The sequence below is a fragment of the Rattus norvegicus genome, chromosome 7 (assembly GCF_021556685.1).
Source record: "Rattus norvegicus strain SHRSP/BbbUtx chromosome 7, alternate assembly SHRSP_T2T, whole genome shotgun sequence".
Taxonomy (NCBI): domain Eukaryota; kingdom Metazoa; phylum Chordata; class Mammalia; order Rodentia; family Muridae; genus Rattus; species Rattus norvegicus.
The window spans coordinates 47,573,538-47,645,626 of NC_141540.1; the positions used below are offsets into that span (position 1 = coordinate 47,573,538).

The window sequence follows — 72,089 nt, forward strand, 5'->3', positions numbered from 1 at the left end:
AATTTGGTTGAGTAAAGAAAACAAATTGTACTTTTAAAGTAGTAATCTTTTTTTGGGGGGTGGATACAAGAGAGAATGGGAAAATAGCACTCGGAAAAGTTAGATGATACAACAGTATAGGAAAAGCTCAACTTTCAAAATTTGGCAATCCTGGATCAGAACAAATCTTAAAGTCATCCTGACACATAAAAGGCTTTAGAACTTTCAGTAATCAGGCTGTGCTCTCAGATGTAACTATATTGTTCTATCCAGCTATTTACATCTGAACTCACTAATAGTTTTATCTCATTATCTCTAAGCTATCATTAAATTTAAGTAGATAATTTGACGTGTCTGAATATTACTTAAACAGGAATAATACACAAAAACAGAGAACAGCCTTAATAATGCGAACAGCCCTAGGTATCCAAGTTTATTTACTTTAAAATAATACTGAATTAAAGTTGGTTAATAAAACACCCACATATTGCTGAACTGGAGACAACTACGATCAGAATGCCCTAGGCCGAGTGCTCAAAACCTCGAACCTTGTAGGAGCCATGCACAGAGACATGCTCTGTTCCCGTGAATCTGGCTTGTGGACAAGTGTCAGAGTTCAGTTTTCAGGAAGGAGCAAGCATCTTATCCGCCTTAATGAGTATACATAGGGCTTTAGAAAACCATTGCTATAGACAGCCACTGAGCTTAGCTGACTCTTTGTTTCTCTGATGTTGTTTCCCTATTGTGTTGCCCATTTCTTTATTTACCTGACTGCCTTTTACCACTTGCAAAGCTTTAAATAAGTTATGTGATGAATATGTAACAATAGAACTATGTGTTTTCATAGAGTGTGTTTACATTTCCTTCTGCACATTTCCTTCTGTGGATCCCTAGGCTTCTCAGCAAAGTATAATTCCCTTGATATAACCGGGGTTTTAGCTTGGACATTGGAAATGTGCTTCGCCTCTATTTGGAAGTTTCGTATGTGCTTTCAGGTAAACTTTGAGTACATTTTTAATTTATGTGTGCTTAAAGTTTTGACAATCTCTTCTCAACAGTCTGACATTTTCCGTTCTTTCCTCCAGCAGTGGTCAACACTATAAAGAATAGGACCTCAAGCCATGTTCCTGTTTTTATGCGCATTTTGGATTGCTCAGAAATTTAACCCTGTTTAAATCTTATTTAAAAAAAAATAGACCAAATTAGTACTACACCTATACAAAACAGGACCCTAGAACAGATATGTAATACATAATTAAGGAAAATCCATGCTGTTAATGGTAGTCTAAGTAGTCAATGGGTATCCCTGAGTATCCTGAGACACTACACAGAAACCCTGCATGTTGTACATAATCTAGATTCAAGATAAATCTCATCTTTGCATATTACCATATTACTCATATCATGGCTAATCTCTCTCTCTCTCTCTTCTCCTTCCCCTCCCCTTCCCCTCCCCTTCCCCTCCCCTTACCCCTCTCCCTCTCCCTCTCGTGTGTATGTGTGTATGTGTTTCTTTTCATCTCTCTCCTCCTACACACATGTATAACTGTGTAAATATCTACTTCAGTAATATGGAGGGAATTCAAACACAAAAGCAGGCAATGGCAGGTACAATGGCCAATAAAAGTATGTGAGCATTTATTACTGTCTATGCTGCTGCAATAATGAAATGACCAGAACTAAGTGGTAACAAGATGGATAGTAAGGAGTCCAGTTGTGCCTTTCAGACCTATTTAGGAGCGATCTATTCGAGGTGTGGTGCCATCTAGTGGCAAATTTCTCCAGGTCAAAAGTGTTAATGAAGCAACTTCTAGAATCGTGAGTTAAGAACTATTATTCCCTTGCATCCTATGAAGCCCGGAGTGTTTCATCAGCATCTTCGAGGAGCCTTTGCTGGGAATAACACAGGAAGGACCCCTCTATGCTCACTGGCGAACCCTCCTAGTTTCTTGTCTGGAGCACACTCTTTTGTGGGGTCAGGGGTTTTCCCAGGTGTCTTACTTCAGATTGAGTTTTGGTAAACTGGGTGTACTGGATTCCAAGATGGCGGACTAAGCATTTCTTACAGGTTCTTGCCATTCCTCTTTTCCAAGTCATGGAAAGAGCTGACTCTGGGACAAGAATGATATTTTTATCACAATTACCATTGCTTTACATTGTAGCACTTCGAAGGGGAAAATCCTGGTGAGGACCATTTTGTCATAACTGCAGCACTTGGGGAGTTTGCGAGGACTAATGAAACAGAATGTTGTGGTTGTTTCCCACTCTCATGCGCATGCTTACAAACTGAGCAGATTCCAAGGGACCTTGTCTCCGACATGACACTAAACACACCAATTAGAAGCCTGCGGAGTTGTGGCTGGCTTGGTTGTTTAAAAGGAGTTGATGAGGAAGGAGGGGTGAGGCATCTTCTAACTGGAACCTACACTCCTTCAAGACTTCATTGAGACGTCACATACCTCCCTTTTATATCTACATCTCCTGCTTCTACCTTTTCTGTTCGGCCAATGGAAAAATAGTTCGTCTCTCCATTGCCTTCCTACGTTGTTTACCCCCATTTGGAATCTGCTTCACCTTGTCACCTGACAATCACAGCTTTCTGAAGAAATCAAAAAGTATTGCAAGGTGGAGAGTCTTCTTTTCTTGTCTGTCAATTGAAGTAAGAAGAGCAGATTCCCGAAAATTCCTACATCATGACAGAGGTAGGATGGAAGCTACCGTCTGTGCCATAACCTTGTTACATTAGTTTTGCTCTTCCAGGTCTTGTTGACAGAGCAGTTTTACTCTCTGCTGTCAGTGACACTTCTAGGCTGGTATGATAAATTGCAGGCGTGTCTGTCACTAGCAGCCCTGTGAACACTTCTGAGGCAGTGAATACATCTTACGTGCCGTTACCATAACACAAGAACTCATATTTGACGAATATTTGCTGTGAAGAAGCTTCTTATGTACTAGAGGTTTGTAACTGTGTTGGGTGCTTTTATCAATGGTGGGAAGCAGGTTTCACCACGGTGCAGCCTTTGCAGTAAAACGGAAAACCTTGCTCGCCATTAAGCTTTGCGTTTAGATTAAAATCCTTGAAAGTCTTAGTAATTCCCGGCTTGGGCTTCATGGCAAACCTGGGAGACGATGAGTAGTGTGGTTCGAGGGTGGACTCAGGGCTGTAGGGTTGATGAGAGAATTTTAGCAAGTGGCAAGGAGGCAGAAGATATAGTTGTGCGTGACAGGAAAAACAGGGCACTCTGTGTCCCTTCAATGGCCAATGTGACCTGAAGCCACATTAACAACTATGATTTTAAAAGTGTTATGTAAGGTGGCAGCTGTGACCCCGGCTATAACAAGGGTGATTCGACTTCTGAGCAGCTCTGGTCACTATGGGAAGAAGAATATGACTGGACGTTCCATTGCCAGAACCTATCATGTAGCATGTACATAAAAATGAACTCTGTCACCTGGGGGATCCACAGGACTGTTAATGTCAGTGCATAGATAGAGTGTTAGGACACATTTTAGAAAATGGAAGGGTCATCACAGTACAATAAAACACTTAAAGGACTTACTGGAATTCTTTAGTAAGTGTGGGAGATTGACTGTGAAAGAGTGCAGTGATGTTGGAAAGCAAATAGCCACAGTCTTCAGAAAAGAAATTACGCAGAAATCATAATTTTCACATGAACCTAAAATTAACTGCTGAAACAACTTTAAAATTGTTCTTCTCTTTAAAAGAATACAAAGATAAAATGCATTAAGAGACATTTTGAGTTATAGATGTATCATGAATCCACTTTTGGCTTCTTAAATTGAGTCCTCAAATTACAGGATATGTCAGAAGAGTATTAAAATATCATTGTCTAGCTTTTAATTTAAAATTAAAATTTAGGGTTACATGAAACCAAAATTGTATTAGTTAAAAATATTCTTAACACTACTTGTAGTGGCACCTTTAAAAAAGAATCCTCTCAAATTTAAAAATTACCAAGTACTACTTGTCAAGAATGTCTGATATAACTTTTAAATAAATATGGGGAAAATAAATCTGTTACAAAAATTTTGATTGCCTAATAAATTAATTTGGAAAAAAAAGTGTGCCAGAATTTTATTCAGTGAATTGAGGTAAACAATTAATAGCTATCATTTTTATTATACTAAATAAAACTGTAAGATCAATTTATTACTTCTTACTGTTTTAAATTTATTCTAATATATACATATACATACCATTAATTTTATATATTCTTAAATATTGTGGTAAAATGAAATTCTAAACTTCTTTTCAAAGTTTTGGTAATTTTAGTATCCTTTTTCTTCTTTTTAAAATAGGCAACCTACACTAACATTTACAGTTTGGAACTGACAACCCAAACAGATGCATTGAGTTAGAAACATCTGAACCCATAGTAGCTGGTTACACTCCTCCATTGTTGGTGGGATTGCAAACTGGTACAACCATTCTGGAAATCAGTCTGGAGGATCCTCAGAAAATTGGACATTGAACTGCCTGAGGATCCAGCTATACCTCTCTTGGGCATATACCCAAAAGATGCCCCAACATATAAAAAAGACACGTGCTCCACTATGTTCATTGCAGCCTTATTTATAATAGCCAGAAGCTGGAAAGAACCCAGACGCCCTTCAACAGAGGAATGGATACAGAAAATGTGGTACATCTACACAATGGAATATTACTCAGCTATCAAAAACAACGACTTTATGAAATTCGTAGGCAAATGGCTGGAACTGGAAAATATCATCCTGAGTGAGCTAACCCAAACACAGAAAGACATACATGGTATGCACTCACTGATAAGTGGCTATTAGCCCAAATGCTTGAATTACCCTAAATGCCTAGAACAAATGAAACTCAAGACAGATGATCAAAATGTGAATGGTTCACTCCTTCTTTAAAAGGGGAACAAGAATACCCTTGGCAGGGAAGAGAGAGGCAAAGATTCAAACAGAGACTGAATTAACACCCATTCAGAGTCTGCCCCACATGTGGCCCATGCATATACAGCCATCCAATTAGACAAGATGGATGAAGCAAAGATGTGCAGACCGACAGGAGCCGGATGTAGATCGCTCCTGAGAGACACAGCCAGAATACAGCAAATACAGAGGCGAATACCAGCAGCAAAGCACTGAACTGAGAATAGGACCCCCGTTGAAGGAATCAGAGAAAGAACTGGAAGAGCTTGAAGGGGCTTGAGACCCCATATGTACAACAATGCCAAGCAACCAGAGCTTCCAGGGACTAAGCCACTACCTAAAGACTATACATGGATTGACCCTGGACTCTGACCTCATAGGTAGCAATGAATATCCTAGTAAGAGCACCAGTGGAAGGGGAAGCCCTGGGTCCTGCTAAGACTGAACCCCCAGTGAACTAGACTGTTGGGGGAGGGGGACAAGGGGGGGAGGGGGAAGAGGGGGAGGGGAACACCGATAAGAAAGGGGAGGGGGGAGGGGGATGTTTGCCCGGAAACTGGGAAAGGGAATAACACTCGAAATGTATATAAGAAATACTCAAGTTAATAAAAAAAAAAAGAATTACAGAGTATAGAGCTGAAAGGATGGACAAATGTTAAGGAATTTATTTCACAGATTTCAAACCTTGTGGGATTCGAGAGTTGGTGAATACTTGACAGTCTGTGAGTACAAACACTTCCAGAACTTTCTCCATGGATTGTACATGGTTATCTTCCCCTTGGGTCCCTTTACATCATCTATGGTTTTGTTTTGTTTTGTTTGCTCTTGTTGTTGTTGTTGTTGCTGTTGGGGCTGCGGGGGGCTGGGGGAGTTTGTTTGGTTTGGTTTGGGTTTGGTTTTGGATTTGTTTCTCCCCCTTGAATGTATCTGTTGAAAAGAATATCCCTTTGTAAACTATAAATCATATTGGATAGGGTCTTAGTTTGAACTTGATAACCTTTGTAAAATTTTCATATTCCAAAAAATATAGATGTCAGAACTTTAAGTTAGATAACAATTCACTTACATTCTGAATATAGGGGGTATGCTTTTCAATCCATTACACCCCTTTGTGTAGTAAAGTATTTTCAGAGTATACCATCAGGACTAGATAAAATAAAGTACAAAGAAAGCTACAGTATTTTATAACTTTTATAAGAGACATTGAAATTTCCTGTTTCACAGAGGTATAGTTCATGTCCATTTCAGTGTTCTGACATACTAAGTTTTCAATACTAAGCTATCCGTTAAGTTTATACATTTTCAAGATTTTACAAATCATTTTCTACTGTAGACACCAAAAAAAATCACCCAAACCTATATCTTGTAATAGAAAAAATAAATAAAATCTTGAAAGGAGGTCCTTGTTAAACAATCCTGAAAAGTTGTAAGGAAACATATTTTCAGAATATGCCTTTTCTAATACATAGTAATCCTGAGAAAATAGTTAAGGCATCAACAATGATTGGTGGCAATTGAGATAAAATTAGAGTAAAATGCATGGCTTGATTTTGTCAATAATGATTTGTTTTGTAGAAGCAGCTTGTAGTAGAAAGCAAAAATTGGTATAGAAAACTTTCCGAGAGAAGAAGATCTGAATCCCAGCATGTTTCATGTAGAGGATTTTTGTTCATTTTATCTTTTACCATGAAAGTTAGCTGGGTGAAGAGACACAATTTAATTCTGAATACTATTTAATCATCCTATTCTTGACCTAAAAATGAAGGTTGAGATAGTGCAAAGTGTTAATTTTTACAACACAAGACACAGCTAGGGAAGTTCATCAGAGTGACCACTTTGTACACGTATTCCTGACACCTTACTCTAGACCTTAATATCTTAGATACTTTCTATTGTGCTTGTGGGGTCCCTTGATTTTCAGGGGTTTTCAGACTAATTCTCAAAGCTGCAAGAAAGTTGTATCTAGGCATGAAAACAAAATGCAGAAATTAGATCATATTCTCAATACACTCAAGTGTAACACATAGATCTATGGAAGAAAATCCTCTAAATCTAAGGATTTGTGCAGAAGTTTAAAATGTTCCTACTGTCTCCAAGGACAGCTATTTGGATGCAACTTTTGTATCTGCTCTATGTATCTTGAACGGGAGACTAGTTTAGGTAGCCTTTAGAGATAAAACAACTTTCTTAGAATCCTGTGGATGCAGTTAAGTTTAAGGACTTAGTTTAAGTTGGAGAACCGAAATATATCTTGCTAGGAGCAAAATATGTGATTTTTTTTCTATATAAATTCCACTTTATTTCTAGAAGTTTTTTTTTGAGCTTTATGACTTGAAATAGAAGATTGCACCTCTGATTTCAAAGGGCATTTTATCTGTCTCCTCTATCATCACAGTTGTTGTTTCTGAGGGTGTGATATATATGACACTGAAAATTTCTTACAGATGGGAAAGCTCAGAATGACTTCTAAAAAAGAAGTAAGCAGTACACTTACTTGGTTGGTAAGTCATATTCATTGAAATGAGTTAAACTATATCCACAGACGGCCATAAATTCACTAAAGTATTTTAATACTAATCAGCACTAAATATCGTATCTTTATAGATCTTTTATAGGGTGCTTTTATTTTTTTGTTGTGGGTGCAGCGAACTTTATTGATGGTATTCAAGAGTAGGAAGGGCTCTCTAGGCTGTTCCTGTTATTTTGGGGATCTGGGATGGAAACTATGAGGGAGATGCTCAGTGTTGGGGGCAGAGTTGGGACAGGAACTCCTCAGCAACTGAGGGCCTCGTTCTTGCTCTCAGTGTCTTTGCTGGGGAGTGCTTTACTCCTTGGAGGCCATGTAGGCCATGATGTCTGCCACCCTGTTGCTGTAGCTGTATTCATTGTCATACCAGGAAATGAGCTTTACAAAGTTGTCATTGAGAGCAATGCATCAAAAGGGGAAGAGTGGGAGCTGCTGTTGAAGTTGCAGGAGACAACCTGGTCCTCAATGTAGCTCAGGATGCCCTTTAGTAGGCACTTGGATGCCTGCTTCATCACCTTCTTGATGTTATCATATTTGCTAGGTGGGCATTTCAGATACACAGTGGCTACAGTGGGGGCAGGAATACAGAAAACCATGCCAGTGAGCTTCCTGTTCAGCTCTGGGATGGCCTTGGCCACAGTCTTGGCAGCATCAGTGGATACAGGGATGATGTTCTGGGCAGCCCCACAGCCATCACGCCACAGCTTTCCAGAGGGACCATCCAATCTTTTGAGTGGCAGTGATGGTATGGACTGTGGTCATGAGTACTTCTACAATGACAAAGTTGTCATGGATGACCTTGGCCAGGGGGGCTAAGCAGTTGGTGGTGCAGGATGCATTGCTGACAATCATCAGTGAGTTGTCATATTTCTTTTTTTTTTACATTTCTTTTTTTTAATTTATTTAATACTTAATAATAATTCCTTGGTTTCCGGGCAAACATCCCCCTCCCCCCTTCCCTTCCTTATGGGTGTTCCCCTCCCAACCCTCCCCCCATTGCCGCCCTCCCCCCAACAGTCTAGTTCACTGGGGGTTCAGTCTTAGCAGGACCCAGGGCTTCCCCTTCCACTGGTGCTCTTACTAGGATATGCATTGCTACCTATGAGGTCAGAGTCCAGGGTCAGTCCATGTATAGTCTTTAGGTAGTGGCTTAGTCCCTGGAAGCTCTGGTTGCTTGGCATTGTTGTACATATGGGGTCTCGAGCCCCTTCATTCTCTTCCAGGTCTTTCTCTGATTCCTTCAACGGGGGTCCTATTCTCAGTTCAGTGCTTTGCTGCTGGCATTCGCCTCTGTATTTGCTGTATTCTGGCTGTGTCTCTCAGGAGCGATCTACATCCAGCTCCTGTCGGTCTGCACTTCTTTGCTTCATCCATCTTGTCTAATTGGGTGGCTGTATATGGATGGGCCACATGTGGGACAGGCTCTGAATGGGTGTTAATTCAGTCTCTGTTTGAATCTTTGCCTCTCTCTTCCCTGCCAAGGGTATTCTTGTTCCCCTTTTAAAGAAGGAGTGAACCATTCACATTTCGATCATCCCTCTTGAGTTTCATTTGTTCTAGGGATCTAGGGTAATTCAAGCATTTGGGCTAATAGCCACTTATCAGTGAGTGCATACCATGTATGTCTTTCTGTGATTGGGTTAGCTCACTCAGGATGATATTTTCCAGTTCCAACCATTTGCCTACGAATTTCATAAAGTCGTTGTTTTTGATAGCTGAGTAATATTCCATTGTGTAGATGTACCACATTTTTTGTATCCATTCCTCTGTTGAAGGGCATCTGGGTTCTTTCCAGTTTCTGGCTACTATAAATAAGGCTGCTCTGAACATAGTGGAGCACATGACTTTTTTATATGTTGGGGCATCTTTTGGGTATATGCCCAAGAGAGGTATAGCTGGATCCTCAGGCAGTTCAATGTCCACTTTTCTGAGGAACCTCCAGACTGACTTCCAGAATGGTTGTACCAGTCTGCAATCCCACCAACAATGGAGGAGTGTTCCTCTTTCTCCGCATCCTCGCCAGCATCTGCTGTCACCTGAGTTTTTGATCTTAGCCATTCTCAATGGTATGAGGTGAAATCTCAGGGTTGTTTTGATTTGCATTTCCCTTATGACTAAAGATGTTGAACATTTCTTTAGGTGTTTCTCAGCCATTCGGCATTCCTCAGCTGTGAATTCTTTGTTTAGCTCTGAACCCCATTTTTTAATAGGGTTATTTGTCTCCCTGCAGTCTAACTTCTTGAGTTCTTTGTATATTTTGGATATAAGGCCTCTATCTGTTGTAGGATTGGTAAAGATCTTTTCCCAATCTGTTGGTTGCCGATTTGTCCTAACCAGAGTGTCCTTTGCCTTACAGAAGCTTTGCAGTTTTATGAGATCCCATTTGTCGATTCTTGATCTTAGAGCATAAGCCATTGGTGTTTTGTTCAGGAAATTTTTTCCAGTGCCCATGTGTTCAAGATGCTTCCCTAGTTTTTCTTCTATTAGTTTCAGTGTATCAGTTTTGATGTGGAGGTCCTTGATCCACTTGGACTTAAGCTTTGTACAGGGTGATAAGCATGGATCAATCTGCATTCTTCAACATGTTGACCTCCAGTTGAACCAGCACCATTTGCTGAAAATGCTATCTTTTTTCCATTGGATGGTTTTGGCTCCTTTGTCAAAAATCAAGTGACCATAGGTGTGTGGGTTCATTTCTGGGTCTTCAATTCTATTCCATTGGTCTATCTGTCTGTCTCTGTACCAATACCATGCAGTTTTTATCACTATTGCTCTGTAATAGTGCTTGAGTTCAGGGATAGTGATTCCCCCTGAAGTCCTTTTATTGTTGAGGATAGTTTTAGCTATCCTGGGATTTTTGTTATTCCAGATGAATTTGCAAATTGTTCTGTCTAACTCTTTGAAGAATTGGATTGGTATTTTGATGGGGATTGCATTGAATCTGTAGATCGCTTTTGGTAAAATGGCCATTTTTACTATATTAATCCTGCCAATCCATGAGCATGAGAGATCGTTCCATCTTCTGAGGTCTTCTTCAATTTCTTTCCTCAGTGTCTTGAAGTTCTTATTGTACAGATCATTTACTTGCTTGGTTAAAGTCACACCGAGGTACTTTATATTATTTGGGTCTATTATGAAGGGTGTCGTTTCCCTAATTTCTTTCTTGGCTTGTTTCTCTTTTGTGTAGAGGAAGGCTACTGATTTATTTGAGTTAATTTTATACCCAGCCACCTTGCTGAAGTTGTTTATCAGCTTTAGTAGTTCTCTGGTGGAACTTTTGGGATCACTTAAATAAACTATCATATCATCTGCAAATATTGATATTTTGACTTCTTCTTTTCCAATCTGTATCCCTTTGACCTCCTTTTGTTGTCTGATTGCTCTGGCTAGAACTTCAAGAACTATATTGAATAAGTAGGGAGAGAGTGGGCAGCCTTGTCTAGTCCCTGATTTTAGTGGGATTGCTTCAAGTATCTCTCCATTTAGTTTAATGTTAGCAACTGGTTTGCTGTATATGGCTTTTACTATGTTTAGGTATGGGCCTTGAATTCCTATTCTTTCCAGGACTTTTATCATGAAGGGGTGTTGAATTTTGTCAAATGCTTTCTCAGCATCTAATGAAATGATCATGTGGTTTTGTTCTTTCAGTTTGTTTGTATAATGGATCACGTTGATGGTTTTCCGTATAGTAAACCATCCCTGCATGCCTGGAATGAAGCCTACTTGATCATGGTGGATGATTGTTTTGATGTGCTCTTGGATTCGGTTTGCCAGAATTTTATTGAGTATTTTTGCGTCGATATTCATAAGGGAAATTGGTCTGAAGTTCTCTTTCTTTGTTGGGTCTTTGTGTGGTTTAGGTATAAGAGTAATTGTGGCTTCGTAGAAGGAATTCGGGAGTGATCCATCTGTTTCAATTTTGTGGAATAGTTTGGATAATATTGGTATGAGGTCTTCTATGAAGGTTTGATAGAATTCTGCACTAAACCCGTCTGGACCTGGGCTCTTTTTGGTTGGGAGACCTTTAATGACTGCTTCTATTTCCTGAGGAGTTATGGGGTTGTTTAACTGGTTTATCTGTTCTAATTTAACTTCGGTACCTGGTATCTGTCTAGGAAATTGTCCATTTCCTGAAGATTTTCAAGTTTTGTTGAATATAGGTTTTTATAGTAAGATCTGATGATTTTTTGTATTTCCTCTGAATCTGTTGTTATGTCTCCCTTTTCATTTCTGATTTTGTTAATTTGGACGCACTCTCTGTGTCCTCTCGTTAGTCTGGCTAAGGGTTTATCTATCTTGTTGATTTTCTCAAAAAACCAACTTTTGGTTCTGTTGATTCTTTCTATGGTCCTTTTTGTTTCTACTTGGTTGATTTCAGCTCTGACTTTGATTATTTCCTGCCTTCTACTCGTCCTAGGTGTATTTGCTTCTTTTTGTTCTAGAGCTTTTAGGTGTGCTGTCAAGCTGCTGACATATGCTCTTTCCTGTTTCTTTCTACAGGCACACAGCGCTATGAGTTTTCCTCTTAGCACAGCTTTCATTGTGTCCCATAAGTTTGGGTATGTTGGACCTTCATTTTCATTAAATTCTAAAAAGTTTTTAATTTCTTTCTTTATTTCTTCCTTGACTAGGTTATCATTGAGTAGAGCATTGTTCAATTTCCAAGTATATGTGGGCATTCTTCCCTTATTGTTATTGAAGACCAGTTTTAGGCCGTGGTGGTCCGATAGCACGCATGGGATTATTTCTATCTTTCTGTACCTGTTGAGGCCCATTTTTTGACCAATCATATGGTCAATTTTGGAGAAAGTACCATGAGGAGCTGAGAAGAAGGTATATCCTTTTGCTTTAGGATAGAATGTTCTATAAATATCTGTTAATTCCATTTGGCTCATGACTTCTCTTAGTCTGTCTACGTCTCTGTTTAATTTCTATTTCCATGATCTGTCCATTGATGAGAGTGGGGTGTTGAAATCTCCCACTATTATTGTGTGAGGTGCAATGTGTGTTTTGAGCTTTAGTAAGGTTTCTTTTACGTATGTAGGTGCCCTTGTATTTGGGGCATAGATATTTAGGATTGAGAGTTCATCTTGGTGGATTTTTCCTTTGATGAATATGAAGTGTCCTTCCTTATCTTTTTTGATGACTTTTAATTGAAAATTGATTTTATTTGATATTAGAATGGCTACTCCAGCTTGCTTCTTCTGACCATTTGCTTGGAAAGTTGTTTTCCAGCCTTTCACTCTGAAGTAGTGTCTGTCTTTGTCTCTGAGGTGTGTTTCCTGTAGGCAGCAGAATGCAGGGTCCTCGTTGCATATCCAGTTTGTTAATCTATGTCTTTTTATTTGGGAGTTGAGGCCACTGATGTTGAGAGATATTAAGGAATAGTGATTATTGCTTCCTGTTACATTCATATTTGGATGTGAGGTTATGTTTGTGTGCCTTTCTTCTCTTTGTTGCCAAGACGATTAGTTTCTTGCTTCTTCTAGGGTATAGCTTGCCTCCTTATGTTGGGCTTTACATTTATTATCCTTTGTAGTGCTGGATTTGTAGAAAGATATTGTGTAAATTTGTTTTTGTCATGGAATATCTTGGTTTCTCCATCTATGTTAATTGAGAGTTTTGCAGGATACAGTAACCTGGGCTGGCATTTGTGTTCTCTTAGGGTCTGTATGACATCCGTCCAGGATCTTCTGGCCTTCATATTTTCTGGCGAAAAGTCTGGTGTGATTCTCATAGGTCTGCCTTTATATGTTACTTGACCTTTTTCCCTTATTGCTTTTAATATTCTTTCTTTATTTTGTGCGTTTGGCGTTTTGACTATTTTGTGACGGAAGGTGTTTCTTTTCTGGTCCAATCTATTTGGAGTTCTGTAGGCTTCTTGTATGCCTATGGGTATCTCTTTTTTTAGGTTACAGAAGTTTTCTTCTATGATTTTGTTGAAGATATTTACTGGTCCTTTGAGCTGGGAGTCTTCACTCTCTTCTATACCTATTATCCTTAGGTTTGATTTTCTCATTGAGTCCTGGATTTCCTGTATGTTTTGGACCAGTAGCTTTTTCCGCTTTACATTATCTTTGAGAGTTGAGTCAATGATTTCTATGGAATCTTCTGCTCCTGAGATTCTCTCTTCCATCTCTTGTATTCTGTTGGTGAAGCTTGTATCTACAACTCCTTGTCTCTTCTTTTGATTTTCTATATCCAGGGTTGTTTCCATGTGTTCTTTCTTGATTGCTTCTATTTCCATTTTTAATTCCTTCAACTGTTTGATTGTGTTTTCCTGGAATTCTTTCAGGGATTTTTGTGTCTCCTCTCTATGGGTTTCTACTTGTTTATTTATGTTTTCCTGGAATTCTTTCAGGCATTTTTGCGATTCCTCTCTTTAGGCTTCTACTTGTTCTCTAAGGGAGTTCTTCACGTCATTCTTGAAGTCCTCCAGCATCATGATCAAATATGATTTTGAAACTAGATCTTGCTTTTCTGGTGTGTTTGGATATTCCATGTTTGTTTTGATGGGAGAATTGGGCTCTGATGGTGCCATGTAGTCTTGGTTTCTGTTGCTTGGGTTCCTGCGCTTGCCTCTCGCCATCAGATTATCTCTAGTGTTACTTTGTTCTGCTATTTCTGACAGTGGCTAGACTGTCCTATAAGCCTGTGTGTCAGGAGTGCTGTAGACCTGTTTTCCTCTCTTTCCGTCAGTTATGGGGACAGAGTGTTCTGCTTTCCGGCGTGTGGTTTTTCCTCTCTACAGGTCTTCAGCTGTTCCTGTGGGCCTGTGTCTTGAGTTCACCAGGCAGGTCACTTGCAGCAGAAAAGTTGGTCTTACCTGTGGTCCCGAGGCTCAAGTTTGCTCCCGGGGTGCTGCCCAAGAGCTCTCTGCGGCAGCAGCAACCAGGAAGATCTGTGCCGCCCTTTCCGGGAGCTTCAGTGCACCAGGGTTTCAGATGGCGTTTGGTGTTTTCCTCTGGCGTCGGGATGTGTGCAGAGTGCAGTCTATTCTGGTTTCCCAGGCGTGTCTGCCTCTCTGTAGGTTTAGCTCTCCTTCCCACCAGATTTGGGTGCAGAGAACTGTTTATCCTGTCTATTTCCTTCAGGTTCCGGCGATGTCTCAGTTGCAGGGGTCCTGCCGCTCCTGGGCCCTCCCCTACGGGAACCCAGAGGCCTTATACAGTTTCCTCTTGGGCCAGGGATGTGGGCAGGGGTGGGCAGTGTTGGTGGTCTCCTCCGCTCTGCAGCCTCGGGAGTACCAACCTGACCAGGGGGTGAGGTCTCTCTCCCACGGGGATTGGGAGCAGAGAGCTGCTGCAGGCCGGGATCTGCGGGTGTGGGACTTCCGGTAAACACAGAAAGTGCCCGGTCCTAGAGGATTTTTGCCTCTGTGTGTCCTGAGTTCACCAGGCAGGTTTCTTGCAGCGGAAAAGTTGGTCCTACCTGTGGTTCCGAGGCTCAAGTTTGTTCGTGGGGTACTGCCTAAGTCCTTTCTCCGGCGGCAGCAACCGGGAAGATCTGCGCCGCTCTTTCCGGGAGCCTCCGTGCACCAGGGTTCCAGATGGCGTTTGGTGTTTCCCTCAGGCGTCTGGATGTGTGCAGAGTGCAGTCTATTCTGGTTTCCCAGGCATGTCTGCCTCTCTGAAGGTTCAGCTCTCCCTCCCACCGGATTTGGGTGCAGAGAACTGTTTATCCTGTCTGTTTCCTTCAGGTTCCGGCGGTGTCTCAGGCGCAGGGGTCCTGCCGCTCCTGGGCCCTCCCCTACGGGAACCCAGAGGCTTTATACAGTTTCCTCTTGGGCCAGGGATGTGGGCAGCGGTGGGCAGTGTTGGTGGTCTCCTCCACTCTGCAGCCTCAGGAGTGCCCACCTGACCAGGCAGTGAGGTCTCTCTCCCACGGGATTTGGGAGCAGAGAGCTGCTGCGGGCCCGGATCCGCAGGTGTGGGAAAATATGTGATTTAAAATAACTAAGCTTTAGTTTACCCACATCAGTGCAAAACTATTTTATTGTCAAATGAAGCAAAGTTTCTCTTAGTATTTTTTTTAAAACAAAATAAACACATATTTATTTTATTTTATTTTTTTTATTAACTTGAGTATTTCTTATATACATTTCAAGTGTTATTCCCTTTCCTGGTTTCCGGGCAAACATCCCCTCGCCCCTCCCCTTTCTTATGGGTGTTCCCCTCTCAACCCTCCCCCCATTGCCACCCTACCCCCAACAGTCTAGTTCACTGGGGGTTCAATCTTAGCAGGACCCAGGGCTTCCCCTTTCACTGGTGCTCTTACTAGGATATTCATTGCTACCTATGAGGTCAGAGTCCAGGTTCAGTCCATGTAATCTTTAGGTAGTGGCTTAGTCCCTGGAAGCTCTGGTTGCTTGGCATTGTTGTACATATGGGGTCTCGAGCCCCTTCAAGCTCTTCCAGTTCTTTCTCTGATTCCTTCAACAGGGGTCCTATTCTCAGTTCAGTGGTTTGCTGCTAGCATTCGCCTCTGTATTTGCTGTATTCTGGCTGTGTCTCTCAGGAGCGATCTACATCCGGCTCCTGTCGGTCTGCACTTCTTTGCTTCATCCATCTTGTCTAATTGGGTGGCTGTATATGGATGGGCCACATGTGGGGCAGGCTCTGAATGGGTGTTCCTTCAGTCTCTGTTTGAATCTTTGCCTCTCTCTTCCCTGCCAAGGGTATTCTTGTTCCCCTTTTAAAGAAGGAGTGAAGCATTCACATTTTGATCTTAGTATTTTTAAGCTTATTTTTTTGAGTACGGTTTAAGTAGCACTTAGTGCAATGTGAACTGGGAACATTAGTTAATATAAAATGTAAGTACAAATCAGTCAGGCAGTTTGTGCAATGAATTCTTTTATAGGAATAAATAATTCATGCTAGGTATTACACACTAAGAAGAGCTTACATTTTAAAACTAACTGGGTTTCAGTTAGGTATCATGGCCACATTTTCTACTCGACGACCCAATAGTGGATGAGTAGAGAGAATGGCGTGGTGGTGCGTGACAGTTACCTTAGGCAGAATTCCAAGATGGTCTTCATGACTCCTTCCCATGGCATTCATAATGTAATATAATCTCTTCTCCTTAAATGCAGGCAGAAACTTTATCTTGACTTTTAACTGATAATATAGCAAAAGTAAAGGGATTATGCAGATATAATAAGATTCCTAATCCAAAAGAGGATCATCCTGGGTCCCTCTGACATAAGCAAGTAATCCTCTTAGAAAAGTATCATCCCTGCATCCCCTGGGGGGGCGAGACCAAATCAGCAGATGATCTCCCGTAGCTCTCAAGAGCAACAGTTATCCATGATCTACTGCTTCTGAGGTCAGGCTCTAGGAACAATGGGAAGTAATCCGACATAGAGGTTGAAGTGTATTCTGTCAACAACTGTGTAACTGAGAAAATGGCTCCAGGTTCCATCTCTTGCTGACAACTTTACCAAAGCCTGTGCCAGCCAGGATGAGCTCACGCTTCAGCTGACCCCAAATCCTGATCCATGGAGACAACAAGATTACAAACACGTATTGTCATAAACCACTATTTGAAAGTAATTTATTATTTAAGCACTAAAAAGTTAATGTAGCAGTCGTGAAATTCACCGGGACCAAAAATGATGTCAGTATATAAATGTTATCACCCAGTTTTTATATAAAACTGAGCTTAAATATTTATATATTTATCTTCCTTGTTCATATTTACATAAGTATCACTATATGCTTTTATCTACTTATATGATGATTTGTTTAAGAAGCCCTTAAGTAAAAAAATTCATAGCATTCAACTGTCCTTAAGTTATAGAGTCAGCATTACTTGGCCCCAGGTCAGATCTGCCCCAGAGTTTCTAAGTACGAGAACTTGTGAGTACTTGCTCATTTCAAAAGCCTGACTGTATCAGTGTGCTCTCTGTTTCTTCTTAGGTAATATGGCATGCGTTCAAGTTGAGAGGTAACCCTATAATTCTATGCAAGTATAAGGTGAGTTGTTGATGGAAGATTTTGAAGTTTGGATGGATTAAAACTATAAAATCAAGAATCGTTTTATGTAATTTATGTCAATAAGCAGCAATTTGTTGAGGCAGGGAGCCAATTATTCATGGGATAAAAAAAAAATCATCAAATACAGTTTTGCATTTGGTTTCATGTACACAGTGAAATGTAAAACAAAGCTTTAGATAGGAAAAATATATTAGTTTTATGATCTCTCCCTGCCTACTCTGAGAACTCCTCTACGTTGTGGTAATGGGGTTTTTGTTGTTGTGGTTGTTGTCATTTTTTAATGGTTTATAGTGTTTTGTAGTTAATATTTTGCCACCAGCAATATTATACATATATGCTTATTTTAAATGAAAGCCAGGTAGTACATAAGTATGGCTTGTTTTATACAGCAATGATTTTAAATTTCCAAATGTGAGTTTACTGAATGTGCCTCATTGTTGCTAGGCTAGAAGAATTATTGATATCTACACTTTAGTTTTTCCTCATCTAGCTTTTATATTTTACATTGAGGTCTCCCATTCATTTTAGGATGTGTGTGTGTGTGTGTGTGTGTGTGTGTGTGTGTGTGTGTGTGTGTGTTTATGGGTTCTATATTCATGAATAAAATTCACATATATATCATGTGGAATATTTCCTTTGTTGTGCATTCTCCTTTATTCACATAATAGAGGTTTTGTTTGTGTAAGTGCATATATAGAACCTGGCTTACTTCCAGTTGTAATTCTATATTTACTTATTTTCTTGCTAACTTGGCCTATTTTGGCCCATGACTCCTGTATCATTGTCAAAGTCCCTTCTGTATTTTTTCCTTCTTACTTTCTGGCAATACATAATGACGTTTTATTACCTCTGCCTTCACGGTACTTTCAGTCACTTCTCCCAGTTGTTTGTTGGGGGTGGCTCTGGTGCTGTTTTTATTTGTGTGCTAAATTCTGTACCCCAATATCTGGTTTTTCAAGACTAGCAAATTCTCACTTACACCAGCTTTTATTATACAAACCTTACTCCCCAATTTAAAACTATTGGTTAAATAAAGCTGACAACAGAGGGAATAATAAAGAGAGGTAGAGTTTGATTTACCAGGCTGGGGGTCACATGTAGGAAACAAGAGGAGAAGAAGAAAGAAGAGAAGAAGGGAAGGAGCACAGAAGAGGAGAAGACAGAAAGGGGGGCTCCATTTGAATTAGTTGAAAAAATCCAAGAGAATTTTTTTTTAACAGCAGTTTTCTGACTTTGGTCGGAAAATTCATGAGCTATTCAGAGAGTTTTTAGAATTTTCTTTTCTAGCAACAGCGAAGTATCTCAAGCAGAAAGGGATGTCTTAAGAGAGTTGTCTCGAGCAGACTACAGAGCCAAGAGCTATCTACAGAGATTAGTAGGATGCCATCTTGAACAGAACATAGCCTGTCTTGGACCCATCATTTGACTTTGAGCCAAATGTGTAAGCCATATTGTCTCGACTGAAATGTAATGGTAAAGATTAGTAGCTGTGATGGCTAATCTTGGCTGTTTACCCTGATTCCACTTGCATTTGTGAGTGAATTTTCTTGCTGAGCTTAGTTGAAGCAGGAAGACCCACCCTAAATATGGCAACACAGGAAGAAAACTTTTTTTTTTGCCTGCTTTCCCTCACACTCGCTGGTAAATACATTTAATCCAGTTTCTGTGACTGGTTTTTAATCCAGTGTTTTCACAATTCTAGTGTAGACAGAAGACCAACATCTCTCCAGGTTTGAACTATATAGTTTTAAAGCCTCTGGGGCTGAACAATTAGTAGATTCTTTCTGTTGTGAGACATTTGTTGCTGCACTACTCAGACCACATCTTGTAAGCTTATTCTCTATTCATTTTCTCAGTTCTGCTCCTTTAGAGAACCCTGACTAGTACAACCAACTAACGAAAAACATGCCACTGAGAGTACAGTTTTGGTGTTTACTTCTATTTTGTGGTTATATATGTGCATTAAAACTGTCACTAAAGCAGTACAAAATAAGAGTCAGTTAAATGGCTATTATATTATCCCAATAATGTGTTACTGAATAACTTGTAAATATGAAATTTTATCAACAGGATATATATATATATATATATATATATATATCCATTATTGTTTTCTCAAACAAACTATAATACCAATGGATGGGTTCAGATATAAACTGAAAGTAACCTTAAATAATGCATCAAGAAATGTAATTACAAAAAAGGAAACTTGATAACTGGAGAGCTGTAGAAAGTGTTGGAAATACTGTAAGGGTCTAAGTGAGTCTTAACTACCAGAAGACCCCCCCGAAGTGAGACACAAGAATGGAGTTCAATACAAACAAAAGAGGCTTATTTTTCCAGCACATCAGGGTTGACCCTCACTCAGACTAGAAGGTGACTCCAAATGGCTATAACGAGCAGTTTTTATACTTTTTTAGGGGTACAAATTACATCAGCAAGGTTACAGTTTAAACTTATTGGCTAAGCATATTGACCTTTGAATCTATTGGCTAGCAAACATGTGACATTCATTGGAACTCTATCTGGGACCAGAGGGTTAGGTGACTATCAGTCAGTACATTCTGCAGTTTTTCAAGAATGTCCCTGCTCCTCCTGAGAACTGTGGGTGGAGAATGGAACTTGGCCTAGCCTTGAACTGAGTCAGGAAGCTGGTACTTGGCCTAGTCTTGACCTGAGGGGTGGATGTAAGGCTGGTGAAAGCCCCTAGGGTCCTTCAATACATCTGTCAACGTTTCTCAAAAGGATATTTTTAAGGGTCATCAATCTACAAGTATGGAGGGAGAGAGGAAACGGCATCACAGCCAATATGTCATAGGGAAGTAAAATCACACTGAAAGGCACAGAAACAGAGTCAGCATTAAACATGGCAGATTTAAGCAATGTGTGATCTTTTAAAAATATTGTGTATTTAACGGTTTGCTAAGAGGAAAGAATGATTAGGATAACTAACATGAATATAGCTTTTTTCTATTAATTTAAATCCTTAAAACACTCTATATACTTATGTGGCACTATAGTCTCCATCTGTCCTAATTACTTATTACAAGAATTTACTTAATATAACCATGCCTAACATCTTCCCCATGCAAAAATTGCAATAACATTTCCCCTCCACTGGTCTTCCAAGGTAGCTTTTGATAATCCAGCAAGACTGCTTATAACATTGTAAGTGTCATAGTTACAATTTCACTGCCTGGAATTTAAAACTTGCTCATTAATTCAGATTTGACTCTTTGTACATACATGCTTAATCATCTAAAGAGAACAATAAATGGGTACTATAAAAATGAAAACTGAAACATTTCATAAAAGTGCAGGTGAATCAACCACTTACGAAGAACCGCCTTTGTCAAGAAATTCGGTCAGTTTCAGGCTGTGAAACACAGCATCCTTCACTGCAAATGATCTTAAATGATGAAGGTTAAATCGCATTCAGGTTAAGAAATCTTTAGCAATCCTAAAGGCGTAATAGGATCTTCATATGCTTGGTGAAACTATGCTTAAAATTAAAAAGGATTTAATACATAATTCAAAATCAATTATCTTTTATAATCATAGAAATGCAGATTTTCATTTGAGAATTAAAACTGTGATAACAGCTTTTATTCAATCTACTGAAAATGAGGCTATCTTCATTTTCAACTACTTCAACTACTTTGTCTCTTTCATCACAAGGAAGAACTCATCTAGAATTTGCCATTTGTTTTATTCTAAGTAGCTCTTAAACATGGGTTTTCTACACTAATGAATTACAATTGTCTTTCGTGTTAGCTAATTCTCTTATCACGGTAAACTTTTATTGCCTTTTACTCCAAGGAGTCTAAAAGCTCACTTTGAGTAATTTCCCTGTCTGCCTTGAAGCAGACGAATCAGTCTGTTTGATTCAAAAGCAGTTTATTCTCCCACATATCCCTTATGTTTTTGCAAAGGTGATCTCAGGCAACTGTTTCTGGGAAGAAGAACTTCAGCTAACTTCAGCTACCCTCTGTCTCCTTTGCATGGTGATTGTTTTCTAACATTTCCTCTTTGTTAATTTTTTTCTTTTGCTTTCCTGACTTTATTTACATTGGTTTTTTTTTTGTGGGGGGGGCGTTCATACATGAGCTCTATTTTCATATCACTTGCCCTCTGTGAGGACTGGAAGGAGGCAATTTTAAGGCTGTGAAATCTTTAGTATGTTGTAGATATGAGAAGAGCCATGTCAAGGACTCCAAAGTCTCACACATATGGAAAATGGTCAAAGGCTTCCCAGGCTAGACTTAGGGAAATGGCAAGACCTCTCCTGGTGTCCAAATTAGAGTGTTGACAATGTGAGCAGAAGATACCCACAAGAGACAGTCCCTACCAATATTAGCTAAATTTGTCTCCTTGGCACAGAGGTATGCCGTAAAACCTGTCTGCCTTTTTGTTTATCTACATGTAGTAACCCCACCCTTTTGTTCAGCTGTACATAATAAGCCTCTAGCTGTGTTCTATTATGTAACAAACATTCGGAGCTACTGAGGTACTGTGGTTTTCTCCAACAGAGAGCACAGTCCACCAAAACGAAGCTTTTCTTTTTATCTGACCTCTTGGTATTGGATACCTAGCAGGAATTTTAGTCTCTCTCTCTCTCTCTCTCTCTCTCTCTCTCTCTCTCTCTCTCTCTCTCTCCTCCCTCTGCCCGTCCCCCTCTCACCAGCCATTATCTTGTCTGTACCTTTTCCTTGAAGCTTATTTGAGGCTTATTTGAGTGCTTTACCATAGTCACATTGGAATGTCAACAGGTGTTTTCATTGTGCAGGTTTTGTTTAGCCAAGAGTGTTGTCAATATTCTGTGGGACGATCTCCTGTCCTGACATATATATACAGTGATATTTCATATGCAACATCCTGGTCCCCTGGCTCTTACAGTTTTTCTATCCCCTTTACCCGATATTTCCTGACATTTAGTTGCAGAGATTACATTGTAGATGTATCAAATGTGGCTAGGGAAATTCCACTCAGCTGTTCTCTCCATTGTGACCAGTTGTCAATTTGTGTTATGACCTCTAATTGATGCAAAAAACGGAGAAGGTTCTCTAATGAGATATAACAGCTACACACATCTGTAGACAGAAAGGAGGCCCATAGAATACAGTCGGAATTACACTGGTAAAGGGAATCTGCAGAAGTAGGTTCACCTGTAGGGACCATGATCTCACCAGCCGCAGACAACTGGCTTGGTTTATATTACCAGGCATGAATTCCATCTAATTGAGCATCTCTTAAATCCTCTTTGAGGAATATTGATTACCTCAAAATAACTATCACTCTGCACCCTTGGGTATATCTGGCAATGCGGATTATTGCTGGGATTCACAGGCTTCACTGTTGCGGAATCCTATCAACATTTAATCAAGCTAAATTTTATGAAGAAATAAAATTGAAGGATAATTCTGCCAAATCATGTGGACAGATCAAAATTTCAATCGGTAGAATCCTCAGTATTTCAACATACTCTGATGTAGTCAGTAACTAATTCCATTCCTCCTCCCTATACAATGTATTCCACAAGTATTTCATGGATGTCTTAATGATGATATCAGATACTGATGTTACCAATTATGACAAAAGTGTTCACGTTTTTTTTTCAATGTGAGCATTGTCTTAGTTTATGGTCTACTGCTGTAAAGAAATAATACCACCACAGCAATGTTGTCTTAGAAAACATTAACTTGGGACTGGCTACAGTTTCAGTGGTTTAGTCCATTTTCATCATGGCAGGAAGCATGAGAGCATACAGTCAGACAGGTACTGGAGGAGTAGCTGAAAGTGCTAACGTCTGTGTCTTAGTCAGGGTTTCTATTCCTGTGCAAACATCATGACCAAGAAGCAAGTTGGGGAGGATAGGGTTTATTCAGCTTACACTTTCCCCATTGCTGTTCATCACCAAAGGAATTCAGAACAGGAACTCACATAGGGCAGGAACTTGGAGGCAGGAGCTGATGCAGAGGCCATGGATGGATGTTACTTACTGGTTTGCTTCCCCTGGCTTGATCAGCTTGCTTTCTTATAGAATCCAAGACCACCAGCCCAGGGATGGCACCACCCACAAGAGGTCACCCCACCCTTGATCATTAATTGAGAAAGTGCCTTACAGCTGGGTCTCATGGAGGCATTTCCTCAAGGGAGGCTTCTTTCTCTGTGAAAACTCCAGCTTGTGTCAAGTAGACACACAAAAGTAGCCAGTGTAATCTGAATTCAAAAGCAATAGAAAGAATGGGCCACTGGGCCTGGCTTGTTCTTTTGAAACCTCAAAGCCCATTCCCAAGAACATACTTCCTCCAAGAAGGCCACACCTCTTAATTCTTTCAAATACTGAAAACATTCCCTAAGTGTTCAGTGTATGGACCTGAGGGGTCCCTTCTTAATCAGAGACAACACAGGTATCATTATGATTTAGGTGTTTTTATATGAAGTGTTAATTCTTGGCAGAAAACAGTTTCATTTCCCAGGGCACATTTTGCAATTTCTTGAGCCAGGTTAGGGCCATGAAACTAGGCAATGTCCGTGGCATCTTATATAGACATTCATGGTGCTGTTCAGCCTCTGATGCTGCACTGTGTAAGCCTCCATTGCAAAGTATTATCCAACCTAAAATGCTGATGTCGAAAGGAGAAACCAATATAGACAGAACTATATTTGGGATTCTCATAATTTGACAATCGCTTGATTGTTTTCCTCGTTCGAGAAGTCACATGATTGAATTTTCACTCCCGAACAGCTAGCTCTCTTATGCATTAGTTTAATTTGAGATGTTCTGCTCTTCAACATTGCCTCTGTAAAATGCTCAGAACCAAAGAGCTTCAATCACCTAATGAGCTAGAGTGCTCTAAATCGTTCACTTGGGGTGCCTAGGTCTCGTGAAAATAATGGCTATTACTGTATTATAAATTATGTGAGTAGCACGAAAGCATTATGTAGTGTATTCTGCAAAATGTACACATCAATGTAATACTTAGCATCCAACATATCCTGTTTGAATTTTAATGGCAAAAGGCAGGGATAACTATTTTCCTCTTAAATATGTTTAAACATTCTTTGTGTCTTTAGCAAAGTCTGTTTTAAGATGTTTATGCCCTAGTAGACTGCAGAACATAATCCCTATAGATATTTTATGTCCACCGAGTTACATGGTGGCATTTCTTGTTTTTCTTTGTAATAAGTCTTGAATTATGGGTATTCAGAAAGTCAAAATAATCAATACAAGCTATATCTCAACTGAGAAATTCTATTAAGGATATTAGAATATTTGGGAAAAATATAAAAATAATGTGTTGAAATGTTAAAGAGTAAAGTTTTATAAATTGTTCATTTTTACTTTAGATTTTATATTTTCAATTCACATATTCTAAGTTCTTGAACTATATATTTGAAAAACCCCTAAAATCTATATGTAACTCTAACTAGGTATATTTTTATTCTTACTGTTTCCTTGGTAAATGACCTGAATTGTGAACTCTTTTATCACAATGAATTCATGAGAGAATCCTTGAGCAATGACTCCTTTTCTCTAGAGGAAAAGCTAGTCACTTAAAACAATTACTTGATAATAAAGTATTAATCTACTAAATTACTAAATCACATTGACATTGACTAAAACAGTAGCATCTACTGAGTTTTTCCTATTGACAATACAAGAGATTTAACAACTTTATGTGTCTATGTAGAATCTATACTAAACCAATATTAATTGATTTGGTGGAAAAGAACTCTGCATATATATCTGAAAGGAAATATTTAGATTGCAAGAATCAATCCTTCCTACTTTTAACCGTCTTGTAATGATAATCAGATAAATCAATAAGTAACTGACAAACACTTCAAATGACAGCCTAACTAACCAGAGTTCTTCTATATAGGATATGACATATTCTAGGTCACGACCTATGATATTATGCTATCTCTCTTTGCCATTTATATTTACTTCTCTAGCAATATATTTTATTAGCATCTGACAACAGAGGAGTTACACTATGACCCAGTTCCATTTTTAGATTTTTATTCAGAGAAACATTATTCACAGCTGAATTGTAATTATCATATATTTCTTAAAATACCTTGGAAATTGGTTTATCTTTTTCATTGAGTTGAATATAGGTACAGTTTTAGTGCACAGCTCCAATTGCTTTTATGGTAGAGCAATATCTCATTCTGATGAAAGACCTTTTCTAAATGTGCAATTAAGATAACCTGTTTATAACCTCAGACTTTATGTATCAAGTGTACTTGGGGTTTGTTAGGACTCTTTACCTTGAGTTCTTAATGACTCTGATACATCACATAAGAACTCCCAAAGCCAGAATGAAACAGACTTTTATTATGTTCTTTGTTTAAATGCTTTCCAGAATGCCTAAGTGAAGAGAGAAATACAGATGTGCTATTATGAAATTTGGGGTTAAATGTAAGTCTTTTCTCAATAGTAGTTTAAATTCCTTAAAAATTGAACACATAATTTAAATTGTTTCCTTGCAAAACTCATTTAGCTAATGTCTCATTAAGGCTCTTTATTTTAAGGGGCCAATCTTAAATTATAGAAAACAATGTTCCATACTGAACTGAGTCAAATAAGCATGATTATAATAATTAACATATACAGCTCTTTTGTTCTGGCTGAAGATTTTAATTAAAATATTGGGTGCAAATTTGTTTTATGAAACATAAAGCTAGTGTCTGCTGTAATATCTTAGCGAACACCTTGAGATATTGTAAGATAATTCTCTCTTCCAAGAATAACTGAGAAAATGGCTAAATCAATAATATTTTTATATTTTATTTTAAAACATGATTTATTTTGAGGCTTACAGAAGCTATTCTCTTATACAGTTCTTCACAAAAATGTATTTATGATTCCTTCCTAAATATTAAAATAGAAAGTTTAATCAGGTATGAATGTAAAAATGGGAATTTTTCCAGCTTTTTGTTTGATTCACAAAACAATGAGACAAATTTGATAGCATAATTTAGTCTTTTAGCACTGAATTTCTCTAATTTAAAAAAATTCAGGACCTGGGTCTAGGCAACTCTCTTACTTTAAATTCTGAAACTACAAAATTTTAAATGTTTACAATAATATAAAAAAAGAAAAAGAAAAAAGCATAATGTTCCTTGAAACCTTTTTTTATTTGAAATTTATTTGGAGAAATTTAAATACTAATATACTTGTTTTACAAAAAAGTATACTATATATGAATAAGAATGATTTATTACAAAAGTCATTATTATTTTGTCATATCTTACCGTGGTCATAAATCAGGACAGTAAAAACAATGAACTCCCATATGCCATGCTACACTACTCAGGTCATACCTAAAGGACTCTACCCTACACAGAGACAGTAATACATCCATGTTTTTGATACTCTACAATAGTAAAGAATGACTATACCAAGAGATGAAAATCATATACACATACGCAATGGAACCTTATTGAACAGTAAAGAAAATAAGAAGAACCTGAAATTTGTAAAGAATGGGTATATTAAATGAGGTAACCTACACTCATTCAAAAGCCTCATATGCTCTCATAAGCAGAGTCTAACTTTTAACTTGGATCTATGTGCGATATACAAATATGGGTATGGGAATTAGGAATTGAACCAATAAAGGGGGAAAATTCAAGGGAAGGAAAAAGAAATCTCAATGCTAAGACATAAAGGAGAAGAGGCATTAGAGGGGCGGGTTTGCAAATCATATGACGTGAGACAGGTATCTGAGGAAAAAGCGCAGAAAGAGAGGAAAACACCAAAACACAGTCCCTGAGAAAGGCATAATGGAAACTATTATTGTGTCTGTTAGCATCGATGCAAAAAAAACAAAACAAAAACAAAAACAAAAAAAAAAACCTCAAAACTATATGGGGCCACTTGTTTGAAAGTCAGCATGTGGCCAATGTCTTTATTAGCATTGATGCCCCTTCCCCATCTCATGACATGAACCTTATGGCTATAGCTGGTCCCTAGCAAAAGATGCTCATGTTCATTTCTTCTACATTTATCATGGCCCTGGGGTAGTCAGGTAAGGGCATTTACTACTTTTCTCTAAATGTGTAATCCCCGGTAAGTCAAGCATGTTCTAAAGAAAAGTCAAATTAATCTGTCGTGGCCTTGATGGGAAGAGGAAGAAAACTTTGGTGAGAAAGAAGAGGCAGGGGATTTGTGAAATTTGAAAATTGTGAATGGTGAGCCTGTGTAGAGGAAAATACTGAATGTGTAGAAGTATATTTAATTTATTACCTGCAAATGAACTCCCATAATCCAATTTGTTGATTCTTCCTCCTTTGCCCTAGGGTGGTCAGATAAATACCTTTGTCACTTTAATTAGGTACACAAACATAATTTCAATTGATTGAGAGGTAATTATTAGTGCTAGTCAATGAATTTTATCTTTACAAATAGTTGTCAAAATTCATTCCTAATCATTAAATTCAAGTGGAATGTTATTTGGAAGGGCCATGTAAATAACTAGATATCCAGTATAGACACAATGGATCAACAGAAGTACTCAGCCGTATTTATTGGCATGTGTTTCTTTCACTTCTGTTAAAACCATTTTGTGCAATGGGTCCCACCTATTATTCTGTAGTTTTCCAGGAAGCTGGGAATCTATGAACCTCAGGAAACAGGCATAGCGCCCTTGGGCACATACTCAGAGAGCACTACATCCTACTACAGAGACAGCAGCTCAACTATATTCACTGTTACTCTTTTCATAATAGGCAAACATTGGAAACAACCTAGATGGCAATCAACTGATAGCTGGATAATAAAAATGTGGTATATTTTCACACTGGAATATTATTCATAATTTTTGAAATGACATTATAAAGTTCACAGGGAAATGACTAGAACTAGAAAAAAAATCATCCTGATGGAGGTAATCCATGCCCAAAAGGACAGATAGGGTATTGTTTTTCTTAAATATGAGTGTTAGCTTTCAAGCATTTCATAGACATGCTAAATCTGTGTAAGCAAAGAAAGAGAATAGATTAATGTAAGGAATCCGAGATCAGGGAAGATCTCCCAGGGAAGGGAAGCTATAGCATACAGAAATGGAGGAGAGAGAGGGTATACTGAAATGGGAAGATTAAATGGGGAGTCGGATGCAAAGGAGTAGGAAGTCAAGGGATACAGGGAGGGACAACTAACACTGAGGGCCATTTGAGGGGGCATGGTGAAGCCTAATACTTTAGGAACATCTTAAAACATATACTTACATGAGGGAAATATAGAGTCACCAAGTAGTAAGAGAGACAGACAATGTCCCAAGTAGATGTCTTTTGCTACCATAGAAAATTTCCATTGCCAGAAATTGCTCTATCTAGTTGAATTGTTGTCTAAAAGGACCCCATTAAAACTTCTAAATGACTCAGGCTATTGCCCAGACTACTGGTAGCTCTCCACAAACTGATTCTTAGGTCCAATTACTGAAAATAGCATTTGTAAATCACACTGAAGACGGAGAAGTTCAGCTGGTGCTGGTGCTGGTGCCTACCTAGAGCCTTCACCTTTATTCACTAGTGTTCATCGTACTGGAAAGTACTGTGCACACTACAAGAGGGGAAAGATAATCATTACCTGAGCTACAAATTCCTTCAGTCTACAATGGAGATCTGCCTGTGGGACATGCTGGTGCAATAATTGCACAAATGCTTTAGGAGTAACCAAGCAGTCTCTTAGGTGTAAGGACCAATCCAGGAATTGGAACCCATGCCTGATATTGTTTGTGTGTCCAAAACCATGAGTCCGGATAGGCCAGAGGCCTAGAGCAAGATGTTCTGTTCTGCTAACTATATGGAACAATAAAAAACTATTTTGTTTTCTACAGATCAGCACCTTTCTCAGCCATCATCAGAGAATCTTCTTCCTGCACTCGATGTAAGCTAATAAAGAGACTCCATAAAAACTAGAACTGATCACCTATTATCTCACGGTATACACAAGGCCTGTACTGGTTCAAGCCAGATAGGGTCCAAGCTCTTAGAGGGGGAAGTGAACAAGGGCTCAAACTCCTAGCCAAGAAGCTGTCTGCCATTTGCACTTGTTAATACCACTTGCAAAGGATAAATTAATTTTCTCCAGTGTGGTCTCACTGAATACATTTACCAGACTTCAGGGAAAGGGTAGCTGAGAATTCTAAAATGGAATCTGCAGGCAGATGTAGGGAGCGGTGCGACAGCTGTATGATAATGAGGTGAATCTGGCGCCCTCCTAACAACAGTACTGAGCATGCGTGGAGTTTTGCACCTGACGTCAGTCTGGCTGGGGCGGTACTATGCTAAATGGGAGTTCATGCCTCGCCAATCTCTGGAGGACAAGTAGCTGGGATGGCAGTGGGGTGACTCGTGCCCCACCAATCCCTGAAAGAAGATTAGCATACTGTTGTGTATATAAGCCGAGCGGCAAAGCCGCTCGAACACATAAAGCGGTAACACTTAAAGCTGTAACACTTGGAGCTGTAACACTTGGAGCTGTAACACTTAGGGCTGGCTGCCGCCGCCTCCCTGTATCAACAAAGAAGGTCTCCTGCAGTAAAGGCTGTTGAGAAGAATCCAACCGTGTTGCGTCTTCCTTGCCGGACGAGGTGGGCGCGACAAAGTGGTGGCCCGTACGGGGACGAGGACATCCTCGTGGATCTCAGAACTCTTCAGCTTCAGGATGAGCGACGTCGGAAAAGTTCCCGGTAAGGGACGATAAAGTTCTCTGGAGGTGAGCAGAGACGATGGAAGCCTTGGTTTAGAGGCTAAAAGGTCTGCAGTCTGCAGCAATGTTGTTTCCAATGGATCCTTTGTGGGTAAGGCTTGTAATTTTGTTTATTTTTTTTTCTTTGTGTGGGAAGCGGTTAGAGCAGTTAGGATAGGTCAGAGGGTCCTTGCAGAGCAACAAGAAAGTATGTCAGAGGGAGTAAAGGTCTTGAAAGAAAAAAAGAAAAGAAAAGGAGATAAAAGGAACAGAGAGAAGGCAGAGATAAAAAAAGAGGATAATCAGGACCAGGAAACAAATAAGATATATTCTTCTTTAAAAGCCTTGACCTTAGAAATGTCAGACTAGAAAGCATCACTGACAGTTTAGAGAAAGTGAAACTAAAGGTAGAACCATCGGGTCCCGGGCCTCCCGCAGAGCAACAAAAAGAAGCACAAGACTCCACCACCAGACTCATATTGACCCCTAGAATGGGAACTCAGGTGGTGGATACAGATTTTAAAGGCCCCAGTAAGCAGAATTCAGAAGTATCACAGAAATTTAAAGCATGTGCAAAGATAAAGACTTGGGGTAATGGTAGTGGTCAAAAGGGGACAAGGTAATAATGGTAATGTGTTCTTTTAGAGTTATGTTAAAATCTAGAGAAGCAAAGTCGATTCTCATAGATGCTTTTAGTCTTTGGACCCTGACTAGAGACAGTTTACACCCTAGACAAAAGAGAGAATGGGGTTGAGAAAAACAGTCCTCCCGAACTCTCCACAGATGCTTTGGCAAAAGAAGGAAGTGAGCTTAAGTTTTTTGAAGCTCTCCTGGGAACAGAAGGAGGTGGGAGACGTCTTGCCTCCTTGCTGGCTCCTATTGGAGAAGTGCTTGTTTCTGGTTCTGGGTTCTTTAGGTAGGATGTCTGGGTCCCTTTGGTGGAACACCATCTAGTTCTTTTCCTCTGTGTCTATTGTTTGTCCTTGGTGCACCAAGCTGTGGATGTATGTCAATTTATGTCTGGGTTTTGCTTCTCGTTGCTTGAATGTTTTGTGTTTCATGTTTAAAAGGAAAAAAATGGTTAAAACTTTAAATGCTGGTTGATTCACCCATTGATGTAGCTTTAACTCCTTTCAAGAAAGGAACAAATAAATAAAAAGTTTCAATTGGCTTTTGGAGCCGGCATCTGTAGCTAGAAGCCTAAGTTGGCTGGGCAAGCTCCCCAGGGGGCTGGCTAAATGTTTATACTAGCCGTCCTAGAAGCGGCCTATACAAAAGTGGTTAAGGTGCTTAAAAACAATCAATTGTTCATAGCACCTGAGAAGGTTCAAATGGGCCAAATGGGAGAATATTTAGGAACTAAAATCACTCCTCATAGTATTTCTCCTCAAAAAAATTGAATTACGAAAAGACCATTTAAAAACATTAAATGACTTTCAAAAATTACTAGGAAGCATAAATTGGATTCGACCCTATATAAAAATGCCCAATGTAGATTTACAACCACTTTATGAGGTCCTGAAAGGGGATTCTCAGCTTACTTCACCCTGTGTTTTAACCAAGGAAGCACGATTATCCTTGAGGAAAGTAGAAGAAAGACTAGAAAAGGCAATACTAAAAAGGTATAAGGAAGAGGAAGATCTGCTTTTGTGTATACTGAGAACTTTTCGTCAACCTACAGGAGTATTATGGCAACAAGGTCCACTTCTTTGGATTTATCCCCATATTTCTCCTAATAAAACCCTTGAATATTACCCTTCTGCTGTTGCACAGCTAGCTATATTAGGCGTTAAATCTTGCATTCAGCATTTTGGTATTTCACCAAAGAAAATTATTATACCATATACAACTGCTCAGGTAGAAACATTGTGTGCATTGATAGATGATTGGGCCATATTGCGCTGTAGTTTTGATGGAGAGTTTGACAATCATTATCCTAAGGATCCGCTGCTACAATTTTTTACTGAACATCCAGTGATCTTTCCAAAGGTCACTGCCTCAGAGCCTTTGTCTGGAGCGTTAGATATTTATACAGATGGCTCCAAAACAGGTGTAGGTGCCTATATGGTTGATTCTCAAGAACCAGTATTAATTCAATATAGTCCAGGTACCCCCCAAATTACAGAATGTAAAATTGTATTGGAAGTTTTCAAAAGATTTCATGATTCTTTTAATTTAATTTCTGACTCTGCTTATGTGGTTAATGCGGTACGCTCACTTGAAATTGCAGGGCCAATTCGGTTGACTAGTACTGTATGTCAAATTCTTTTAGAATTACAAAATTTGATTTGGGCCAGGAAAAATAAATTTTTCATACAACATATTTGAGCCCATACTAATTTGCCTGGTCCCATGACCAGTAATAACGCCCTGGTGGATGCTAGTACTCGTAGAGAGTTTATTTTTCATGCTGCTCCGGTTGATCTCGCTAGAGAATTTCATCAAAAGTTTCATGTACCTGCCTTTACTCTTCAACAAAAATTTAAAATCTCTAGAGCTGAAGCTCGTGATGTGGTGTTAAGTTGCCAGAATTGTGTTCAATTTCACCACCCTCCTCATGTAGGGATTAACCCTCGTGGTCTGATCCCACTAAAACTTTGACAGATGGATGTCACACACATATCTCAATTTGGAAATTTAAAATATGCTCATGTTTCTGTTGATACATGTTCTGGTATTATACATGCTACTCTGATGACTGGTGAAAAGGCTCATAATGCCATTAGCCATTGCTTAGAGGCATGGGCAGCCTGGGGAAAGCCTGATAGTCTCAAGACGGACAACGGGCCTGCCTACACTGCAAAGTCCTTTCAGGCATTTTGCCAGACAATGCAGGTCAAACATACTACAGGATTGCCATACAATCCCCAAGGTCAAGGAATTGTGGAAAGAGTACATCGTACCTTAAAAGAGCTGATAAAAAAACAAAAAGAGGGAATTGCCAGCAGCTGAACACCAAAAGAACAACTTTCTTTAGCTCTTTTTACTCTAAATTTCTTAGTTTTGGATGTGCATGGCCGCTCTGCTGCGGAAGTAAAGTGGAAGGATGTCTTAACTGATAAATGGCGTGGCCCAGATCCCGTGATCTCGAGATCTAGGGGAGCTGTTTGTGTTTTTCCGCAGAATCAAGAAAATCCAATTTGGGTACCTGAGCGCTTGACTTGAAAATTGCCTTCTGCTCTTCCTGAAGATGAGACTACGAACCCTACTATTGCTACTGGGAATGATAATACAGGTTAATTCGATCACCCTGTGGGCTATTGCCAGATCCTGGCCAGTACCCATGCCAGTCCATAGCAATTCTACTGTTTTACCAACCTTTTTCTCTACCTCCTGTTTGCGTGATGTTCCTTGTATAGTGCCAACTGGAGAAATGCCCCAACGGTATGCCGCCACTAACGTTTCTCTGTTGCATACCTTTTGTTTTACCATTAAAGACTCTTCCCTGCCCTGTATTTGGTTATGTAGAGCCACGTTAGCTAATTGGTTGAATCCTATAAGTGACAGCACAATGAACACCGGGATCATCCTGGCTGCTTTGAGTCAAATTGCCCAGGGAGTCTCTTCACCCAGCGAGGACATGTCAGTCGATAGTTCTGCTGATCTGAACATTACAACACTAATTGTGATGCATAATTGTAGTGTTCCATCACGCCCAGGACAAGGTAACTATGCACAGAATAGCTCTACCCGTCGTAGAGTCTTACCCGCTTGCCCCCCGCATCAAGAGTTTCCACCTAATTTTACCCCATGTCAGAGTCCATTCCATAGAACAAAACAATTCCTACCAGGATTTGAATTTTCCCCTCCTCTTGGCCATCTACAGTATGACTGGGGGGAGAATAAGACTGGCAAGCATAATCTCTGGCCTTGGTTTCAATGGGTGCTATCCAATGAGCAAGGGGCATATACATCCCTGACCCCTTTTGCTAGGTTGATGGGTGAGAACTTCATGCTGTATAATGTTTCGGCTACCAGAAAAAATGATACCAGGTTGACCAATATTCAATATAATAACCTCTTGGAACATAATACTGCCACTAGTACTTCAGTATGTGTTAGATCACCTTTTTTCTTTCTGATAAGCACTAATGTCAACAATGGTGTTTTAAATTGTAATAGCTCTGATGTAGTCTGCTATTTAGCTGAATGCTGAGATGGCAACAATGACACCACAGTAATGGTCAAGATTCCCTCCTTTGTGCCAATCCCAGTAGAGGCAAACCCAGATAGTTTTCCTATTCTTAATTTGCTGTGAACCAAAAGAGATTTTGGAATTACGGCAGTCATAATTTCAGCCATCGTGCTGTCTGTTGCTGCAGCTACCACAGCTGCAATTGCTATGACCAATCAAATACAGACGGCTGAGACTGTCAATCAGATTGTAGAAAGAACTGCAATGGCGCTAGAGATACAAGAAGAATTTAATACTCATTTGGCATCTGGCCTTCTATTAGCCAATCAAAGGATAGATTTAGTTCAAGAACAAATTGAAGCACTGTATCATATGACACAGCTGTCTTGCGTTTCCTCCCTAAGAGGTTTATGCATTACTCCTTTGCAAGCCAACTTTTCTCAGCATTCTCAACAGAGCAAAGAAATCTCAAATTATCTGAAAGGAAACTGGTCCATGAAAGCAGAGCAACTATCCAGACAATTGCTGATGCAGATTGCTGTCCTCAACAGCACTAGGCTGGACCCCATCACAATTGAAGACTTTACCTCATGGATTACCAATGCTTTCTCCTTTTTTAAGGAGTGGGCGGGCATGTTTGCCTGGGGAGCTATTGTCCTCCTGGGATGCGGAGTATGTCTCTGGCTTATTGGCCGTTTAAAAAGAGAACATGCCAGACACAAAGCGGTTGTTTACCAGGCTATGACTGCCATTGACAATGGTGCTTCTCCCAATGTATGGCTGGCCTCTTTGAAAGATTAAGAGTTCGCCCTAGATCATTTTTGTCACAGTCATGTGGGGTCATTGTATCCAGGGACGGGCAACTTTCCTCGAGCTCGGACCAACCTAAGACACGGGGCCCGGTGGCGATAGGGTGACCCAACGACGGGTAAGGCCGAGTCATCGTCAGGAACGACCTAAGACAGGAGCAATGACAAGATTGACGTGACACCCAGATCTAGACCAGTCATTTTATTAAACAAAAAAGGGGGAGATGTAGGGAGCGGTGCGACAGCTGTATGATAATGAGGTGAATCTGGCGCCCTCCTAACAACAGTACTGAGCATGCGTGGAGTTTTGCACCTGACGTCAGTCTGGCTGGGGCGGTACTATGCTAAATGGGAGTTCATGCCTCGCCAATCTCTGGAGGACAAGTAGCTGGGATGGCAGTGGGGTGACTCGTGCCCCACCAATCCCTGAAAGAAGATTAGCATACTGTTGTGTATATAAGCCGAGCGGCAAAGCCGCTCGAACACATAAAGCGGTAACACTTAAAGCTGTAACACTTGGAGCTGTAACACTTGGAGCTGTAACACTTAGGGCTGGCTGCCGCCGCCTCCCTGTATCAACAAAGAAGGTCTCCTGCAGTAAAGGCTGTTGAGAAGAATCCAACCGTGTTGCGTCTTCCTTGCCGGACGAGGTGGGCGCGACAGGCAGAAGCAAGAGAGAGACAAAGGGCCTGGCTTGAGCTTCTGAAACTTCAAAGTCCACCCCCAGTGACACACTTCTGCTAGGAAGGTCATACCTATTCTAATAAGGCCACACCTCAAGTAATGCCACTCCGTATGAGTCTATAGCTTCCATTTTCATTCAGTCCACCACAATGGTGTTTTTGTGGGATTTTTCTCTCACATTGCTTTGGCTACCATTTTTTCTCATTCGACTTTTTGTGTATATTATGGTTTCCAATTTTTTAACTGAACATAAACAGAGTTTGTCTTTTGCGTGTGTGCCTAAACGTTTCTTAAGTTCATTTTTATTACTTTTGTTTACATGGATTTTAAAGAGTGAACAAGAAAGAAAGTGGAGTTGGGGCGGAGGGTGGGAGGGATTTGGGAACAGTGGAAGGAGGAGAAAAAGACAACAGAACATATACTGGATGAAGCAAATCAATTTTTAAAAATGAGCTATACAAAAAGAAATAAAATCGTGATTACACTTATATCATTACCTTTTTAAATTAAGCAATTGTGTAGTAGTACAGCTGACAACCACCTATATCTAAATATGAAACTAAGAAAAAATAATTACCAGACACAATATGAGTTCCTATACATTGTTGTTTTGTCATTCCTCAATGACTCCGTTATCTGTCATACGCCATTCTATGTATATTTATTTATTTTTTTTGGTTCTTTTTTTCGGAGCTGGGGACCGAACCCAGGGCCTTGCGCTTCCTAGGCAAGCACTCTACCACTGAGCTAAATCCCCAGCCCTCTATGTATATTTATAATTCACATCATGCACATACATGCACTTTTAGGAGATTCTTCAATTCACTTGTTAGAACATGTTTGTTTAAACCTCAGCAGCTTAGAGAAAGTCCAAATTCATGGCCTTTCTTAGTTGCTGGGCCCTGGAGTTAAATTTTAACATCTCACCTTATTTCCTGCATCATTAGCCCATGAAGACATGATCCTCATTGATTTTCATGGGAAGCTGAGGGTCAGGAGATCTCATCTCCAGTGACTGCTTCCAGATGATGAGGGCATATGGTCATTACCTATGGGAGATAACTCAACTCTCACCTTAGCTGATCCAAATGAGATGGAGACAGCTTCTCTCATTCTCAAGGTCTATTCACAGTGTTAGTTCCCATGCTTCTTGGAATTACCGAGAAAAAAAATGTTGTATTGGTTATTTCTACAGCTTCTGTAGTCCATTCATATATCCAGGGTAAGATATCCAATACCTTAGATTTCTTCTTACATTTTAATAAAGGCTTTCAATATTCTGATGTTGCCATTTGTTTCCTAAAGGAACAATGTTCCAGATGGTTCTCAGCATCATATCTCAGTACACACCCTTCCAAGAAAGTTCCAGAAGAGTTTACTTTTCCTTCCAGAAGTTCATAGCTGCATTCTCAAACACCTCCACCCCCAGGGCACTGCTCAAAGTAGAACGCATATGCCAGGATGTACCTCTGTCACAGTGGAGCAGAACCCATAGCACAGAGCAATAGAAAGAACTAAGAATTAACTTTTTCTTAAATAGTTTGCTTTTAAGCTTTATTCATGGTGATCTCTTATTCTTAATTCCCATTAACTATTCTCACACAATTCCAAAAATAGGAATATTAAAAATATATTTAGCATGAGCATATGTGTAAATGCCACATCATACAACTGGAGGTCAGATGGTAATTTACTAGAGCCGCTTCTCTTCTGCTACCTTCACAGAGGCTCAGAAATTCAACACAGGCTTTCATGATAAGAACTTTTGATTACTGAGCCATCTCGCAGACCCTGTACACATTGTGACTTCTTTACTCATGTTTGTTTTGTTACATTCATATATATGTGCTGATAGATACATAAATAGATGTTAGATAGACATATGGACAGATTACAAACATTATCCCCCATACAGCGAAAGATCGCTATGTGCACAGTCATGTGACATCCTCTGGGAAATATTTCAGGATTAAAATTCGCCATTTTTAAGTGATGAAGTCTTCCAAGATTTCAATTAATATCCAAATACTACAGCTTCCTAAAGAGTTGTGTCAACTTACATTCTTACCAGCACTATTTAAAGTTTCCATTTTTCAGATTCTGTTCAGAATATATAATCTGGACTTCTATATTTTGATCATTGGTTCTGAGATATAATGCATTTTTGCTTTATATCATATCTAAAATCTCATTACTGATTTGAGCATTGTGGAGTTGAAGAAGACAATATTGTAGCTTATTAGCCTGTGCCATGCCAGCTTATATTGATGATTCAGGAATTTAAAACATTCATTACCTGGACTTAAATTGGTTATGGAGTTTTATTTTCTGCTCTAGTGACTTTCAATAGATATTCCTGGAAGACCATCATGGGGATCATCTAGGAACTACTTACAAGTCCAAATTATAAAGTACAAGCCTTGGGCAACTATTTCTGAATCACCATTGTGGTGAAAGGTGCTCCAGTGGTGTTGGTTTTGAAGTAAAATTAAATCAGAGATCCAGCTATCTTTACCATGCAAGTATCATCTCTCTTTTTATCTCCTTTTGTATCGAGGTTTTACTCCTTATGATACCTGCCTACATTCTCAACCTATGATGTCTTTTGGCTTGATGTAATTCCTAGGATTATCATTTGATTCACAAGTGTCCCCATCTTTACATATGTCAAATCCTCATTGGTCAACATTGACTATTTTTGGGAGGCCAGGTCAATGTTTGGAGGAGGGAACTAACTACTGTAAGTAAGGCGTTATGGGTAGGTCTTTAAGAAATAGATCTATTACCTAGTTCTGAACACTCCTTGCTACCTAGTGTGCTGTAAGGTGAGAATGCTCTGTCATACATTCTCACTAATGCAGGAATTGGTATGCCATGCCTTCCCTGCAGTGATACATTATAAACCTACAAACACTGAGACAAAATAAAGTATTTTATTTCCTTACATAATTTTTATTGGGCATCTTGGTTACAGACATGTATAAGTAACTACTATATTTCCCGTGTCTCGTCTGTTTGAAACCTTGGTTGACCCCTTGAGCTTCCCCTCCAAGATGTAAAAATATTGCTGAGTGTTCCAGATACATTGAGTGAAAGTCACCAAATGAAATATATGTTTGAGCATTTTTGCCTTCAGAAATATTCTGCTGTTTACTCTCCCAGGGAAATGCCAATGTTTCATAAAGTTTCTCCATGAGGAATCTTATGTAGAACTATATGCCCAGTGTCTCGTTCACATCGTCAGTATTTCCTGCATAGACCAAAATTCTGACAGCATTTACAATATTCAGCCACAATTACAGGGTTAAATGAGACAGAAATACCACAAATGTATATTTGCATGTCTTTCTTCCCATCTGGATTACAATTTATTTGTTTTGGTACTTTATAATATACTTCATAATAAATGATTTGGATTAACATGTGTGAACTAAATGACTATATTCCATTTGACATATACTGTATGCCTGATTGTATAGAAGTACCAGAGATGAAGAAAAGATATTAACATTTTGGTCATCTCCATGAATTCCTGGCAGTATATGCAAGGTGGGGTGAGGAGGTGGGTGTTTTGTGTGTACATGCACATTTGTCTGCCTATGTGAATGTGGAGGCCCAGAATACAAACTCGATGCTTTTCTATATAGTTCTCCATCATAATTTTGAGGTAGGAAGTCATACTTAATCTTGAGTTCTCTGTTTAGTCTCTCGGGGCTGACCAACCAGCTCTCAGGATTCACTTGTCTCTGCTTCTTAACATAGGTTATAGGTACACATCTTCACCACCTTCCTTTTCATTTTTTTACATAGATGTTAGAGATAAGTATACATGTCTCTATGTTTGGATTATAAGTACTTTACCTACAACAATATCTCTTTGCTCCCCAGAGTTTATCATTTATGGAAGTTGTCCTTGAAATTCCTATTTTATGCTTATCATATTCTACCATGCAACCACATTGGAATTTATAATCTCTTAACATTTGTGTACCATTTCTAACGTATGTTGGTCATTCCATACACTATACCCAGTTATCTCAAGTCACTTGTAAAACACCTAAAAGTAAAATCTCCACTTTCACTTAGTTTAGCAACTTCCTACAATCCCTACTTCAAAGTTAGGTCTAAGTTCTATTTAAGCATTTTGTCTTGATTCCTATGACCTTTATACCTTACATCTTTATGGTATAAAGGTAAACTTAAAATACATGAAACATTGTTTAAATAAAATTGAAGGTTGTAATCTTAATGCTTTCCTTTTGTTTGATAAAGTTCATGCAATTTTACATTTAGACAATGGCATTTGAAATAAAACTGATACAAACTTTCATTTATTGCCTATCATTATACACAATAAGGACTCAAATTGTTTTTATATTTCTAGGGTTGAAATAAAAAATAAGAAAAAGTAATATTTTTCTCATTAGATTTGGTTTCCAGAATCTCTTCCAAAACAGTCAGAGCTTTTACAAATATCTTGCACTTAGAATCTCTATCACTACATCCTGTCATAATTAAAAATTGTAAGAATAGAGTATAGTTTATTAACCATTGAGCTGATTCTGGGCTTTACCTTGTTCAGAAAATCCCAAGATTGATAAAGATGCACTTTCCTTTGTCTAATTTAGTAATTTCCCAATACTTTGTCTGTCTTACTTCTATACCTAATTTTGATCAATAGGATGGAGAGGTGAAGCCTATATACCAAGGGAGGGGGAGGGGTTAGGGGGATGTTGGCCCGGAAACCGGGAAGAGGAATAATAATCGAAATGTAAGGAAGAAGTACTCAAGTTAATAAACATAAAAAAAAAAACGTGTCCAAGAACTTATTAAAAAATGGTCCTTCTGGAAGAGCTTGAAGGGGCTCGAGACCCCATATGAACAACAATGCCAACCAACCAGAGCTTCCAAGGACTAAGCCACTACCCAAAGACTATACATGGACTGACCCTGGGCTCCAACCTCAGAGGTAGCAATGAATAGCCTAGTAAGAGCACCAGTGGAAGGGGAAGCCCTTGGTCCTGCCAAGACTGAACCCCGAGTAAATATGATTGTTGGGGGGCGGGCAGTAATGGGGGAGGATGGGGAGGGAAAAACCCATAAGAAGGGGAGGGGGAAGGAGAAGGCTTAGGGGGATGGTAGCCCGGAAACCGGGAAAGGGAATGACCATCGAAATGTAAATAAGAAATACTCAAGTTAATAAAGATAAAAACAAAAAACAAAAAACAAGTACCATTATAAAAAAAAATGGTCCTTAGCAAATCTTTACTGAGATGCTGATTAGCAAGACAAATGACATAATCTCATTTTTTACATCGTAATAAGTATAAATTAATTAATTAATTAATTAATAAGGTCCATTTGGGGGATGAATCGCTAACAGAAAAGAGGGTGAAAGAGATGACTTAGTGGTTAACAGTGATCATGCCTGTTCATAGGTCAAATTTAACTCCAAGAATCCATGTCTGGCAGCTCACAACTATCTGAGTTCCGTGGGAGACGTTCTCTTCTGTATACAAATTCTTGTATACAGATTCCTACAATGTATTCTTACATTGTATTCTTGTATACAAATGGCATACTTACTCTTAGATACAGAATACACATTTATAAATCTTTTAAAATGTTTTTAAAAATATTTACAAGCCTGGGTCATAAAGTCTTTTTCTCCATAGCAAAGAGCTGATGCCTTATAGTCTAGGTGCCCTCAATTCATGGTAGGGTAGAGAAATTACAAAAAATCTACCACGTGACTAAGTCCATGCATGAGAAAAACTCAGACAACAGAAAAAGGAAAGAGAATCTCATGCTCAGGTGAACATGCTGACAGGAGCCTGATATAACTGTCTCCTGAGAGACTCTGCCAGAGCAGGACAAATACAGAGGTTGATGCTCACGGCCAACCATTCAACTGAGAATGGGATCCCCATTGGGGGACTTAGAGAAAGGACTGAAGGAGCTGAAAGGGTTTGCAATCTCATAAGAACAACTATACCAACCAACCAGAGCTCCCAGAGACTAAAACCACCATCCAAAAAGTACACAAGGACAGACCCATGGCTCCAACTGGATATGTAGCAGAAGATGATGGCCTCATTGGGCACCAATGGGAGGAGAAGCCCTTAGTCCTGCCTTGGCTTGACCCCCCTGTGTAGGGGAATGTCAGGGCAGGAAGGCAGCAGAAAAGGGTGGGTAGATGAGTGGGGAAACACCCTAATAGAAGAAGGAGGAGGGAGGATCTGATGGGGGGGGTTTATGAATGAGAAACTGGGAAAGTGGATAACATTTGAAATGTAAATAAATAATAAATATCCAAAAAAAGATGGGGTAGCTGGTAGTGGGGCTATAGTAGATCATCCAATAACTCTAAGGGAAAAAGGGCACAGTGATGTATTGCAATCAATGGCTACTAAAAATTATTTTGCAGGCGAGATGGAAGCGAGAAACAACACAGCAACAAAGGAGTACATCGAGAAGCACGAGAAGGAATTGGGGGTCGAAAATGCTATATTGTGTAAAATATTTAAAGAATTAAGAAAATAATATTATTTGAAAAAGAGGCAAAATGTGCCTATTTGGTCTTTTCACTAGGTGATGCCAACTTTTTCAAGTTCATAATCAAAATGTTCACTTGTGTTAGTATCTTGAACTTGTTATTACTGTGTCAGGTTCTTGTTTCCCACATAGATGAGTAAGTAAATGCAGCTTTGAGAGGTCAGGTTGTTGATACGGGAATGCAACACACAGAATGTAGCTGACCAAATACTTACATTCTGGTTTTGTGATTCAAATAATTCTGATTTAGTATTGTACAACTACCTCTCAAGTTTAGCTTAGATGGGAGGTAGAAAAATCACAAACCAGGTGAAAATGGGGAATGAAACAAATTTTATACCTTGTTTGTAGGAGAATAAATGAATTCAGCCACCAAAAAAACTGCATAGAAGTTCCTTAAAAGCATTGAAAATTGAATTTCCATAATATCCAAATAAAGACTATTGAAAATATTCTTGAAAGAATGAAAATAATTACATAATCAAAATACCACTGTTCGCAATAAACAAATAATAAAATTAGCTTAGTTTCTCAACAACAGAAAACTGAGTGAAAAATATGATTATATATAAATGAACATATATATATACCTATATACAAATATTTATGTTACATATATTCATACAAACACAAACCCACAGCGCATACACACACACACAAACACACACACACACACACACACACACACGCCTATTCTTGGTTGTCACCTTGACTACATCTAGAAGTAGGATCCAAAAGAGAGGCCACCTGTGAAAGTTTTTTTTATTTAATTTGAAGAAGGAAGATCCATTTCTAATCTGGATCTTTGAGTTAAGAAAACAGACCTTTAATTTAGACCTTGAGACAACTCCCAAAACCCCTGTCTGTGGCCCCTGCTCTGTTTGCACTTGAGGATCAATATCAACTGATGATCTTCTCGGGCAGGGAGGGTCTCAATGGCTGTTCACGATGCTCAGTGTAAACAGTGGTTGATGGCTCAACACTGAACAGGACATGCATATTATCATTCTACGGCTGGTGGGGATTACAGAAGAAACAGAGAGAATTACAAACTAGGAGATAGGATACAAAATGCTATCTCCAAGGCATGACACAGGGATAGCAAATGACCCAACAGAAGCTATGTTTGACTGCACTGTGCCCACCTAAGATTTCCTTGGTTAGCAACTAACAGTGATTTAGGGAGGACCTCAAAGGACCCAATTTATCCATGTAGAATTATTAGCAAATAATGTATTCTGGAGAAGAGTTATCATTTTCATTGTTTATCAAATGGTGAGTCTACAAGATGCCAATAAATAGTTCTAACCCTATAGCAACACAGGCAGACCTGATTAAAATCAGCGTGTTGCAAAGAGAACAAAATTCCATGAAAATGAGAAAAAGATCTGAGGAAAGCATGATGGGAGTGTGAGGGAGATAAGAGAGAATAGGGAGCAAGAACAAACATGATGTACTCGTGTGTGTATATTCATTTGTGCATTCGCGTGCGTGTGTGCACGTGTGTATGTCACGTGTGTGTGTTTGTGTATGTGTGTTTGTGTGTGTGTGAGAGAGAGACAGAGAGACAGAGAGACAGAGAGATACAGAGAGATGAAGAGAGAGACAGACAGAGACAGAGAGAGACAGAGAAGGTTTTTTTTTTGAACTGGACGAGAATACGTTTAGTTTGCCTTTTGTATTTAGAGGTATCCTCAGATGCACAATGGGAAGAAAACTAAGCAGAATTGTCATCATACAGCTTTAAAAATGTCTCTCTGAAACTGACTTACAGCAGGTAAACGGAACACAGGATACTAAACTGTTAGGTCTGCAGCATCTAGGAGAAGCAGCACTGGTCATTTCAACATTTGTCAAGTGTGGTGGCTGTTACAGCTGCGGGCTGTTCAGCAAGTTGCCAGAAAAAAAAAAACAAAAAAAAGTCACACCCCATTCTGCCAGTTTGGGATCTCAAATCTTCCCCATCACACAAGTAATCCATGCTGTGTTGTGAAAGCAGCTTCAGGTTTCCTTCGCAATGGCGTGAAAAATGCCATTTCCCCTGCAAGTGAGGTGAATTTCAATCTGCAATGGTGAAGACTGAACTGGGGAGTGAGAAGATGATTTCAGAGCTTCGAGCTTCTTGAAGAACTTCCAGAGCAAATTCAATACAGCAGATTTCAGCAGCAGTGAAGTCAGCATGGTGTATACTTTCCAAATAACTCCGTGTGCTCTCGGGGTGATGAAACAACCACTCAGTGTATTGCAAAGCCAAGGTAGCAATAAAGAAGTGAGTTGAAACAGAGACAAGCTACAGGAGAACAGAGCTTTGCATTTGGAGATTTCTCTAAGAAGCTTTCAAAGTTTCTGAAGGTGGTGGTCGCTTAAGCTGTAATCCAGAACTGGGAGGCAGGAAGAAGAGGATCAGTACAAGTTCAATGCCAGCCTGCTCTACACGGTGAAACCCCATGTCAGTAAAACAAGCCGGTTAACTTATTTAAAGTGTGTTAATGTGCTGCTAAGACAGAGAAGAACCTGCCTTCGTTATAAATCACATCAAAGAAGCAAAAACCTTTTCAGAAAAACCTCACACCTTACTCTTACTGCCCGACAGAACAACCGTCTTAACCGTGACTATCCGATCTGTTTTATGTTTGCATGTTTAAACTTAAATAAGAGTAACAGCCGTGTAGCGAGCGTTTCCTCGTGTTCTTCCATCGCTAGTCAGAATAGACGTCTTAAGAAGGATACAGACCACTTATTGATTTGATCTCATGTTTTGTTCTCTGCATTGTCTTCTAGGTTTCACATGCCAGACTTGGAAGGAACCTCTAGACATTAGGTCATCACCAGTTCTACTTGAGGTAGGACAGATTTCCATTACACCAGACTGCAAGGCGCCTGACAAAGGCGTCCAGGAAGGAAGAGCTACATGTCACCTTTGGAAACATGCTCCAGAACCAGCATCCCTGATTCCACATCTGTATGTTCTCACACACTGATTGGTACCATCCCATTCTCTAGCAGTGTTCTGTCAATATTAATAGCATCGATCCTAAAAGCCCTAAATCCCACCAGCTAAAATTTAAGCTCCTCTGCAGATGGCTTCCTGCTTAACAAGATCCCTTGGAGAATAACACTCTAGATGTATAAGACTTTTAATTGACCTTGGCACATATGGGGTAATAAAATACACGCCAATTGCTTACGACCAGTGGATCTGGTACCAGAGTTGGCTTTCCTTTAATGACGTGATTCCATCCCTTTATAATCTCCCTATCGGAGCATAAAGTTCAAGGACAGCTAACTGGGATTAGTGTACAAAACCATTCTTTCTGGAAACTGCTCGTCTTTATATTTTTCCCATATGCTTCTCAGCAATATAGTCAGACACTTGGGAATCAGTTCCGGGAGAGGCTTAAGGTTCTGAGCTCCTGCTCCTGACTGGCTTGCAGTATTTTTGCAGCAAGTACAATAGTAATAGGCGTCCACATGTGGTGTTCGTAAGGGGGGAAGGGGACTTGCCTAAAGATGACACTACAAAAACCTTAATTCTAATAGTAAGAGCTTAGCCTGACATCTCTGAGCATATATATATATATATATAGATAGATAGATAGATAGATAGATAGATAGATAGATAGATAGATAGATAGATACCAAAGCCTTCTTTTTTAGAAATCAGCACGAGCGACAAATGGTTGCTTTCTGTTTTGTTTTGACTTTGGGAGTGAATTTAAATTTTGGAAAGAAGACACAGGCAGTATATTGCATAATGCACAGGGTAACGTGAGAGGAGATTGTCATTTCTGTTACCTGGCTGTGTAAACTTTGTGTGCATAGTATATGCATGAGTGCAAGTTTTATGATCACAGCAGGCAGAAGAAGGGATATCCTCCTCTTGGCCCACTGAGGCAGAGCCCCTTGAAATAGGAGCAATGTTTTTCAAGTAAGGGTGGTATCCAGCAGGCTATAATAGTTCCTGGTTCTGGAGGTACAGGTATGCGTGAAATCTCCTGTTACACACGTACTAGAGGCAGAACTCTGGTCCCCATATTTATGTAGCAAGCAATTATTTTTGTAAACTTTGCACTTTTCTTATTTAATAACATAAAGTAGTTCCTCTATAGGGATATACTATCTTACCCTCAGCAACCTGTTTACAACTCTTTTTTTAAAAAAATTATTTATTTTAATTAATTTATTAGTTTGTTTATTTGTTTGATTGGTTTTTCTAGACAGGGTTTCTCTGTGTAACAGTCTGGGCTCTAGCTGTCCTAGAACACACTTTGCAGATCAGGATGGCCTTGAACCTACTGAGACTCAGCCTCTCCCTCCCCTCCTGAGAGCTGGGATTTACAGAATAAGAAAGAATGTTTGCTACTCACCACACAAAGCTTGCATGTCGTGGCAAGAGTCAGTGTTTCTGAACATGTGTTAGAGGAAAAAGGGAGACTTTTAGGTTTTTTTATGGCAAGTGTTTCATTCTTCCTGTATGTTTATCAAAATATTAGCTCTGGTGGGTTAATAAAAATAAAAATTTAAAAAGCCTACTGTCTTTTTATATAACCTTAATATTTATGCAAAGTATGTGAGTGCTCCTTTCTCTTTCGTCTGAGGCACTGATACGACATGAAGGGTGCTACATGGAAATTATAAACTCAGGATTACTTGGTTGTATAACCCTAGACATGGACTTTGTACACACTGAGAGTTCTCCATCACACTTATGACTCAATTAACTTAAAAGTCTTATGCACTTAATATGTATTAAGTGAAAGATAGTAAAATCCTACACTGCAATCTTAAGATTATACCAACAGAAAATGGTACAATAATTCTATGATCTAAGAGTTCAATGGGCCTGAGAATAATTTATATTTCTTAGGATAGATAACCATGTTTCGTGCACTGGCAGTAGTTGGTATGTTTCATTATTTTTCCTTCTCACTCCCTGATTATTCCATACAAACACTATTGGGTCCAAAAGTAGAGTTTGTGAATAGCTAGTGATAAGAAAATATATAAGCACAGTAGAAAACTTATACTGTGTGTTAAACAATAGTGAAGAAAACAGATCAACAAGGAATTACAAGTGAGTCAACACCACAGTTTTTCTAGAAAAGTATCCATACATTCTGGTCAGTATACTATCATTTTTATTAAAACAAAAATAGGAAAAAAGAATTCGAAATGGGAAGGCAAATAATTCTTATTACTAAAACTTTTATTACACTCATTGGTGAAGTGTCCCATCTGTTATATAAGTATTACATACCTGGCTGAGTAGGGGATATTCTATATATGAATATATTTATATAATATTATATTTATTGGAGAAAAATGAGTTTTTAGTAATTTATGCAAAATGATTCTCTAAACATGCATTGTTTGTTATAATATGTAATATTCATTTTCTCAAAAATTATCAGTCAATATTAGGCACCATAGAGGATAAGTTCTCATGACCAATGGTCCAGTTGTTATATCTCAGGTTCACACGGCACTCTCAAGTTATCTCTAGGGATGCTTCGCTAACTCAGAATGTGCAAAGAATCTAGGCAGCAAGCAGCATGCATACAGCACCAGTCAGACGCCTGCAAAGGTCACAAAGACCACTGCAAAGTTCAGTGATTTACAAGCTCATCTGCTAGAAAGAAAAGAGACATCTGAGGAATAATAACAAAATACACTAAGATGAATCAAACCAAAGAAATCAGAGTAGGATGTAAAAACCAAACAAGACAAAAAGACCCAAAGAGGAAGGACTAAAAGCTGATATTGATAGAGACACACACATTTACAGTCAGGAGTGTGTTAATGAAACACACAGCTTGCCCCCTAGTTATCTTGTCAGAGCACATATTTGTTCTATCTAAATTCTGTTGATAATAAGCTTTCTTTTTTAAAAAAATTAACTTTTAAAATTAAAAAACAAAACAAACAACAAAGTCATGCTACCTCTTATGCCCAGTTCTACTTGGAAAGTTCCAATTTGGGCTGCAGGTCTCTGAGTTGGCTGAGAGAACATTGCCTTGTGTATTATTTTATTTATTATTTTATATTTGGTGGAGGGAGAACACAATTGGAGTTTGTTCTGTAGTCAACAGCAAAAATATAAGAGAACAATGCTAAATATGCAAGATAGATTGCACAATGTGTGCTTCCATAGGCCAAAGTAAATCACAAGGCCAAGTGCAAATTAAAAATTCTATCAATTACACTATTCATTTATGGATTAAATAACGTGTACAATATTAGGTGTTTCTTCTCTACTCAGAGCTATTGCTCATCCTGAATCTGCTTTGTTGTCCAGGTTATAAGAAATAGATTGCATTCTCGGGGCTTTATCTTACTTGATGACCAACTGTAGAACAACTATATCCAGGAGTTACTAACAAAAGACTGGCAGGCAAGGAAATTGTAGTTTAGATATTTCTTCCCCGATTTAATATCACATCTCTAGCAGAACCATTCTTCATTGGTTTTGTCCCTCAGTAACTGATGAGGTCCTTGTTTTAGATGCTTCTGGGAATGGCCAATGGCTGTAGTCATTAATGGCCCTCAGTCTCATCTTTCTGTGTATGTGTTTTTCTATCTGACATGCCCTAACAACAGGTTACATAACCCACTCACTAAAGTCTCGTCATTTATACCAGCTATATTGAATTCTAATTTCTTCTAGGACTTGAGTGCGCACGCGCATGCGCACACACACACACACACACACACACACACAGAGACAGACAGACAGACAGAAAGATACACACACACACACACACACACATACACACACACACCTACTACAAATGCATCTCCCATAACAGTATCAATATTTACAGAGTCCAATTCAGCATTATATGATGATATGTGTGGTGATCTGAATGAGATATTTGATGATCATTATGGAAGTCTGAATGAGAATGATCTCCTGAGGTTCATACGTTTAAATGCTTGGTGCCCATTCACTGGAACGTTTTGGGAAGGATTTGAAGGTATAGTTTTGTTAGAGGAGGTGTGGCCTTGTTAGAAGAGGTGTGTTATAGAGGGATGGACTTCGGGGTTTGAAAAGCCCATGACAGGCCCAGTCTCTAACTTTTCCAGATTCCTATCTACATGTAAGGATGTGAGCTCTAAGCTACTACTCAGCCCCATGCCTGTCTGCCTCTTGCCATGATTACTGCCATTGTTACCATGGAGTAACCCTCTGAAACTAGAAACAAGCAACCAATTAAGTACTTTAAGTTGCCTTGATTATAGTGTCTCTTCCCTAAGGCAACCATATTCAAGATTTGTGTAATTTTTTTACCTCTTTCATAATTCTTAGGATATGTCATACCTCTCCATTCTCCCTCCTTTAAAGGTATGGTCTCTAGGGATCAATGGCCTGAGAGGAAAAATGAGATGGGAACAACTGATGGTAATGGAGACTGCAAGTGAGAAACATGCATCTCGGGAAACAGGCTTCATTGATTCAAAAGAAAATGAGAGAAACGAAGGGAGATTTATTGTTTCTCTGTAAACGAATCTTATTAAAGGTTCTGTGAGTGTATTTAGAATATCCTCTCTCTATTCCCATTTTATACTGGGGAACATTCTGGACTCTTCCCTCACCCTTTTGGTTTCTGTTTTAACGTTTCTTTTTATTAGAGTTAAATAATCTGGTGCTGGAAAGATGGCTCAGGGGTTAAAAGCACTGTTCTTCCATAGGTCCTGAGTTCAAATCCCAGCAACTACATGGTGGGTCACAATTATCTGTAATGGGATTTGATGCCCTCTTCTGGTGTGTCTGAAGACAGCTACAGTGTACTTACATGTAACAAATCTTTTAAAAAAGAATTAAACAATCTGTTCCATTTAAAAAGATATGACAGTAAACACAGAGAAAGATGTCTGGCCTTTTGTTTAATGGTAAGCAGTAATAGAGATTCACCATCAGTTTTCCATAAATTCTTTCTTTTTTTAAGTCCTATTCTCTTTTATTCTCAACTGAACAACATAAAAATGTGACCATCTTTACGTTCTAAATTTGTCTCTAATGGTTTTTGTTTGTTTGCTTGCTTTTTGTTTATTGTTGTATTTTAGAATTCCATGTTCTTCAAACCCTTTCCTCTTCCTGTAGCGACAAAAGTATTTGGGGCTGAAGGAGACCCTTGGTGGCAGAACCCTTGCCCTGTGATCTGAGAACAGGATGGATCCCCAGCACTGAATGACATGGTTCTGAAAGCACCACCCTCCTTTTCCATTGTTTTTATTTAAACATGAGGTCCAGATTAAGTAATAGCAGAAAAGATGAAAATTCTGTTCTGAGAATTTTCTAGAAGAGTATAAACACAGTTGAATCACTTGTTCTTGTTTGGTTGTTTGTTTTGTTTAAGTTAACTGACTCTTATCCAAGAATGTAGGTTCCTGATGTTTTTTTTTTCTTTTTAGTCTATACAACCCACATTCCAATACAGTTCATGTTATTATTCTGTCTGAGTCTCAAAAATTAGTAATTCTTCACACCAGTGGGTTTTTTGCATGGTTTGGTGTCATATATAAAGGGGAATGTCACGTTGTACAGAATGTTTGTGCAAGTGGTCATTTAGGTTCTAGGATAAATCTGTAGTTTTATGGGTCATATCTGTGGACGAAGCTGCAGACTTTGAGAGACTGTGTGTGTGTGTGTGTGTGTGTGTGTGTGTGTGTGTCTGTGTGTGTGTGTGAGTGTGTGTGTGTGTGTCTGTGTCTGTGTCTGTGTGTCTGTGTGTGTTCATGTGCATGCGCAGATGCTCCGTCAATGTTATTGATTCAGTGCTCTTGTTTAGAAAAGTTTCTTTTGAAGGCGGGGTGGGGAGGTATATAATTGGGAACACTTTCTGTACTTAAACATCCTTACCTGATTCCTGTACTGAAGGTTCCAATTTTTTTATACGTTCACTTTCACCTACTTTTTTGTTTGTTTGTGGGAGCAGGGTGAAAGCAATGCTTCTTGGAAAACATAGTTTCAATACTGTATATAGGACAATGAAGTCTTATATGGTTATGTAATGCCCACTATTGAATAACTATTGTAAAGTGAAAAGGAAAAGAAAATAAAATCAGTCTATTAATTAAGTGCTGATATCTCTAAAAAGTAAAGAAACACACATGCCAGGTCTGGCCTCACTGAAACTATCTACACAGTCCAATAGTTTACTGACTTATCACTCAGTTAGACCATTTCTCGTTCCTTTTGAGAATACCTCATTAGATCACTCATGTAAGGAAAACTAGGCAGTAAGTTGTATCTTCACATTTATCGTGAATTTTCAGCTGAAAGTTATGGAATGTAGGAGTTACTGAAAGAAAAGGGCTTTGTTAAACTCTAGTGCACTTTGATAAAAATGTCAGGGGAAATTGGAAGAACTTACTATTGAGTTTTTTTTTCCATAGAGATTTGTGTCATAATACCATGTCTGTCAAACCCAGGAAACCTAGTTATTTCATGAGTAATTTGGAGTTTTAACAGATATTTTTGGCATTTTTATTGCTGCAGTTCCCCTGGGGGCAATTTTATCTAATCAAGACTAATCTGTAAATTGGTTGGCCCCAGAAAGAGTGACGGGCAATAGGTACCACAAAGATAGCATTGGAACTGCTTTATCTTGAGTTAAGAGGAATATGGGGCCACAATATAGATCACTCAAAGAGAGTATTTCTACATTACAAATCCATACAACTTATACGATGATCTTGGGGAATTCAAATATCTTAATAATGAAACCAGAACTTACTTTCATATGAAAACACTGAGTTTATACAAGTTCACAAAAATATTCCTACACCTCATCTTGTTTAGGATACTAGAAGCTTCCAACATCATAACAATTCTCAAACTCTTAAAACCATAAACTCCCAAGCATCTCAGAGTTAGCATGTGTTTTCCACTTCAGCAGGGCATCAATTTCTTTCACTAAGCTATTATCAATTACCCTCTATTTTTATCCTTATGTTTTATTTTAGAATTGAATCAGCAGTAGATTTTTAGTCTTTAGAATATTGGACAGTGATACAAAGTTCAATTTATAGGAAACCCAAAGTACCTTCTCAGAGATACATAAATGATACGTGTAAATATCCCCAAAATGTAAATATAAAAACTATTTAAATTGGGTAAATACATCTCTAAGACATAGCTTGCAAGAGTACATAGCAGAAAATGATCAAAAATAAGACCATTTAAAGAAAGACGGAGAAACTATAATTAGTACTAAATGTTGAAGACATTCTTTGTTCTTTCAAAACTCATGAGAAGCAATAAATAATCTGAAGTCAGAAACAGCATCCCAAGGGAGGGACTGTGGACACTGAAAGGAAAGTGCTCAATTAGAAATTGAATAATTTGTAATACAAACCTGAAATGGGGAAAAAATAGATGAGAGTATCGTGCAGGGAGAGGAAAGCAAAAGAGAGAAAAGGGTGGGCAAGAGACAGGGTGGGCAAGAGAGAGAGGGTGGGGAAAAGAGAGGGTGGGCAAGAGAGAAGGAAAGGAATAAAGAGTATCTAGATCTGTACCAGAGAAGTTCATTTTGGACATGAAGCATTGTGAAATAACTATTGTTATAGTAGACAATTGTTTGCCTAAATTTTAGAAGGGTTAATTGAAAAATGAATAATTGCTTGAGTTCAGAGTATAACTCACCACAATACTATTAAATCCTCAGATGATTTTTTAATTTATTCCGGCTTCACTGAGCTATATAGAAAATTTTCAAAACTAATAGGCTTATGTTTTAGTGTATTTTTACTATGTTTCAAAAACCTTGAAGAATATGACATTGTTCTGTAAGTATCATATACATTATGGCAATGTACATACAATTTTAATGTATATCATAATTTGTGAGTATCTGGGTATCTTTGGTAAGTGTAATGAAAAATGTAAAGTTGTTAAGAACCATTTTTGCATTGTCATTTTAAGCAACTTTACCTTTAAGTTGCCTTCAGAATTTGGGGAATAGGAACGCTAGGCCACTGAGGCAGGAGTGGATGGGCCGGTGGGTAGCATCCTCATAGAGGCAGGGGCAGGGAGGCTTTGATAGGAAGCTTGTGGAGGGAAAACTGGGAAGGGGGATAACATTTTAAATGTAAATAAATAAAATAATCAATAAAGAAAAGAAAGGGAACAATACCAAATAACCATGGAAATTTCTACCTTTTCTAATGGCTTGCCTGCTTAACCCGTCACTAAATAACAATTATTTTCTATCACAAGACAATGTTAGCTACAAATAAAATAAATATACAGGTAGAGGTATAATAGCCTCACAATCAGAATAAAGAACAATTAAAATAATAAAAACTTAATACATTGTACTTATTAATCATTTTATTCTAAGTGCAGAAAGCAAGATATCTATGCATCAGGACAACTATGAAAAAGAAAGAAACTTCTTTTTTCAGGAGGCTTGAATTTCATAAGTAGGGAGATACAGTTAACTCACACGAGTGAGCAAGACAATCCTGAATTTATAAAATTTTCAAAGCTGCAGAAAGAAGACTCACAGAATCAGGGGAAATCAGTTAGAGAAGCCCCTTCTGTCTTGAGACCCAGTGACTTAAGAGTGTCTCAGATGAGTGGCCTAACCATTCCTCGGCCTGAGAAAACAAATGCTTCTTCCAGCTTTATTTCTGTAGGAGTAATTTTTACATCAGTCACTGAACATATTCAATAATTGTAAAATAATTTAAATATGAAAAACCAAGGAGTAAATGTTGTGAAAAGATTAAAATCATCTATTTCCTAATGGAAACTGGAAATGGACTATGTGGCTAGCAAGATTTCACTCGCGTATCTAGGAAATGTATATCATAATTTGTGACTTTCTGGGTATCTTTGGTAAGTGTAAGGAAAAAGGTAAAGTTGCTAAGAACCATTTTTGCATTGCAATTTTTAGAAACTTTACCTGAAGGTACTATTGGGTCCTAAGGAACCTGAACTTCATAGTGTAGGTAAATTCACAAACGAAAGCAGAGAGGAGGCCATGCACCTATAATTGAACGCTGATATCTGGGAGCCCTCAGGTACTGACAAGTTCATCAGCGACTGAAATCAATTTTGAAGAAATAATGTAGTCCAGATTGTTATGTTAGGATAATTAACCATCAGAAAATGTAGGTGAAAGATCATGAAATCCCATCAGGTTTAATCTATAATCATGTCATATAATTTTGACTCACTGATAAGCTATTATAGTCAAACATTCTATTAGTCAGTCTTAGCAATTTTGATAATTCCGGCAATCAATATGAGTGCCTAAATGGCACTAATATTTTTCCATTTACAAAAAGTTTATTATTTTCAAATACGTAACAAAAATTGAGACTATGCAAGGAAAGTTTTTTAAAAACTTTGTAATCGTGGTATCTACATTTCTGCCAATAGAAACATCTTCTTATAGCATAAAATTCCAATTAGAATAAATAGAATGCAAAATTGCTAGAATAATAACCAAAAACCATTATGAGTGTTGTTACATTATTCATGAGAGTAAGTTATAAAAGTCATGACAGAATACTTCTGCATTTATAAAATTCTGGAGGTTTCTTTAATCTGACTTTTGATTCTACCCACCTAACACTGAAAGAAAACTCTCTTATTTTCAGTCTTGTAAATTTCAGACTTTGAGTCATCTCAACCTTTACAAAACATACACAATCAAAGAAGCATCAAGTACCAAGCCATTCAAGTCACTTTGAATCACTTGGGTCATCTAAGATGATGATGCTCCAAATATTATACAATAGCAAGAAATGTCTCTTCTGTGTCCTATTCCAGCTCCTGAATTAACACTCTGAGAAAGACATGTGGTTATTTGTACATCACTGATATTTGGGGTAATCTTCCAGTAATAGAATCCGGCACTCAAAGAGGAGTATTGCCCTAATAGACCCCAAAACTTTAGTATTGGCTTAACAATTGTCAATGGAAGTCAAAATGGAATGAGGATATGGTGTGTGTGTGTGTGTGTGTGTGTGTGTGTGTGTGTGTGTGTGAGCGCGCGAATGTGTGTGCCTGAGCACGTGCACACACATTGATTAATCAGATATCACTATTAAGAGAGCAAAGAGAGAAACTTTATCTCTCTTTCTATAAACACAGTGAACTCACTCTGTAATTCTTTACCCTCATGACCTAGTTGCCTCCTGCATAACCATCCTCTTAAGGTTACAGCATCACAGTAAAATACAGAATTTCAAGCTCATATTAAGTTTTGAAGGGCACATTATTCAGCTCAGGACACATTACATTCATAGAGTGAAGGAAGGGAACGTTCCATTTTCAAATGCATTTTAAAAGAAAGCTCACAGATACAGGAATTTCTGGGTTTAAAATCTCATAAGGTATCAAAAGGTCTTAAGGATAAAATAAAGTAAACACTATAAAGTCCTTTTGAAAATTTATAAGAGTTATGTGAAACACACAATGCCTTCTTCTAAGGATACCAAAAGGTGCATTGAACATAAACTCTCCAATAAAATATGAAGTCATAAAGGATATAGGCTCAGTGTAGTCTCCACAGAAACCTGAGGCAGAGATGAAATCATTTCCTAGAGATGAGCAAGCCTTACTTTTGTGTGACAGAATGACTTACAAATCAATATATACTGAGGTCCACTTAATCTATCAAGGAAATAGGGACCATCTGTGAGTGAACTAATCAGGAAGTAGAAAATGTAAAGGACTTTGGACTCGTGGATTGATACAATTATTTATCCAAAACCAAGATGAATATAATAGTAAATTAGGTGAGAAATTATTTTATCACATATGGAAAGAATCAGACCCAGAATGCGGAATGGTCCATAAGCAAGGAAATGTAAAATTCCTGACTGAATTTTCAAATATTGATTGCTTTTGCCATTGTTCCGTTTCATTGATCTTTGTAATTAGAGTTTTCAAATATCCTGAACTCTTCATCCACATTAACTGAGGCAGATAATAGAAAAAAAATGTGTTCAAGAAGCAGACCTTGGAAAGCTTTATCAATACCCCCATCTACTTTTAATAATGAGATTCTAGATGTCCATCTTGAGTCCGATCCCAAAGCAAAATGAAGCTTTTGTGGGTCCTTGGATTCTTTGAACAGACTTTGCCTTTGCCGTGAACATAAAGAATTTGTAAACAGAAAAGAGATGGGGAAATTATAAGCAAAGTGTTTAGTTGCACCGATATGCTTCCCCAATAGGAGTGTTATCTCTGTAGCTTTCTATTGGGTAGGAGTACGCTGCTCTCTGCATCACCCAAGTATGAAACAAGTGGTCTTCTGACTTCCAGGGCTCTGATAAAGGCATTCAGCTCTATCCTTGCCCAACTGAGTCTGTGCTGTCTCATTCAAAAAGGCTTCTTCATTTTGCATTGATTCCTCTCAGTAGCTATCCATCATTCAGCAAGGAAACAGAGTAACATTGGAAGCTGGCAGGTAAGGTCTCTGGTTGGAAAGCCAAGTCAAGCTTAAGATTTGAGTGATCCTCTGTCAGGCACTAGAAAGGTGGGTAAAAATAGCTCAAACTGGTTTAGTCGCACGCAGTTTCTCTAAATATTCCATTTTCACAGCTGAGACCTAATGTACTGACAGAGACAAATCACCTCACTTTCTCATGCTTGAATTTTTGATCCAAGAATAATAGGTTTTATTAATTTATGGCACTAACACTTGGGTGGTTCTTTTTATATCACAACTGTTATTTAGAGAATTAGACAAGTCAGCTTTAGATTTTACTATGACTATGAAAGCAAAATGCTGAAATACTTTGTTCTTGATTTATCTGTGGTGTGTGTGTGTGTGTGTGTGTGTGTGTGTGTGTGTGTGTGTGTGTTTGTGTTCTGGTCTCCCTGTGTCACCTCAATCAAATGGGAGTTAAAGAGCCATCTTGGGTTTTGGTCCTCACCTTCTACTTTATTTGAGGCAGTATTTCTTGTTGTTCATGCAGAAGAACACTAGGCTGACTCACATGCCTCTCAGAATTCTCCTTCCTCCACCTGCCATCTTGCTGTAGAGGTTCTGGAATCCAGACCTGTGATACCACATCTGAGGATGCAAACTCAGATGCTCACCCTTTTATGGCAAGCATTTTACCTATCGAGCCATCTCTTCAACCCTATACTGAAAACTTGAATAACTCAAATGATATTACTTAAATATTTCCAAGACAAATAAAATATTTGCAAATAATTTAAAATATTTAATTTTTTAAACTTTAAAAAAACAAGTATTCATATTCTTCAACAGTGATGCATGTTCAAATTATTACATATACAAAAAAAATACCCAAGATTCTGAGTGTTTCAGATCCTTAGCATGATTCTCTTTGACATTCAGGCACAACAAATCAGCATTACCAGGCAACCTCAGAATTTGGTTATTTTAAACATAATAAAAAATGTATACATGCTATTAGTATCTTATTATAGCTTTAGCATTAACTCAGTAGTGTGTATCAAGTATACAAGATTTAAAATTAAGCCTTGACAAAATCCCAACCCAGAGCTTTAAGTGTACTTGTTAAGGAATAATTAAAAACCAGGGTTTTATTAAAAGCTCAGGTCAATAATTTAAATCTTGTTACTACACTGGCACTTGGATCAGCTAAAGTATAAATTATCACAGTAAACAAAAGTGTTGGTGGATGTACGTCCATCAGGTGTGGCAGCAGAGTTGGCAGCCTGGAGAGAAGATGGTTCATACATTCAAGGAAGCATATCCTAGGAGAAATCAGACAGCACTGCACCCATTTCAAGAGAGGTTGACAGCCCCACAGAGTCAGCGCCTGGGTCTCTAAGAGACATAATAACTCCCAGGGACTAAACCACGAACCAAAGAGTACAAATGGAGTGACCCATGGCTCCAGCCCCATATGTAGCAGAGGACAGCATTGTCAGGCATCAATAGGAAGAGAAGTCCTTGGTTCTGTGAAGGCTCGATTTCCCCAGTATAGGGGAATGCCCAGGGCAGAGAGGTGGGAGTGGGTGGGGGAGAACCCTCATAGAAGCAGGGGGAGGGAGGATGGGATAGGGGGATTCCAGAGGGGAAACCACGAAAGGGGATAATATTCAAAATGTAAATAAATAAAATATCCAATAAAATAAAAGAAAAGAGATGTAATATAATTTAGAGAGCTCCCGAGTTTGGTCCTAGCAATGGGAGTGCAGAAGGTAAGTTGACCCTCATAAGTCTATGTGGAGGCTTAGAACCACAACCACATTGATTATCCTAAGAATGAAGCTGCTGTAGGCATGGAAGGATGAGTAATATAGGTGTTTTTTATTGCTTCATGGAGGCCAGGAACTTGTTCCTTTCCACAGACAATGATACAACGAAATCAAGCCTTTAACGATTCCATAAAATATTAGACGTTGGTACGAAACAAGTGCTCCAATGAATTCAAAAGAAACATTTAAGGTAACAGATTGCCAACCGATCTTTCTTCAAAGGCAAAAATATAAGAACGAAGCAGAATATGATAGGACATAGGAAAACGCTAGGCATAATTAAATTTCAAACACTGAAATCTGGCCTGGGAGTGATTATATCTTTGTATAGTATTTTCAGCTGAGGCTTAGAACTGAGAGGTAATTCAATAAAGTTTTCAATAGTTTCAAGCTTCACAGTAGAGTGATCAACTTCGCGTACGAAAGGCTAAGTAAACTACAGTTCCTTTAGATTTTATTTCAGGAAACCAGAAGGTGCATCTGTTTTATCTCGGTCTTTGGAGTATAATGAGATTGCATTGCTTTCCTTCTCTAAAGGTCACTACCAGAAGAGAAAACAGTAGCCGTGTATGTCCAAACAAAGGTGGGTGGAAAATGACCACATGGGCAGTGGGTGACAGTCACTGCTCTCATCTAACAGTCATATTTCACGTTTCCATCACACTTATCTTTCTCTCCTCAGAACGTTTTCTCAAGAAATATCTTGTTCCTTCTAACCTTGTTCCATCACTGATTGATTGATTGGTTGATTGATTGATATTGATTGATTAATTTTTTTGTCGCTTGTTTGTCATGGTATTAGGAAGCATTGTGATTGCCTGGAATTTATAGAGTGCTAAATGAGTTGTCAACTGCCTTTATTCGATAGATAGTGAGATCAGAGAAGTTAAGTATTTTTCAGAGTACTGCTCTATAGACTTTATAAAAATTTTTTTGTATGTACTTGATCTACCTTATATGGTCAACACAGGATTGGATGAGGATATGATAATTTATGCACACACCCAGTTTCTATTACCCATGGAGCAAAAAAATTGGGCTTCCATGTTTACATGTACTACAAACTTACATTCATCTGTGATATAAGAGAGAAGTTTTTAAAAGAGAGACAAGAAAAACTTATTATTTTTACTATGTCTCTCTGCTTGAGTTTGTCCCATTCCATAGCTACCTTCATTATTTCTATTGAAAAAAAAATTCCCTAGAGGACAAGATCTCATCTTCTCTCTTTCACTCTCTCCTCTCTCTTCCTTCTCTCCTCTCTCTTCCCCCTCCTCTTCTCTATCTTCTCTCTTTTCTCTCTCTCACTTTCTCCTATTTTCTCTCTCTCTCCGCTTTCGATCTCCCCATATTCCCCCCTCCTCAGTGTGTGTGTGTGTGTGTGTGTGTGTGTGTGTGTGTGAAATAAATTTAAGGATCTGAAAAACAAATTAGAACAAGTGATTTTGAAACTCTGTCACTTGGTGCCCCTAAGTTCCCCAGATATGTGGGCAAACCTGGGCCGAGATTGTTAGCCTGCACTACACTCTTATGACCGTGAAACTGTCCTCACCCTTTCTATCTCCAGAGCTCCAGAGGTCTTCTTGATTAATTATGTATTTTAAGTAGAAGGGACCCTGTGAACATGTCAGAGACCTCTGAACCTAAAGGCATAATGCTACCAGCAACTCAGAAAGCAGACTACTTAACAGGTCTAGGGTTGCAGTAAGAAAAGAATTGAAGGTCTCTGACGTGAACGTTTGTTTTCAACTGAGAGTCTTTTTAGGAGAAGCCTAGCAGGAACCAAAGATTATCACTAGGAAGGAACTGGAAAACAGATGAGGGGTCCTGAGAATCCCTACCTGTTTTTATTCAAGCCTCCCCAGAGAACAGCTCCAGAAGCCTTACTCTTTGGAAAGCAAGAGAGGTGAAGGTTAGTTCAGTCCTGGTTTGACTCTTCACTGAGAAGCTTGGTACCTGCCATCTCACAGTTTCACAGGGATCACGTCCAAAATGAAACGATCTTCCAAAAGCTAAGCAATAAAAGCCTTTTTAAGAAATTACTTTAAAATGTAATTGTACCGCCAGTGACAGAGGATAAAAAAGAAAAAAAAATATGATCCTTCCTCCTCTTTATCAATAGTGAAGTCAAATTAACCAGGAAATGATTTTATTATGCCCACTGCCAGTTGCATGCTATTTGCACAGATCAGTTGGGCAGAAAATGCACAATTAAGGTCTTTTCCAAAGTCAGTTAAAGGAAACCCTGAAACGCAATACTAAACTAGTCAGTCGTATTTTAAGATGAGTACTTCAATGATGATCTTAAACGGCCCTGGTTCTTTTTTGAGAGGTAAGTAGGTGTTAAAAATACCACATAAAATCACTTTGCATTAAAGAAATATTTTAACAGAAATAGTTTAAAAGTTCAATATATTCAGATGACAAAAAAAAACCACAAAAGAAAAATCTATCAAGAATTATTTAAAATTTCTTGTTTGAGGAACAAAAAATTTAATTTTTACCAATTAAATTTTACCAGGCAAAGGATCCCAGCAAAATATTTGAAATACTACTGTGAAAAGAAAGTTGATTTAAGAAAAATAAAGTCTTTATGTTTTACCAAGTGTTTACAAAAAAGTTGAATTTCCTGATTTTTAGCAACACTTACATGTAAAAGGAAATTCAAAATTTTAAGATAAAGTATCCTACTGGTAGGAATTGCAGGGTAAATTAGATACAATTTCAAGCTGATACTTATGAATAGAGAATAATGGCATTTTTACTGTCTTAGAAGTCATGGCTAATTACTTTCTCCTTTAACCATGTTTCTTTTCTTTTTCTTTTTCTTTTTTTTTCTTTCTAGCCAAGTGAGCATTTTTGTTACAACTGTCTGGTAGGGCACCTATGTGTTTCAGGACCTGGATGTGGCCCCCTCTCCTGTCCAGAACATCAGGGTTTTTAAAGGCAGCAACCATATCCTAGCACCTCACTAGGCAGGTGGTTGGGGGTGGGGAGAGTGTCTGTGTGGTGCTAAAGTAAGCAGTTTGAAACATGCAGGTCTCTTTCTAAGTATTTTTTTAATTACTGGATATTTTTTATTTACACTTCAAATGTTATTCCCTTATTCCCTTTCTCCGTTTCCCAGCCATATGCCCCCTATCCCATTCTTCTCCCCTTCTTCTATAAGGGTTTTCCCTCTCCCCAACCACCCCCCCTTTCCTGCCTCCCCCTTGATATTCTCCTACACTGGGAGGGTCCAGCCTTGGCAAGCGTTTCTCCTCCCATTGGTGCCCAACAAGACTATCCTCTGCTACATATGCAGTTGCAGCCATGGGTCAGTCCATGTACAGTCTTTGGGTAGTGGTTTAGTCCCCGGGAGCTCTGATTGGTTGACATTGCTGTTCTTGTGGGTTGAAAGCCCCTTTGGCTCCTTCAATCCTTTCTCTAATTCCTCCAATGGGAAACCCATTCTCCGTTCAAGGGTTTGCTGCTAGCATTTGCCTCTGCATTGGACAACCTCTAGCTGAGACTCTCAGGAGACAGCTATATAGGCTCCTGTCAGCATGCACTTTTTGGCATTAGCAATATTGTCCTGGTTTGGTGGCTGTATGTATATGGGCTGTATCCCCAGGTGAGGCAGGCTCTGAATGGCCATTCCTTCAGTCTCTGCTCCAAACTTTGTCTCCATATGCCCTCCTATGAATATTTTTGTTCCCCCTTTTAAGAAGGACTGAGGCATTCATACTTTGGTTGTCCTTCTTGAGTTTCATGTGGTCTGTGGATTGTATCTTGGGCAATATGAGCATTTGGTCTAATAGCCACTTATCAGTGAGTGCAAACTATGTGTGTTTTTCTATGACTGGGTTACCTCACTCAGGATGATATTTTCCAGTTCCAACCATTTGCCTACGAATTTCATAAAGTCATTGTTTTTGATAGCTGAGTAATATTCCATTGTGTAGATGTACCACATTTTCTGTATCCATTCCTCAGTTAAAGGGCATCTGGGTTCTTTCCAGCTTCTGGCTATTATAAATAAGGCTGCTATGAACATAGTGGAGCATGAGTCTTTGATATATGTTGGAGCATCATTTGGGTATATGCCCAGGGGTGCTTTAACTGGGTCCTCAGGTAGTGCAGTGTCCAAATTTTCTGAGGAACCTCCAGACTGATATCCAGCTTGAAATCCCACCAGCAATTAATCATGATTTTTATCAGACCATCTTTCTTTAGCTAAAAAAAAAAATGATAGCTAGTACATCACTTTGCCAGGCCCAGGTCCTGAAATGAATAAGTCACTATTCAATTAACTGATCTTTGCCTGAATGTCTGGAGTGAAATGGAGCAATAGTTGGCAATAAATATAGGTGAACTTTCCTGTCAATATCAGGTTTTATACTATTTTACACTCTCTTCCTGAAATTCATATCTACATGACAGCTGTATTTATCTTAGGTTACCAATTGAAGTTTAAGACATTAGATAGAGTAGTAGGTGCCCTCTCTCTCTCTTACATTTATTAACACAGACATGTAGAAAGTTAATAAATATTAGATTTTATGGGTAGAATACATATTATACCCAAGGAAAATAATCTTTGAGCCGGTGAGAAGTTAAGTAATCAAGTAATAATAGAATTGAGGCAGGGTGGTGGTGGTGATGGTGTGATTCTCTCTGTAGGTCCAATCCAAATGGCGCCCTACTCTATTTCCTACTGAAGCTGAAGGCTTCCTTCAGAGAACTGGGACATAGATAAAATTTTAAACTCAATACAGCCTGACAATCTACACAAGAGCAAAACTGATGAAAGGAGCAGAAAATCTAACTTTTAAATCTTCCTTTTTGTTAATTATTTTATTTACATTTCAAATATTATTCCCTTCTGTGGCCTATACTCTGCTAAGTCCCCACCCAATCCACCCTCTCCTTTGCTTCTAAGAGGGTGCTCAATCCCACCCACCTACTCCTGCCTCACCCCTTTAGCATTCCCCTTGCTGAGGCAACAAGCCTCCACAGGATCAAGCACCGCCCCTCCCATTCATGGTAGACAAGGCAGTCCTCTGCTAAATATGTAGCTGGAGCCACTGACCAACTCTTTGGTTGGTGGTTTGGTTCATGCGAGCTCTGAGGGGTCCGTTTAGTTGAGACTGTTGTTCAACCTATAGGGTTGCAATCCCCTTCAGCTCCTTCAGTCCTTCCCCTAAATCTTCCAGTGGGATCCCCAGGCCCAGTCCAATGGATGGCTGTGGCAATCTGCATCTGTCATAGGTGCTGGCAGAACCTCTCAGAGAACAGCTATACCAGGCTTCTGTCTGCAAGCACTTCTTGACATCAGCAATAGTGCTGGGATTTGCTGTCTGCAGATGGGATGAGGCATTCTCTGGATGCCCTTTCCTTCAGTCTTGCTCCATTTTTTTACCCCTGTGTTTCCTTTAGACAGGAACAAGTCTGGGTTAAAGATTTTGGTGGCCCCATCCTTCCACTGGGACCATATCTACTGGAGGTGGTCTCTTTCAGTTCTATCATCCCTCTGTTGTCTATTTCAGCTAATATCATCCTCACTGGGACTTGGAAGCCTCTGGCATCCCTGATGTCTTGGACTTTCTAGTAATCCCTCCTGTTCCCACTCTTCACTGCTACATATTTCTATTCAGTCTCCTGGCCCTCTGGAATTCCCTCCTATCTCTTCCCATACCTAATCCTGCCCCCTCTCTTTTATCCCTCACCTCCCCTCTCTTAACCAAATCCCTTCCTACCTCCCTCTGCCTCCTGTGATTATTTTGTTCTCCTTCTATGTGGGATTGAAGTGTCTATATTTTGACCTTTTTACTTGTTAAGTTTCTTATGGTCTATGAGTTATATCATGAGTATTCTGAGCCTTTGGGATAATATTCACTCATCAGTGAGTGCATACCAGGTATGTCCTTTAGGGTGTGGGTTCCCTCGCTCAGGATGATAGTTTCTAGTTTCACTCACTTGACTGCAAATTCGTTATTACCCGTCATCTCATATTATTCAGTAACACTTAATTTAGAATATAAAACAGCATATTTATAAGGTTACTTATCTATTCTATGCAAAATTAGGAGTCATAATTGAGTAGACACAAAAAAATGAGGAACTCAGATAGTTGGATTTTATTAATCCAATCTTATAAATTTCTAATATATTTATACATATACAAACTTAACTTTTTGGAAGCCTTGTTATTATGAATATTTGAATTCCTAAATAGAATTTTCAACTACATAGAAATTTACATGACTATGGAAATATTTTCTTCTGTAAATATAGAAATATATAACACAATTTTAATTTTATTAAATTTTATTTTTCTTGGATATTTTATGTGTTTACATTTCAAATGTTAACCCCTTCCTCCCTCTCCCTGATGCTAGGAGGATGCTCCCACTCCCTCCCACCCACTCCCATCTCAATGCTCTGGCATTCCCCTACACTGGGGAAATGAGCCTTCACAGGACCAAGGGCTTTTCCTCATACTGATGCGGGACAATGCCATCCTTTGCTGCATATGTGGCTGGAGTCATGGGTCCCTCCATGTGTGCTCATTGGTTAGTGGTTTAGGCCCTGGGAGCTCTGGAGGGTCTGGTTGATTGATATTTTTGTTTTTCCTATGTGGTTGCAAACCCCTTCAGCTCCTTCAGTCTTTTCTCTAAATCCTCCATGGGGGGTCCCCTTGTTCAATCCAATGGTTAACTGCAAGCATCCTCATCTGTATCAGAAGGGCTCTGACAAAGCCTCTCAGGAGACACATATATCTGACTCCTGTCAGCAAGCACTTCTTGGCATCAGCAATAGTGACTGGGTTTGGTGGCTGCATATGGGATGGATCCCCAGGTGAGATTAATATAAAAAACTCAGATGACAGTAGATGCTAATGAGGATGTGGAGAAATACTCCTCCACTCTTGGTGGAATTGCAAGCTGCAACAGCCACTCTGGAAATCTGTCTGGAAGTTCCTCAGAAAATTAGACATAGGGCTACCTGAGGACCCAGCTATACTACTCCTGGGCATATACCCAAAAGATGTTCCAACACATAACAAGGACACATGCTCCATGGTGTTCATAGCAGCTGTATTTATTATAGCCAGAAGCTGGAAAGAGCCAAGATGTCCCTCAACAGAGAAATGGATACAGAAAATACAGTACATTTACACAACTACTACTCAGCTATTAAAAACAATGACTTCATGAATTTCTTAGGCAAATGGATGGAACTAGAAAATATCATCCTGAGAGAGGTAACCCAGTCACAAAAGAACACACATGGTTTGCACTCACTGATAAGTGGATATTAGCTCAAAAGCTTGAAATACCTAAGAAAAAAATCACAGATCATATTAAGCTCAAAGAAGAAGGAAGACCAAAATGTGGATGCTTCATTCCTTCTTAGAAGGGAGAACAAAATGCTCATGGGAGGAAATACAGGGACAAAGTATGGATCAGGGACTGAAGAAAAGGTCATCCACAATTTTACTTTTTCCCCAACCTGAGTTAAAAGGACCATAGAAAAAGAAAGAAGGAAATGCTGATACTTCATTAAATTTGATCCTCATTATTTCATGAAAGCTTTATTATTAAATGCTAAACCATTAAATATATGCATGAGTCTCTTACATACAGGTTATACAGATTTTTTGTTTCTCTTGCATTGCTCATAGATTCTGGAACTGAAATGTAAGTACACCAGTAAATGAATAAGTAGGCTACTGTTCTGAAGGAAGAATGATGATTATGAAGTATACTACAAAAGAAAGACATACTAAAGAAGTGATTGCACTAGGAGATTGCCAGACTAGTGATTCATGTGTAAAGTTCCTTAAGCTATATCGTTCAGAGGCAGTATACAGTCAGTGAGTACTGGGAAAGGAAAGATTCACTGAATCAGAATGTCCAAGAGTTACTCAGTGCTGATAAATTTATAGTGTTACTTGGAAAGAAAAATGACAACAAAATGGTGGTTTGGAGATGATACTTAGGCCATGGGTGAGGATGAGGGAGTGCTCTAGATGCTAGAAGATGCCTTTGATGGAAAGGGATAGTATTAGAAATCCAACAAGAACCTACAACCTAATATAAGATAATGATCTTTGAGCAATTCTTTAAATCAAAGATAAAGCTGTACATTTGGCTTAATTGACTGAAGGGATAAGAAAATAAGTGGCTTGCCCATAGAGCTGCTGGGGCTACCCAAGAAGAATAATAGCATCTTCTAAAATTCATACCCACCAAGTACCACCGAAACCAACCCTCCTTATTATATCACAGGACACTAGCAGATATAACTAAACTAAAATGAGGTCATACTGAATTAGAATAGGCCCCTGAGTCCAATAAACTATGTAATCATAAGGGAAAAAAAGGTCTAGAGAGAAAGTTCAGTGGTTAATAACACTGACTGCTCTTCCAAAGGACCTGGTTTCCACCAACCGCATGGCTCACAATCTTCTATAACTTCAGTTCCAGGGGATTCAATGCACTCTTCTGGCTTTTGTTGTGTATATAACATGTAGTAAAGGCACCCATACACATAAAATTTTTAAAAATAATTTAAATGGAATACAGGATACACAGGACACAGAAATGAGGGCTAAGGAAAGCAGAAGCAATGTTTTTAATGACATTTCTAAGGTGGTCAGAATCTACCAGTAACTAGGTGGGGGCATGGGCATAGTATGTTTTAGGGCACAAAGTCGTATCATCTATATTTCATAACTTTGGACCCTTAGTCATTAAAAAATGTTTGTTTACTTAAAGCATTCTTTGTATTAATTTATAAGTGCCAAAACTTGTACAAAAGAAACTAGGTTATCAGCCATACTCATAAAAGATGAAATAATGGAAGATAGAAAGCTCTGTATTTTAGGTAACAGACATGAACTGGCATATTTTGCCATGGAAATGGAAGGAAGTAATTTTCGATTCATAAGAACATAGGACTAATATTGTGAAACGCAATTTAACCTATAGCACCAATTGTTCAAAACAGAAAATGAAGAGTTGAGAGACAAGCTTAGCATATTAAATATTAGCATATTAGCCTGAAAAGGCTAATGAAAGCCATGAGGTCTACAGAAGTGAAAAAATGTTTAAACATTTTATGAATAACTTCTGAAATGTGTCAGGATATCACAGAACTTAGAATCTGAAATCAGATAGATTTATATAACAATCTTTTCTCATTAGCAAATTATATATGTTTGGAACATTTATTTATTGTTTTGTATTTTAGCATCTCTGATTCTCACGTTGCTTTTCTATGAAATGAGGGCATTACTGTCCCAGACTTGGGATGGTGCTGTGACAGATGCTGAACTTGTAGCATATTGTGCTCAGTGTATGAAATATATTATGATAAGAAAAGGTCAACAATTTCATGTTTGTTGAAAGGTTGGACACATGTGAAAGTCACAGGAAGCACATTCTATATATTAAGTGTCATTTATTATCAGCATATTATATTTTCTGGATTGATGATTAATTCCAAATTCCTATAGAAGAGGAACCTGGATTAGTGATATCTTAGTAGATCTTCTGATAGTCTACCTGAGATTTCAGCATTCCACTGGACAACATTAGTTTAATATGTTTTTTCAAAACAAAATATAAATATGAATGAGAAAAAAATATTCTCAACCCAGGTTACAAGTATGTGTTCTAGTTTACCCGATTTCTGAGGCGTGGTCAGCTCAGATAAAATTTGCTGATAACATGAAAGACTTCGTAACGTCATCTTCTTGGAACATTGCTGTATTTTAATCACACTTTCTCATTGCACAAGGGTGCATAAAAGTAACAATAGATTGCTCATCATGGGAAGTACCCAAAGCATAAACACTTATTCGCAATCTCCAATTTACATTGTTCCCAGAGGTTCACACAGAGCAATGGGAGCGATGAGAAGAAGAACAATAATCCAGTTCAGAATAAAACATGAAGCTTCTCAGATAGGAAAATATGACATCGTGGCATTCTGACCTACCTTCTACGTTGATAAAACACTATCTCTAATTAGCAACAATAACCATAAAGTGTTTTCTAATTCCCCTCTTCATAGTTTAAACACATGTGCAAGGTTATGATCTTATCTACCATCGCTGTTCCCCTTAATCCGTAGATTCTTAATCCCTTGTTTTACTTTGTTTTTATGCCAGGTAGGTTATTTCTCCTGTGCATGTCCTCAAGCATGTACTCCAAGTATTTTTGAAGTACTTGACAATCATATTGGTGATAAGAATTAGAAAATAATAAACCCTACAAATGAAATAAATGAAGGAGAAGAAATAGTCATAGCTGCTGAGGGTCTGTACATATTATTGAAAAAATAGATTTTAGAAAACATCTCCTCATAGTTACTGGTAGTGCTCACTCTATCGTAAGAGGACCTAGCACAGTTTAGCCTTCAGTTTGAGAAAAGCACCCTACTATTTTATTGGATGGCAGCCTGTGGAATATGTGGGAAGCCTGCCTTGCTGAGGCAGGAGGAAGGGCGTCTTCAGAATAAGTCTAACCCAAACTTCACAGTTTGGTAGAAATTTATTTTTTTACTCTCAAGGATAAGCATAAAAATATCCATTGCCAATTAAATAAAGGAAACAAGGATGTAGACATGTATAAAGCAAACAGTTTTATAATTATGTTTGTCTTATTCAAATGCTCTACACTAAAAGAACCAGAATTCATCTACTAAGATAACAAAAAATCCCTGCTCTGTAGGACATAAGGACAGCAGGTATGACACCTGGAAATGCAGAGAGGCTAAAACAAGCACCAGGGAAAATGTAGAAAAAAATCAAATATTGTTTCACGTTCATATTCCTGTTGTGCTATGTAAATATTCCTGTTTTAAAACTAAAAAGAATGCAAAGTTATGTTAGATCATATCACAACCTTCTTTCCAATGGAGGCTGATCTACCCCACTCATAATGCCAGCTTCCCACAAGTGGATTTAAGTTAGGATACACATTTATATTAAGTTGCAACTTTAAAATCCATAAATAACAAAAGACAGCACAGTTATATTGTTCCTCTAAAATTCCACAGAGACTATACATAGTAATACATTCATCTTTCTCTAAATGGCATTTTATCAAACACTGAGGATACTTGGCATGAGTAGGTATAATAAATGATAAAATAAAGGATATGGATCTCTTTAAAAGAATAAGAAATAATTAGTGTTTCTGTGACGTTTGTCATGGTAGGAATATTTCATTTGTAAATACTTGATGACCTAAATCAATAAAAAAAAATTCATTATTTTGAACACAAGCCCCCAGTGCTAATTGCTAGTCAAACTTTATCTAGCCTTTGTTATATACAGAGTAAATAGTATATTGTGTCTTGTAATTAGTGCTGAATATGAGCTAAGTATGTAAAATATGAGGAGGTAAATCTTTTCCATCCTGTGTACCACATCATCACGGCTTGGTTCCCCAAGGCAAGACTGCAAACGAGGACTCTGGGTGAGTCTGGATAAAAGTTTCACCATGTTAGCTACACTTAAAAAATAACAGAGTGACTATTTCATATGGAAGAATTGTCACCTAATTTTTATATTTTATTATTTGACACAGAATTTAACTTTTGTAATGGAGGAAAATGCTAATAAGGTTAACAACGCCTTGCATTTTTAAAAGATGTTTTTACAGTTCAACTTTGGAATTGATTTTATTTGCTGAAATATAGACAACATTTTTTATTTCTTTCTTTTTTTAACTTTTTTTAAATTTATTTATTTTACATTTTTAAGTGCTTTTTCCACATGTACACCTGCATACCAAAAGAGGGCATCAGATCATATTATAAATGGTTGTGAGCCACCAAGTGGTTACTGGGAATTGAGTTCAAGACCTCTGGAAGAGTAGATAGTGTTCTTAACCTCTGATCCATCTCTCCAGCTCATTTCCCATTTCTTACAATAAATTGGCTATCTTGACTATATGACAGAACAGAGACTAGAGAAGAGGAGGTCTTAATAAACATTGTGCCATATTCGTGGGCTATCGTTGAATGCATACCCACAGAATTATAACATATAAAATACCTACAGACATAGCATTTAAAGTTTTTTTCCTCTTTACTCCTCTTAATAAATCACAAAGACTTGGATCTAAATATCATTCACATAGTATCTCCCAGCGTGTTACCCATGTCTATTTCATGGGTTGTCCCCTGAATCCTAAATTTCTTCTTTGAGGGTTTTCCTTAGAGAGAATGCCTGAAAATTCAATTTATGAAGACATAGTTCTAACAGTTAGAGAAACTGAATTTTGGGTTGAGCTGTTTAGAAAGTCAGGCTAACTTAATCAATTCATTCCCAAGGACTGTATCGCTTTTTTGAATCTTGTATATAATGAGACCTGTCTTATTAATTTCTTTTACACTTCATAAACAAAAAACCAAACTGCACTTTGAAGGCTTATTGGTGTGTTGATTGATTGAATTATTTTTTTAGAAAAAGCCTCAACTGGGAAAAGATACACTCTCTTTATCACAGACTCAAACAAGCATAGCAATTTATAAGACGAGGTTAGAAAAAATAAGGATTACATCATCATCCATGTGTGAGGAGCTGTAGTTACCTTACATTTTGAAAAACTAGAGATAGTTTAAGTGAATGTCTTTTAGGTGATTTACACTGTCTCTTCTTATGAGGAAGAAACTTCTTATGGTTTAGGCTGGGAAAAAGGGTTTGTTGACAGAACAGGTCAATTTAAGAAAAGAAAATCTCAGGATTAAAATTCGATCTATGACACCTGCCTGCCAGTAGGCTAAGGAAATAACTTCCAACTCCCTCAAGGCATTCCCCTGGAGACCCACAAGCTAGATGTGCCAGGAAACAAGTAGACCAGGGGAAATTTAAGGACAACAACAATGACAACAAAAATGCTAGTAACACTCCCTTCAAGACCCACTCAAGATTATCACTGAAATAACTTACCCCCATTCCCTACCTCCCCAATTGTCATATTCCCTTGTTTTTTCTCCATATAATTTTCATCTCTTCACAATACTCTGATTGTGTTCTACTTGAACTTACTTATTTCATTGCTTTGCTTCTTTTTATTGGAAAAATAACCTCATTAAAGTGAATTCTAGGATCAAGAAACTGGTTCAGTCATCACGTCTAGTAACCAACATCAAACTTTGTTGTGAATTCAAACCATGAGGCTCACATGATAAAGAAAGAAATACTCCTCAAAGTTGTAAAGTTGTCCTTTGACCTCCATGTGGGAGTCATAATATTCATGCATCCATGCAAATATATGCACCTTCATGCACATACATATCACTAAAGACACTAAATACATATAAAAATCTTGTTTCAGAAAATGAAAGGGGTCAATGTGATGCCTAATCTTTGTAGTCAACTTCCCTGATTAAACCTTTAGGACCTGGAACATAAAAAACGTAATGAAAAATAATCAAGTGAAACCTAAGGTAGTGTACACTCCTGTAAGAGATTTTTCTCATTGAGATTGTTTGAAGCAGGAAAGAAAAAGACTACCCTATATCTGTGCCACATCATCTGATGTCCACTTACATAAA

General features: G+C 38.5%; 2 long non-coding RNA genes across 2 annotated transcripts; both read left to right on the forward strand.

Annotated features, from left to right (window-relative positions):
* Positions 1 to 7,349: 7,349 nt before the first annotated feature.
* Positions 7,350 to 29,356, forward strand: LOC148004654 (uncharacterized). Its single transcript, XR_015624616.1, has 3 exons — positions 7,350 to 7,406; positions 17,353 to 17,409; positions 29,280 to 29,356. It is a non-coding gene; the product is annotated as an uncharacterized LOC148004654 (long non-coding RNA).
* A 520-nt stretch (positions 29,357 to 29,876) lies between these two features.
* Positions 29,877 to 35,694, forward strand: LOC148004655 (uncharacterized). Its single transcript, XR_015624614.1, has 2 exons — positions 29,877 to 30,134; positions 33,257 to 35,694. It is a non-coding gene; the product is annotated as an uncharacterized LOC148004655 (long non-coding RNA).
* The last annotated feature ends 36,395 nt before the right edge of the window (positions 35,695 to 72,089 follow it).